The sequence below is a fragment of the Gossypium hirsutum genome, chromosome A01, assembly GCF_007990345.1.
Source record: "Gossypium hirsutum isolate 1008001.06 chromosome A01, Gossypium_hirsutum_v2.1, whole genome shotgun sequence".
Taxonomy (NCBI): Eukaryota; Viridiplantae; Streptophyta; class Magnoliopsida; order Malvales; family Malvaceae; genus Gossypium; species Gossypium hirsutum.
In genome coordinates this window covers 102,387,115-102,459,203 of record NC_053424.1, presented here as the reverse complement: position 1 = coordinate 102,459,203, position 72,089 = coordinate 102,387,115, and the positions used below count along the sequence as shown (strand labels likewise).

Here is a 72,089-nt window from a genome sequence, read left to right as displayed (position 1 = left end):
TTATGTGTCATAATTGATTTGGCCAAATGTGTTGGCTTATATTGGTTGAAAGTTCATTTTGTATAAGGCCATTTGAAATTTGCTACTATTGGTATAAGTAATTTATATAATGATGCCTTTCATGGATGTGGGAATTTACATGATTTGATTTGATGAATATGTGATGTTTTGTGCATTGTAGATGGTAGCATGTCAATGATGTGTTGATGTCTTGGTTGTGGCTGATTGGTTGTATGTAAGTGCTTGGATTAGTTCTATGTTGTGTTGTGTAGGTGCGTGCATCCAAGAGTGGCAAAATGGCTTGGTAAATAGCCTTATTTTTATCCACAAGGGTAGACACACAGGCATGTGTCTAGGCTGTGTGTGACACACAACTTGCCCCACGGGCATGTGCTTAGACCGTGTATCCCCTGCACCATAATTTTTACAAAACAGAATACTTAGGATTGAGCACACGGGCATGTGACTCAGTCGTGTGGACGACACGATCTCACACATGAGCGTGTGCCCTGGCCGTGTGAAGTCTACACCTATTTTATGAAAAATCATAAATTTTAATTCGAGCATACGACCTAGCACACGGGCGTGTGTCTTTAATTTGTTCTTGGGTGACAAGCAGAGAGTTACACAGGGTTGAGACACGGGCGTGTGTGACCCCTGTTTATTGAAAAATTTTCTAAGTGTTACAAAATTTTCTAAAGTTCTCGGTTTAGTCTCAAACCATTTCCAAAGCATGTTTTGGGCTTTATAGGCTCGTATTAGGACTTTATGATTAAATACAAAAAGTTTTAATTTAGACGAAAAATTATGACTCAGAAATGTATGTTTAATTGTCTTTAAGTCCGATAATGCCTCGTACCCTATTTCGGAGTCAAATACGGATAAGAGGTGTTACATTTAATGGTATCAGAGCTACAATTTAGTTAATTCTCGAACTAACATAGCGTGTATAAGAGTCTAGCTATATATTCCATATATGAACTGTGATAGTGTGATGACTCCTGACAATTTTAAACTGCATTTTCATATAGTAAATGGATCCCGACTGAGCTGTATCTGATAATATAAAAAGTAATACGCCGGCTCCTGGTCAAGGAGCAGCGTCATCTGAAAATAGACCTCCCACAATTAGTCAAGGAGGAGGGGCTAGGGAAGCCTTCCTCCACATGATAAACGAGTGGAATTCGGAGTTTGTTCAAACAAATCTGAATGCTCAACATCCTCCACCCCCTCCTTATCCCCAGTTGATTCTTTTAGTTCCTCAAGGTGTGGATTTGGTAAGATAGAATAAGCCTCCGGTTGATAAGATTCGGAAGCAAGGGACGGAGGAATTTAGGGCTAATGTAGATGATGTGTGACAGCCCTAAAGTGACCCTAGTCGGAAAGCGGTTTCGGGACCGCTAAACCGAGTCACCAAATTATTTGAATATGGTAATTATTGTCTAAAATATGTGAATATGAATGTGTGAAAGTTTTAAGCTTTGATTTAGTTAATTGCATGTGAATTTAGTTAATAGGACTTATGTGTGACACATTTGAAATGTGATAGGTTAATCTATAAGGATCTATTAGTGCATGTAATCAAAAGGATGGACTTAAATGTCAATTTCCCCACTTAATTGGTAGTGGCCGGCCATGACAATGAGGGTGGACAAAATGTGATGGGCAAAACATGTCATAAACATGTTATGTTAGTGTTTTATGTTAGAAAGAATAAAATAAAAGGCTAGTAATAAAGTAATGAAAAGGGAGGGGTGATGAAAACAAAGTTGTCCCATCCATGCTCCCCCTCCATTGCCGTGACTTGAAGAAAAAAAAAAGAAAGAGTTCTCATGTTGTTCAACTTGGCCGAATAGAAGAAAGAAAAAGAAGGGAAAGAGCTTGGAGAAAATCGGCTATGGTGGTTCATTAGACTAAGCTTAAGAGCAAAGAGGATCAAAGTCGGATAGGGGAAAAGAGAAAGTAAACGAATAGCCGTGGATATCTAGTCGTCGACCACTTCTGAGGTAAGTTTTAAGTGATTAAACGTTGAGTAAATTCAATCATAATAGGACATAATGAGTTGATTTAATAAGATATGATGTGGCCATGATATGTCTTAAACTCAAATGGTAAGTTCATAAGTGTTTGGACTTGGAAATTTAAGAGCAAATTGTAATAATTTGCTTAGGACAGCAGCAGTAGCGTGATTTTAGAAAATCATTATAAATTGTTGGTGTGAAATTATAGGCTGAATAAAATATGTAATCAAAGATTAATTAGTCTAGTTTCTTGTAAAAGAGACCGTGTAAGCAAAGAAATTTCCTATAAAAAGATATTTAAAGTTGTGTGAGACAATGTCAGAATGACTCTGAAATCCCATGTTCTGTTTTTAGAAAATCATTATAATTTGTAAAAAAAATGGTTCTAAGATAAAATTTATATTCTTAGACTCCTTAATGAGTCTAGTTTCAAATGGAATCAAATAGAACATATTTTGAATTCTGTACAATGAGAAATTTGATTCGTAGTGAAGAGTGGTCAGATTAGTCAAACAGTGAAACTGGGGAAACTTTAAGAAAAATCTGGTATTTATTGGCCAAACCTAAAATTCTGAAAATTTTATGGATGGAAGATATATGAGTCTATATTCAGGGAAAATTAACGGCAATTGATTTTGAGTTTTTTAGCTCCAGTTATAAATAATTTAGTGACTATTGCTCAGGAAAACAGCTTGTAGTGAATATGTGAATTTGATGTAAACACTGATGAAACTATTTGAGTTGCTTATAAGCTATTGCTGAAATTGATGTATAAGATATGTATATGTAGTAAAGCCGAATGGCTAATGTGAAATATATATATGAGATATGTATATGTGGTAAAGCCGAATGGCTAATGCGAAATATATATATGAGATATGTATATGTGGTAAAGCCGAATGGTCAATGTGAAATATATATATATGAGATATGTACATGTGGTAAAGCCGAATGGCTAATGTGAAATATGTATGAGATATGCATATGTGGTAAAGCCGAATGGTCAATGTGAAATATATATATGAGATATGTATATGTGGTAAAGCCGAATGGCTAGTGTGAAATATGTATGAGATATGTATATGTGGTAAAGCCGAATGGCTAGTGTGAAATATGTAGGCGATGTGTGTATATTGTGGCCGAATAACCAAATGTGAAAGGTGTGTATTATTAGATATTTGATGAGGCAAATGAATTACAAATATGACAGTCGATGTGAATGTTGTAACATGTGATTAAATGTACATGAAACTTGGAAATATATATTCCGGGTAAGACCCGATGACTACGTGTGGAGATTATGTCCAGGTAAGACCCGATGACTACGTGTGGAGATTTTTTCCGGGTAAGACCCGATAACTTCGTGTGGAGATTTCATCTGAGCTAAAGGTCTCGCCGATAATCCGAGTAGAGGTTAAAGCTATAAGACTTCGTAATAAGAATTGCTTATAAATATATTCAATGCGAATGGTTAAACAGGTATGTACTCCAAGTTTATATGTGAGCTTGATTTGAACCAAATCATAAGGTAGTTATGTGATGCATACGTGAGCAATCTATGAGACTATTCCTATGATTATGTGACATCAGATCAGTGTGAGAGGTTATGTGAAATTATACAATATATCTATGTCACATGAGCTCACTTTTATATGAAAGTTTATCTGGCTATTGTATATAATGAGATGTGCATATTCGGTAAAGGGATGGTATGCCCGAAGGAAGACTGAAATAAAAATACGAACAACTATGTTATAATTTGATTGTTATCTGTTGACACTGCTTAAAACTTACTAAGCATTGTAATGCTTACTCCGTTTACTTTGTTTTCTCTGTTTTATAGATCTCATTTCGAATCTACAGGCCCGGGAATCGTCAGCAACTAGTCACACTATCACTATCCACTGCTTGTTACTGTTATGTTTTGAATTATTTTATGGCATGTATAGAATAGACCAGTGGCCGAAGAATATTTTGGTTAATGTATATAAGCCATGCGAAAATGGCATCTTTTGAATGTGTACTTATAGAAGTTTAAATTGTATTCCTAACTGTCTTTAGTACTTATCTAAAGGAATGTTCAAAAAAAAATTACTGTTCTGATATGAGTTTCAAGTCCGGTAATGCCCCTTTACCTATTCCGGCGACGGATACGGGATTGGGGTGTTACATTTTATTGGTATCAGAGCTACAGTTTAGTCGATTCTAGGACTAATGTAGCACGCGTGAGTCTATTTATACATGCCATAAAGTGATAAAATGATAGTGTGATGATTTTTGACTATTGAAATGTGTTTGTTGTATTGTAATGAATCTTGATCCCGATCGAGCTGTAGCAAGCTTCTGACTATGAGAATTTGCGATATAACTTCACTTGGATATGCTTAAATTATTAAGTTGAACAGGCACGTATCATGTACTTGTATTTGAATTTTGATTTGGATTGAATTATAAGGGTATAAGTGATGCAATTTTGAAAGAGTGTTATGACTATAAATGTGATCTTTGTATGTGGCTATGGAACTGAAAGTTGAATGGTCGATAAGCATGTTGTGTTTGTATTCAAGTAATGTAAATGATATACTAATGTGCATTGTTATATATATATATACATGAGAATCGAGAGTTATATATATCCGGGCTAAGTCCTGAAGAGCATTCGTGCTACTGATATATCCGGGCTAAGTCCCGAAGAGCATTCGTGCTGGTGTTATGTCTGGGCTAAGTCTCGAAGAGCATTTGTGCTAGAGTTATATCTGGGCTAAGTCCCGAAGAGCATTCGTGCTGGTGTTATGTCCGGGCTAAGTCTCGAAGAGCATTTGTGCTACAGTTATATCCGGGCTAAGTCTCGAAGAGCATTCGTGCTGGTGTTATATCCGGGCTAAGTCTCAAAGAGCATTTGTGCTAGAGTTATATCAGGGTTAAGTCCCGAAGAGCATTCGTGCTGGTGTTATATCCGGGCTAGGTCCCGAAGAGCAATCATGCTAGTGATGTGTATTCGGGCCTTCGTGCCTAGTAGGCTTCGTGCCGATAATTTGAGCAAAGTTTAAGTGTTCATTACTATACGAATTCAAATTTAAATGAAAGGATATGTTTAAAAGTGTACATACATGATGTTTATAGACTTGGTTAGGTCATTTCAATGTGTAACAACAAATGAATAGGGGCACTATGTGTGCAAATGATTAGAGGCACTGAGAGTGCGAGTTCTTCAACCGAGCACTGTGTGTGCGAGATTGGTCAGTAGACATTAAGTGAGTAAAACAAGATTCATGTAAGACCTCGTATGGAACGAAGGCATTGATTTAAGATGGTGGATATGTTGTTAAGAAATGAATTCATGTTATAAATGTGTTACAGATTTAGTTTGTGGGATGCTTGGTATATGAAGTCATATGTGCTATTGCTAAATGACCCCTATTTTTGTTAATCATGTTCAAGAAATTATTTCGATTAAGTTCGACATTTGAAAGTCTGTAAGAATTTTTGATGAATGCTGATAATTTTGGATATATGGGTTATGTGCTAAAATAAATCCCATACCGGTATACTATATGAGGCTTTATGCCAAATCAATTGTATACGGGTATCGTTAACAATGATTGAATGTGCTAAATGAATTCAATGTTCAGGTATGTGGAAGTTAATTTTCTGTTGGAAATAGGTTAAGTTGAATAGTGAGATATGATGGAGTTATAAAGGATATTTATTGGGATGTTTGAGTATATGTGTACTTTCGGTCAGGTTACAGCTTATACATGAATGAAAATGTGGGTGACAAATATGTGGGTTGATGATGTGAATTATACATGTTAATATGTGCTTAATATGTGTTTGAAATGCATTTGTGAATTAAATTAAGTGATTATTGCTTATGAAATCAAGAAAATGAGATATATGTGCATACTTGTAGAAATGTTTATGTATTTGTTTTAAGATAAGAAAATGATTTTATAGGTCGATGCGAAATCAGTAATGAATTACAATTGCTATCGATGAGGTAATGTTTATATGGATATAATTCAATAAGAGGACGTTATCCTAAACTATGCATAGGTAAGATTTTCGGGGACGAAAATTTCTTAAGTGGGGGAGAGTTGTGACAGCCCTAAAGTGACCCTAGTCGGAAAGCGGATTCGGGACCGCTAAACCGAGTCACCAAATTTTTTGAATATGGTAATTATTGTCTAAAATATGTGAATATGAATGTGTGAAATTTTTAAGCTTTGATTTAGTTAATTGCATGTGAATTTAGTTAATAGGACTTATGTGTGACACTTTTGAAATGTGATAGGTTAATCTATAAGGATCTATTAGTGCATGTAATCAAAAGGGTGGACTTGCATGTCAATTTCCCCACTTAATTGGTAGTGGCCGGCCATGACAATGAGGGTGGACAAAATGAGATGGGCAAAACATGTCATAAACATGTTATGTTAGTGTTTTATGTTAGAAAGAATAAAATAAAAGGCTAGTAATAAAGTAATGAAAAGGGAGGGGTGATGAAAACAAAGTTGTCTCATCCATGCCCCCCCCCCATTGCCGTGACTTGAAGAAAAAAGAAAGAAAGAGTTCTCATGTTGTTCAACTTGGCCGAATAGAAGAAAGAAAAAGAAGGGAAAGAGCTTGGAGAAAATCGGCTATGGTGGTTCATTAGACTAAGCTTAAGAGCAAAGAGGATCAAAGTCGGATAGGGGAAAAGAGAAAGTAAACCAATAGCCGTGGATATCTAGTCATCGACCACTTCCGAGGTAAGTTTTAAGTGATTAAACGTTGAGTAAATTCAATCATAATAGGACATAATGAGTTGATTTAATAAGATATGATGTGGCCATGATATGTCTTAAACTCAAATGGTAAGTTCATAAGTGTTTGGACTTGGAAATTTAAGAGCAAATTGTAATAATTTGCTTAGGACAGCAGCAGTAGCGTGATTTTAGAAAATCATTATAAATTTTTGGTGTGGAATTATAGGCTGAATAAAATATGTAATCAAATCTTAATTAGTCTAGTTTCTTGTAAAAGAGACCGTGTAAGCAAAGAAATTTCCTATAAAGAGATATTTAAAGTTGTGTCAGACAGTGTCAGAATGACTCCGAAATCCCATGTTCTGTTTTTAGAAAATCATTATAATTTGTACAAAAATTTTTATAAGATAAAATTTATATTCTTAGACTCCTTAATGAGTCTAGTTTCAAATGGAATCAAATAGAACATATTTTGAATTCTGTACAATGAGAAATTTGATTTGTAGTGAAGAGTGGTCAGATTAGTCAAACAGTGAAACTGGGGAAACTTTAAGAAAAATCTGGTATTGATTGGCCAAACCTAAAATTCTGAAAATTTTATGGATGGAAGATATATGAGTCTATATTCAGAGAAAATTAACGGAAATTTATTTTGAGTTTTGTAGCTCCAGTTATAAATAATTTAGTGACTATTGCTCAGGAAAACAGCTTATAGTGAATATGTGAATTTGTTGTAAACACTGATAAAACTATTTGAGTTGCTTATAAGCTATTGCTGAAATTGATGTATAATTTATGTATATGTGGTAAAGCCGAATGGCTAATGTGAAATATATATATGAGATATGTATATGTGGTAAAGCCGAATGGCTAATGTGAAATATGTATGAGATATGTATATGTGGTAAAGCCGAATGGCTAATGCGAAATATATATATGACGAATGGTCAATGTGAAATATATATATATGAGATATGTATATGTGGTAAAGCCGAATGGCTAATGTGAAATATGTATGAGATATGCATATGTGGTAAAGTCGAATGGTCAATGTGAAATATATATATGAGATATGTATATGTGGTAAAGCCGAATGGCTAGTGTGAAATATGTATGAGATATGTATATGTGGTAAAGCCGAATGGCTAGTGTGAAATATGTAGGAGATGTGTGTATATTGTGGCCGAATGACCAAATGTGAATGGTGTGTATTATTAGATATTTGATGAGGCAAATGAATTACAAATATGACAGTCGATGTGAATGTTGTAACATGTGATTAAATGTACATGAAACTTGGAAATATATATTCCGGGTAAGACCCGATGACTACGTGTGGAGATTATGTCCGGGTAAGACCCGATGACTACGTGTGGAGATTTTGTCCGGGTAAGACCCGATAACTTTGTGTGGAGATTTCATCTGAGCTAAAGGTCTCGCCGATAATCCGAGTAGAGGTTAAAGCTATAAGACTTCGTAATAAGAATTGCTTATAAATATATTCAATGCGAATGGTTAAACAGGTATGTACTCCAAGTTTATATGTGAGCTTGATTTGAACCAAATTATAAGGTAGTTATGTGATGCATACGTGAGCAATCTATGAGACTATTCCTATGATTATGTGACATCGGATCAGTGTGAGAGGTTATGTGAAATTATACAATATATCTATGTCACATGAGCTCACTTTTATGTGAAAGTTTATCTGCCTATTGTATATGATGAGATGTGCATATTCGGTAAAGGGATGGTATGCCCGAAGGAAGAGTGAAATAAAAATACGAACAACTATGTTATAATTTGATTATTATCTGTTGACACTGCTTAAAACTTACTAAGCATTGTAATGCTTACTCCGTTTACTTTGTTTTCTCTGTTTTATAGATCTCATTTCGAAGCTACAGGCTCGGGGATCGTCAGCAACTCGTCACACTATCACTATCCACTGCTTGTTACTGTTATGTTTTGAATTATTTTATGGCATGTATAGAATAGACCAGTGGCCGAAGAATATTTTGGTTAATGTATATAAGCCATGCGAAAATGGCATCTTTTGAATGTGTACTTATAGAAGTTTAAATTGTATCCCTGACTGTCTTTAGTACTTATCTAAAGGAATGTTCAAAAAAAAAATTACTATTCTGATATGAGTTTCAAGTCCGGTAATGCCCTTTTACCTATTCCAGCGACGGATACGGGATTGGGATGTTACATGATGACCCTGAGAGAGCCGAGTTCTGGCTTAAGAATAATATTAGGGCATTTGGTGAGTTATCATGTACACCCGAAGAATGCTTGAAATATGCTATATCATTATTGAGGGCAAACATATCACTGGTGGAAGACACTAGTATTTGTGGTACCAAGAAAGAATAGGAATTCTTTTAGAAGGAATTCTGAAAGAAATATATCAGTCAGCGGTTCATCGATCAGAAATGCAAAGAATTTCTTCAGCAGAAACAAGGCCGAATGTCAGTGATAGAGTATGAGCGAGAATTTGTCAAGCTCAATAAGTATGTTTGAAAGCGTGTTTCCTCCGAGGCTATTATGGGTAAAAGGTTCAAAGATGGGCTGAATGAGGACATCTAATTGTTAGTTGGAATCCTGGAACTAAAAGAATTTGTTGTATTGGTTGAACGAGCTTACAAAGCCGAAGAACTAAGCAAAGAGAAAAGAAAGGCTGAGAGTGAGGCTAGAGATGCAAGAAAAAGGTCGACGAGTAAGTCATTTCAATCTCAGTCGAAAAGTTATAGAGAAATGTATTCTTGTTTGAATGTTTCAGCTGGGTATTTGTACAGAGACTTCGGGAAGCAATATTCGAGTTTTAAATCTCAAGCTACTTCAATGGCAAGTGTGGGTTATGTTAGGACTAACAGATCCGAATGTTAGCATTGTGGAAGAAGACAACCTGACGAGTGTAGGATGAATGATTGATCTTGTTTCAAGTGTGGTTCTCAAGAGCATTCTATCCCAGATTGCCCTGAGATGGCTGAGAAAGAACAATTTCAGAGTGCAAGGCCGAGTAATACTACCAATAGAGGTAGGCCACCGAGAAATATAGGAAATGGAACTAGCAGTAAAGGTGTGACGAAAGATACAGCCGTGAGATCTGAGGCCAGAACACTTGCTAGAGTTTATGCCATTCGCACTCGTGAGGATACATCATCTCCCGATGTGATTACCAGTACATTTTCTCTTTATGATACTAATGTTATCGCATTGATTGGTCCTGGATCGACTCATTCTTATGTTTGTGTGAATTTGGTATCTAGTATGAATTTACCTGTTGAGTTTACTGAGTTTTTGATTAAAGTGTTAAACCCCTTAGGCAAGTATGTGCTAATTGATAAAGTTTGGGAGAATTATCCTTTGATGATTCGAGTCACTATTTTTTGGCTGACTTAATGTTGTTGCCATTTGATGATTCGATGTTATTCTGGGTATAGACTGGTTGACATTGCATTATGCCATAGTAAATTGTAGAAAGAAAACTATTGAATTGAAATGTGAAAATGGTAAGGTTCTTTGGGTCGAAACCGATGAAGCAAGTGAATTACTATTATGATTTTGTCTATATCTGCTCAGAAGTATGTAAGGAAAGGTTGTGAAGCTTATCTTCCTTATGTGTTGAATACAAAGATTTCTGAATTGAAAATTGAATCAGTGTCGATAGTTTGTGAATATCCAGATGTGTTCTCGAAAGAGTTACCAGGGTTACCACCGGTCAGAAAAGTGGAGTTTGCTATTGATTTGGTAACTGGGACTTCACCGATATCGATTGCTCTGTATAGGATGGCTCTGACTGAATTGAAAGAATTGAAAGTTTAGTTGAAAGAATTGACAGATAAAGGTTTTGCGAGACTGAGTTTTTCTCCCTGGGTGCTTCAGTGTTATTTGTAATGAAGAAAGACGGATCTATGAGACTTTGTATCAGTTACCAACAACTTAACAGGGTGACTATAAAGAATAAGTATCCTTTTCTGAGGATTGATGACTTGTTTGATCAGTTGAAAGGAGCAATGGTATTCTCAAATATTGAATTGGGATACGGCTACTATCAGTTGAGAGTTAAAGAGTGATACGTGATATTCGTGACAGGTTTTAAATATTTATAATGAATTGTTCTTGAAACTAACCATTATCACGATGAAGGCAAGTGTACCTATCGAACAGTAGTATAGCTTTAGCAAGACCGGATTATCAAACCGAAAGAAGCTAAAAATACTAGTATCAACATTCTTTTTATTATCTAGCCTAAAAAAATAAAAGGGTTTTGTTTATCTAACTAATTAATTAAACTAAGAAATCACAGAAAAGAAATTTGGGGAAATACTTTTTGGAAAACTCGATTGATTGAGACAATACCTAAGGAAAAATCCACCTAGACTTCACTTGTTATTTGACTCTGAATCGGACGATTTATTCATTCAACTTGTTCCGTAGAGATCCCTAAGTTATATTATTATCTCTCTCGAGACTAACAACGTCTAACCCTAGATTGAATAACTGAAATCTCTTTCTAATTAATGCCCTATGGTTGCATTAACTCGATCTATTGATCCCCTTATTAGGTTTCACCCTAATCCGACAAAATCTTGTCACCCTATCTCTAGGCGCGCAATCAACTCCACTTAATTATGACAAAATTACTCTTAGACAGGGTCTATTCCTCCTCTGAATAAGAGCTTAACTTGAATGAATATCCTGAAATATCAAAACAAGAATTAAGAACACATAATTAAGAACAAGTCAGATAATAATAACAAGATCCGTCTTAGGTTTCATTCCCCTTAGGTATTTATGGGTTTTAGTTCATACTAATGAAATAACACATCTCAAAAGAATAAAAATAACAAAACATAAGAAAACCCAAAACTCCTAAGGGAATTTGAAGGGAGATCTTCAGTCTTGATGGTGAATTCGGCTTCTAAGATGGATCGATCGGCTTTCCTTAAGAAATTCCTTGCTTCCTCCTATGCGTCCCCCTTATTCTCCTCTTCTAGGGTGTATTTATAGGCTTTGGAATGCCTAAGAGCCCTCAAAAGTGGTCTTTTCTAAATAGGACTCTACTTGGGCTCGGTAGAGACACGCCCGTGTGACACACCCGTGTGCGATTACTTCAGGCTATGGTCAAGCTTGTTAAATAGGCACGGGCATGTGGTCTACCCGTGTGAGGAATTCTAGGCCGTGTTAATTTTGTACATTGGCCCATTTTCTCCATTTTTGGGCCGTTTCTCGTTCCTTTCACTCTCTTATGCTCATCTAAGTATAAAACATGAAATTAAGGCATTAGGAGCAACGAATTCACCAAATCTAAGGAAAAATCATCCATAAAATGTGCTAAGCATGGGATAGAAATATGTATAAATTACGGTTTATCAAATACCCCCACACTTAAGCATTTGCTTGTCCTCAAGGAAAATCCTCAACTCATAATCAAAATAAATTCTTCTCAACTTATAATTTCTATCGATAATATCTCAAAGTAATCCATAGGTAATCATACATTGAAAATTCAACTGAAAGAACATCGAAGTTTCAAACATTCCAAGTTGATCATTTTATTATGAAAACATAGGTGTCTCCCATCATCTAAGTAATTACATTTGATTCAAAATATCACAGAGTTTCACATCCTCACTAAAGATTCACTCAAATCACTCGAGGTGTTTAAGTACAATAAATGAAGCACTCAATAGTCAATAATGAAAAGTCATTACCATAGGCTTGCATGAAAATCAAATCTCCACCACTATAAATTGAGATGAAAAATCAATCAAAAGGTCTTTAGAGGGTTGTAACATGGCTTTGGTTAGAGGGTGTGGTCACAAGCTGAAAGAAAAGGTTAGAATCGAGATTGAATTGAAAAATTACCTAACTAGAAAAATGACTAGTCATCAATTGCGTACAACAGAGCTTTTTCTCAGAATATGGAATTTAACTTCTTTAGCTCAGAAGATCACTACTACTAATATGTATACATGTATTTTTTTAAGAACAAGTCAAATTACAAAATAGAATAAAACGTAGCTAAGCAACTATTCCAACTCAAGTCTCGACATAAATAGGGATCAAATTAATTTAGGGGATTTCAACAATAATGAGTTATGGGTTAATATTGAGGGTAAATTAATGAATGGGTTGTTAGGCTCAATGGGGTTCACTAAGGGTTAATTGTGAAGGTAGGCTTTTATGGAGTGAGTGGGTTAAACCTAAGTGCCGTTATCATTTTGACATATCAAATCAAATGGTGTGGTCTTGATGTATAATCAAGCAAGTTCTAGAATAACAATTCAATACTGATGCACTCATAATGAAAGTAAGCATGAGAGAAATAATAGATGCTTTAAAGGCTCAAGATCTCACAAAAATTATGGCTTTTTGATGTTTAAACTAGTGAATTCCAACTCAAAATAATACCTAAATTTGGGGAAACAACCTAAAAGTTTTTAATTCTTCAAAAATCAACTTATCATGCTTGATTCCCTAATGTCTTAAAGTTTAAACAATCAATGCATAAATGCCTATGTTTTAATTCAAGATATATCAATAAAAATTATAGACTAATTGGAATTCATTCTAATAATGATATGAGAATATCACATGAGAATAAGAAAATATTCACGGGTTTCTTAATGGTGATATAAAAGACCCCCCACACTTAAGATGTACATTGCCCTCAATGTCCAAAGATAGATATATTGACAATGATAGATTTATAATCATAAGATAGGGAGAGAAGTGAAACTTCCTAAATGATGAATGAACTCCTTGAACTGGAGTTTTAGAGAATAATTGGCGTGAGAATGGAGGAGGATACTCCGGTGGTGTTAGAGGTTCATTAGTCCATAAGTCCTGCGCCAAAAGAATATTATATCTGGTGGTAGCTATGGTCGTGGTCGAGCAGGACATGGCAGTCGTGGAGAACCTTTCTCGGTGGAGTTTTTAGTTCCTATGTGATGATGAGCTTGAGGAGCTCTTTATAACTATGACAAAATCAGAAACTTTTTAGGAAGCATAAGGAAGCATAATTACTCATAATGGAATAACAGAAGTTGATAATTGTACAATAAAAATTATAAAATCTAATAGAAATAAAAATAAAAAGTAGACTTAAAATAGAATAAAAATAAAAACATAAAATAATAAATAAAAGTTTTTAAACATATTCCTCGCTAGGTGGTTCGTGAGGTGGGGTGGCGATGAGATGTGGAAGTGCTGAAAAATTTGCTGTAAAGTAGCATCAATGTTATCAAAGCGCTGAAAACACTGTTGCTCGAATTGGTAAGGCGCTCAGAGATGTCAGCGTATGAAGTCGCTGCATGAACTGGACGAGAGGGTGGTGGTGGCTGAGACGGTGAGTCCTCATGACGTGGAGGGACATTATCAGTAATGTCCTCAGGGTCTCCCTCCTCGGTTGATTGGGCGAGGTGCTACTGAGGAGGGTGGGTTCCTCAGTGCTTCTCGATCATCCTCATACTAAGCATGCTCGAGATGCCTTGTGGGGACATCTAGCCAATAAGAGTAAGTGAGGATGATTGGGCTATTGTGTTGAGGAGCCCGAAGTGCCGTGCCAGTCGAGTCACGTAAAGGCTAACGGAGATGACCCCCTCCGATGCCGTTCCATCTGGTGACGAATGGCGAGGGAAATAAAGTAGGTGAGGTCGAGTACATGCCCATTCTCCATGCTCCATATAAAGTAGGCGTCTTGAGTGTTGACGACGCCAGTGCTCTATCGACATCCTATCAAAGTGTGTGCCAAGATGGCGTGTAGGTACCTCAAGGAGGGAGAGAGAGCCGATGCCTTGGAGCAGCTTGGGTCATAGGTAGCTAAACCGAGGACCAAAACATACCAGCACTTCGAGGGAGAGTAGTGGATGTGGCGACGGAGAGTGTTGAGGTCGTTCTCATCCATGAATTCCTCTGTGTATAGGCCCAAAGCTATACCAAACTCGGGCACACTCAACTAGCGGACTAAACCGCTGATACGGAACTGGATTGTTCCAGGATCATCAAAGTTGGTCATGACGTCTTGAACATGGAATGTCGAGCGAATTTCAAGTGTGAGCTCAAGGTATGTCGGCTCGATGATCGCAAAGAAGAGGTCCATGGATCGGTTGTCAGGAGTGGTCATACATCGTTAGCCAACTGGACTTGTACAAGCGCTGTCCAGTCAATGTAGCAGCCCACACCTAAAGGTTAATCCCGTAGGATATTGAATAGTTCCTCCTAATTGTCGGGTGGAAATTGGAGGTATGGGTGGCGAATTTCCATGGTAGGGCCCAAGAAAGATGCCCCTTTCTGCTTTTTTGAAGCGGGAATGATAGTTTTCTTGCCACGTGAGCTTGATATGGTATACCTAGAAGAAGAACAAAGAATATAACATAACTAACTAACTCAAGAAATAATCATGAATATAGTTAAACTAACCAGTCCAACCAGCAATACTCAACAGTTTAATCTAAATGATAGAAGTTTATATAGCAATTGACATAATAAAAGCATGATTATTTTCAACATAAAATGACTGAACTAGATTCTTATGGGAACACACGAAAAGAATGAATGTATCAGAAAGCATTGACTAAAATGGTAAAGAATAAACGTATAAGCATGACTATAGTGAGAACTATAAATCAAAAAACTGCCAAATAAACCATAAGAATCATAAAATTAGTAAAAGAGATGAAGAAAACAGAGAGAAAACAGTAAACAAATGCTAAGAATATGAGAATAGGTGTCAAAAATGGAGTTGGAGGCGGCACACGGGCGTGGTAGGGAGGCCTTGTGGACTTGCAACGGCTAGGGTTGTGGACTTGCAACGGCTAGGGTTAGGGATTTTGGGTGAAGAAGATGATGAATAGTGAAGGGTATTTATAGATTTTTGGACACACGGCCAGGGGACAAGCCCGTTTTCCCTAATTTTTTCCAGTGTGATTCTCGAATTTTGAATTTGGGCGCATCTGACATTTTTCCCACTCCCATGTTCCTTGGGCATATGGGTGCACACGGCCGTGTCGCACGGCCGTGTCTGTCTTCATTCGCTTCTCCCACGCTCGTGTATGGAGGCCCATGCCCGTGTTAATCTGACAGGTTTGACCACGGGTTCTAGACACGGGAGTGGTGAATGCCCGTGCTATTTTCTCACGTTCAACCACGATTCTAAGACACGGGCGTGCGTTTTGGCAGGTTCGCCCATAGTCCTAACGCACGGCCGTGGAAACTTATCGCATCCCATGTTGGGGGAAATTTTACCCTATTTTTACACAGCCTAAGGCACACCCGTGTGCCTGGCCGTGTGTGTTTTAGAAAGCATGCGTTCCATGAGTCGGTTAGTTTGTTAGATGTTAAAACTAAAATTTAAAGAAATTAATACTGTTAGTGCTCGGGTTGTCTCCTAAGAAGCGTTTATTTATAGTCTAAGCTCGACTTACCTCCCTGGTGTGTGATCATGGTGGTTCGAGGAGTTTATACTCCTCATTCCTGCTATGAATGCAATCAAAATAAGGTTTTAGGCAGGTATTTTTTACCTTAAAGGTGCCGAATTTGGGATGACTTACCTGGACTGTACCAAATGGGAAAATGCTAAGTACCGTAAGAGGAATTTCTTTATTCGGTTTGGCAGTGTCAATGTGAGGATCTGCGACATCTAATGAAACTTTATCTCCAACCTTAAGTTGATTTGGTAAGGCATTGAGCTCGTTCTGGCGTAGTTTTGGTTTATCGTGTTTTCTCAGTTTAAATGTCAGCCATTCATCTAACCCCTCGATTCGTAACCTTCGTTCTTCATGGGTAGATCCTTTGTTATGGATTGAACATGGCTCATGTGTGTCCTTCGAACTTATTTCCTGCAAAATAGGTTGCAATGTATGATCAGTCTTAGTAGAACAATTTGTACAATCACCTTCAATTTTCGATGTGTTGTTCGGGTTGCAAGCTTGAAGGTTGATTGTTTCATCTCCTACACGAAGTGTGAGTTCACCTGTGCCAACGTCAATAATTGTTCTAGCAGTTGCTAAAAAGGGCCTTCCCAAAATTAAAGGAACATTACTGTCCTCTTCTATATCTAAAACAACAAAATCAACTGGGAATATAAATTTGTCAATTTTAACGAGTATGTCTTCAATGATACCCTTAGGAAATCTAACAGTTTTATCTGCTAATTGAATGCTCTTCCTAGTTTGTTTGGGTTTCCCTAGACCTAGTTGCTTAAAAAATTTGTAAGGCATAACATTGATACTAGCCCCTAGATCAGCCAACGCATTATTAACATCTAAACTACTAATTAAACAAGGAATCGTAAAACTCTCTGGATCTTTTAGTTTGTTAGGTAGCTTATTTTGAAGAATGGCTGAGCAAACCAAGTTCAGCTCCACATGCGACCTTTCATCTAACTTTCGTTTATTTGCTAGAAGCTCCTTTAAAAATTTGAATGCGTTTGGCATCTGTGAAAGTGCTTCAATAAACGGTAGGTTAATATGTAGTTTCTTTAAAAGTTTAAGGAATTTACCAAATTGTTCGTCTGACTGGTCTTTCCTTGTCGCATTGGGGTATGGCACATGAGGTTTATATTCTGTACTTACCGATTTTTGTTCGTTTTGGCCTACCTCATTCTTATCTTCGCTTACCACCGATTCTGGCATTGGTTTTGCCACTAACCGTTCCTCATCTTGAATGGAAATTGCGTTGAGTTGCTCTCTTGGGTTAGATTCAGTGTTGCTTGGTAGGCTACCTTGTGGTCATTCGAAAATCAACTTGGCGAGCTGTCCAATCTGAGTTTCGAGCCCCTGGATTGATGCTTGTTGATTTTTGAGTGCCGTCTCGGTATTCTAAAAATGAGTCTCTGACATCGAGATGAATTTGGTTAGCATCTCCTCAAGGTTCGGCTTTTTCTCCTGCTGGTATGGTGGTTGCTGAAAGCCTGGAGGGGGTGGTGGTTTCTGATTTCCTTGGCCTCCCCATGAAAAATTTGAGTGATTCCTCCAACCTGCATTGTAAGTATTGCTATAAGGATTGTTTTGAGATCGAGGATTATTACCCATGTAATTTAACTACTCGTTCTCCATGTTGTGGCCATAAGGTGGGTATTCTGAATTGCTCGATCCACCTCCATTTGCTTCACACTGCATTACTGGGTGAACCTGTGAAGAACTAAGAAAACCATCAATTTTCTTATTCAAGAGTTCTACCTGATTAGAGAGCATGGTGACCGAATCGACGTTATAAACACCAGCTGTTTTCGGTGGCTTTGTCATCATGACTTGCCACTGATAGTTATTCAGTGACATCTCCTCTATAAATTCATAGGCATCTTCAGGTGTTTTATTATTGATGGTTCCGCCAGCAGCTGCGTCAACCATTTGTCGAGTCGAAGGATTCAGGCCATTATGAAAAGTTTGAACCTGTAGCCAGAGTGGTAACCCATGGTGAGGGCATCTTCGCAAAAGGTCCTTGTATCTCTCCCATGCATCGTAGAGTGTTTCTAAATCCATCTGCACAAAAGAAGAGATATCATTACGTAATTTAGCCGTTTTAGCCGGCGGAAAATATTTTAGTAAAAACTTTTCGGTCATTTGTTCCCAAGTAGTGATTGACCCCCGTGGTAACAAATTCAACCACTATTTATCTTTGTTTCTCAAAGAAAAATGGAATAACCGAAGGCGAATAGTGTCATCAGAAACACCATTAATTTTAAATGTATCGCATAGTTCTAAAAAGTTTGCTAAGTGAGCATTGGGATTTTCGTCCTGCAAACCATCAAACTGAACAAATTGATGTATCATTTGAATTGTGTTAGGTTTCAGTTCAAAAGTATTTACAGCTACAGTAGGTCTAACTATGCTCGATTCAGTTCCTGTTAAAGAAGGTTTAGCATAATGATACATAGTGCACGGCACAGGATTTTGATTAAAAGCAATCACAGGAGGTAGCGGATTTTCTTGGTTTTCAGCCATCTCCTCGGTAGTGGTTGAAGTATCTTCCTCTTGCTCCTCTGTGTAACGTAAGCTTCGCCTTATTTCTCTTCAGTTTCTGTGAACTGTCTCACTATCAAACAGTAATGGTCCTGACGGGTTTCTCCTGGTCATAAACTAGAAAAACCTGTCAGAAGAAAATAAATGAAGAGTTAGAAAAGAAAATAAAAATTTAAATTACAATAAAAGTAAAATGGTTAAAGTAATAAAAATCGAGTGTTCCTCATATCTTAGTTCCCCGGCAACGGCGCCAAAAACTTGATACGTGATATTCATGACAGGTTTTAAATATTTATAATGAATCGTTCTTGAAACTAACCATTATCACGATGAAGGCAAGTGTACCTATCGAACAGTAGTATAGCTTTAGCAAGACCGAATTATCGAACCCAAAGAAACTAAAAGTACTAGTATCAACATTCTTTTTATTATCTAGCCTAAAAAAATAAAAGGGTTTTGTTTATCTAACTAATTAATTAAACTAAGAAATCACAAAAAAGAAATTTGGGGAAAATACTTTTTGGAAAACTCGATTGACTGAGAAAATACCTAAGGAAAAATCCACCTAGACTTCACTTGTTATTTGACTCTGAATCGGACAATTTATTCATTCAACTTGTTCCGTAGAGATCCCTAAGTTATATTATAATCTCTCTCGAGATTAACAACGTCTAACCCCAGATTGAATAATTGAAATCTCTTTCTAATTAACGTCCTAGGGTTGCATTAACTCGATCTATGGATCCCCTTATTAGGTTTCACCCTAATCCGGCAAAATCTTGCTACCCTATCTCTAGGCGCGCAATCAACTCCGCTTAATTATGACAAAATTACTCTTAGACAGTTCTATTCCTCCTTTGAATAAAAGCTTAACTTGAATCAATATCCTGAAATATCAAAACAAGAATTAAGAACACATAATTAAGAACAAGTCAAATATTTATCATGCAATTCAGATGATAATAACAAGATCCATCTTAAGTTTCATTCCCCTTAGGTATTTAGGGGTTTTAGTTCATACTAATGAAAGAACACATCTCAAAAGAATAAAACTAACGAAACATAAGAAAACCCAAAACTCTTGGGGGAATTTGAAGGGAGATCTTCAGTCTTGATGGTGAATTCGGCTTCTGAGATGGATCGATCAGCTTTCCATAAGCAATTTCTTGCTTCCTCCTGTGCGTCCCCCTTATTCTCCTCTTCTAGGGTGTATTTATAGGCTTTGGAATGCCTAAGCGCCCTCAAAAGCGCCCTTATTCTCCTATGCCTGTTTCAGTAACAGTCTAGTAACAGTTAGGGCCTTAGCCTAATACAGTATCAGTAGCAATGTGGGCCTTAGCCCATTACAGTAACAGTAATAGAAATGCAATCAAAAGTCCTACCCATCCATCCTCTACACTCCACTCCGTCCAGCCCTACACTCCATGTGGGGAAAAATCAACCCACCCATCTCTACACTCCAAAATAGAGCACCAGTTGCGACACTAAATAGTACATGCAGCAGAGCTGCTAGTACAATACACTTCCTCCAAATATATCAAACCCACCCCCATGCAACATGTCATGTCATAATATCATACGTGTATGCAAAAATGTCATGCCCGAATACAATCATACAAATCATAGGGGCATATCAGTCCTTTTACCTCATAGGGGTGTAACAGTCATTTCATCAGTATGGGATCTAAGTATACTTACCGACCCAACAGTAGGTCTACAGTCGTCTCGAGTGACCCGTGCAACCTTAACAGTCAATCAATGAAAATGGGCCCAAAGCCCACAATACGGCCCGTGTGGGTCCACATGCCCGTGTGGCCTACAAAGCCCAAAAATGGCCATGGTTGTGTAAACAACACAGCCTAGCCCAATAATCTCCACCAGTCTATGTGGTTTACTAGTGTGAGGCCCACGTGCTCATGGGGCCCACACGACCTATTTCGACCCAACGTAGCCCAAAATGGTCTAAGCCTATGAAATCTCTCATAGTGGCCTCTACGATCGAACGTGTAACACCCCGTACCCGAGACCGTTGCCGAAGTCGGACACGAGGGGTTCACAGACTAAATTCGCTTACTATCGCAGTCCATTTTAAAAAAATTTCCAGACAGCTGGCTAACTGTGTCGCTGTCACCTTAAAAATCATATCTTGAGTTTCACAACTCGAAAATCAGTTTCGTTATTTTTCCATGAAACTAAACTCATATTTCCATCTACATATTTTTTTCTAGAATTTTTGGTCAGGCCAATTAGTACAGTTTATTAGTTAAAGTCTCCCCTGTTACAGGGAGTGACTACACTGACCTTCATGCATTACGATTTGGATATCTCCCTGCACAAAGCTTCAATACTGATGCCGTTTGTTTCTATAGAAACTACACTAAGAGAGGAATCTATACATATATGGCATGACTCCTAATTATCTCTGGTTAATTTATAATGAATTTCCAAAGTCGGAACAGGGAATCCAGAAACCGTTCTGGCCCTGTCTCACGAGAACCTGAATATCTCTTAACATACTATCCATATGATCATTTCGTTACTTTCCTATGAAAATAGATTCATCAAGGTTCGCTTACATAATTTATTCACTATTTAATTCCATTCCTACTATTTTTAGTGATTTTTCACATCCACATCACTGCTGCTGCCAGCATCTGTTTTTTTAAGGTAAACTTTACCTATTTCATGATCCTCCATGGATCAACTAGAGTTTGTCATACATATTCCAAAAGTGATCAAGAATAACCCTTCCCATGGCTAACCGTTACCAACATTTCCATACCTCTCGACGGACAACATACAAAACAATTATAATGCTATGATCAAAGTATATTTAAGCCATTTTCGCATGGCTATCCAAATTTACACAAAACCGAAGGGTACATGACCAACAACAAAAGGGTAGTCCTATACATGCCATTTCAAAGTTCAACCAAAATTGTACCAAAAGGGGGCTTTGATAGTGTGGGAGACTTCTACTTCCAAAAATCCCGAGTCCGATAGCTGACGAGCCAAAATCTATAAAACAGAGAAACAAAGAAACGGAGTAAGCAATTTATGCTTAGTAAGTTTTGAGCAAGGGATTCCAGCACAACAAAAGTATAGCATTCATGTAGCTAAACAAATAATTTCATATGCACAAATTTTCAATATCATACTTACTTCACATTACTAACCCTTATATTCATACACAAAGATCAACTTAGCCAAAGGCCGGTAGCTCATTTATCAACTGAGCGAATACTTATTTGTAAGGGCTCAACTAATTCAAAGCACATACGAAACATACCTCAATGTTGGGATGTTACAAGCGTATCAACTGAAATTTTTACAGCAAGATCGTTCATTCCCAAATCACGTACCTTCGGAATTTAACCGGATATAGCTACTCGTTCAAATGCCTTCGGGACATAGCCCGGTTATAGTAACTCGCACAAATGCCTTCGGGACTTAACCCGGATTTAGTAACTCGCACCAATGCCTTCGGGCTTAGCCCGGAATTAGTAACTCGCACAAATGCCTTCGGATCTTAGTCCGGATATGGTCACTTAGCACAAAGCCTTCGGGACTTAGCCCGGACATCATTCGAATAACCATGCACATTTAACAATAAATCATGACACATTCGTATTTCATTTTCATTAGCAAAACTCAAACACAAGACACTTATCACTCTTGCAATTTCGGCTCAATAGCCACACACAAAGAGCATGATTTTGATTTGCTTAAAACATGATCTAATCAAATCATAATTTAAGCTCTATTACTCAAGAATTTACCTCGGATGTTGTAGAACGGTTTCGACGGCTATTCGACCACTTTTTCCTTCCCTTTATCGGATTTAGTTCCCCTTTGCTCTTGAGCTTAATTCAAACAAATTTAACTCATTAAAGTCTCATTTTGCTAGCTTATGGCCGAATATGACAAGGAGTTTGATAGGTCATATGGCCACCTTTTAGCTTAAATACACAATGGTCATACGCATTTTTAATCACATCAAGCAATTTAATACAATTCATTCGAACATCAAAAGAGAAGCTCAAGGTACTTAGCCCATATATACATTAGACATTAGAGTCACATATGTACGAAATCACGAATCGAATTCAACATACTAGCTAATATTTCCCCTTAGCCGAATTTTCTAAGTCAAGCTAAAGCCATCAATAGGCTACCTATGGCCGAACATACACATAACTTATGTACTTATTCATGTGGCCGAACATACATGTCTATGTTGGGGCCGATTGCATCACAACACCATACCATTTCAATTTTTGGTCATGGTTAAACAAAAAACTTAATGTCTCACTCAAAAATGCTAAAAAGAAGATTCAAGAATCATCAATCCACCATCACATGCACCATTACAAAGCTTCACTTTTAGCATGCAAATGATATCAACACCAAGCCACCTTGGCCGAATATCATCTCCATGACATAGTAAAGATTTGAACCATGGGCTATTTAGAACTCAAGCTAACTACTAAAACATGCATGCATCTCATGGAACATCATCAAACATACCTTAGTCTATCAAACCACCATAGCCGATTTCCTCAAAGCTCTTTTTCCTTCTTTTTCTTTCTCCTATTCGGCCAAGAACAACATGAGAGCTTTTCTCTTCTTTTTTTTTGGTCATGCATGAGAATGATGAACACATTTTTTTTCTCTTTGTTTTCTTCCTTCAATTTCTTATTAGTTTATTGCCCATGCTTCTTATTTTATTCTTCCATTAACACAACATGTTTCATGACATGTTTTGCCCATGCTTCTTATTTTATTCTTCCATTAACACAACATGTTTCATGACATGTTTTGCCCATGCTTCTTATTTTATTTTTCCATTAACACAACATGTTTCATGACATGTTTTGCCCATCATCCCTTGTCATGGCCGGCCACTAGTACTTAAATGGGGGAAATTGACATGCAAGTCCACCCCTTTGATTACATGCACTATTAGGCCACTTGCATTTGCCTAGCACATTTCTAAATTTTCTCACATAAGTCCTATCAACTAAATTCACATGCAATTAACTAAATCGAAGCTTAAAACTTTCACACATTTATATTCACATACTTTAGGCAATAATTATCACATTCAAATAATTTGGTGACTCGGTCTAGCGGTCCCGAGACCGCTTTCCGACTAGGGTCACTTTAGGGCTGTCACAGAACGCCCACGTTTTGTACTTTCGATTCACCACACGAGCAAGCGCAAGTTCATGTAGCAACACTAGTCATGTTTTCCGGCTTTTGCCGATTTATGATTATAGCAGTGTGATTACACACCTGTTTATGAAAATGCGCGAATAGCCCACGAGCACCAAACCTACATTCAATCAAGGTATTCTATTAGTCGATTGAAAAAAGGGTTAACCACCTCCCTTAATACGATCCCAACTTATCATAATACCTACTTTTGATTGAACAAAAGTGGCTTAGTCCTCTTAGACCACTAACTAAGATTGACCACACGTTCCTTGTCGAATATCTGCGTCACCAGTGAAATCCATTAGTACGATTGCTAATATCCGTGAGTCAAATCAACCTATACTAATTATAAAAACATAAAGCCCCAGAACAGGGAAAGTAGCATTCGGCCACACTAAAAGAGCAAGCCAACCAACCCCAGTTGAACACAATAACTACAAACAAGGTTACCTTTGATCGAGTGATGAAGGAAAGGTTTTTCAGTATCGCTTGCAACTCCTACACTCCTCGAGAACTAGGAACCAATGAACACCACACAAGAAAAAGGGAGATGAGATTTAGCAATAACAAAAGAAGAGTAATCGGCTTAAACAGTGCAAGGGAGGGGAGACTTGCTAAAAGTTGAGAGAAAACAAGAAGGAGTCGAGTGCTTATCGATTTGCCAAAGAATACTTGTAAAAATCAAAACTAAAACAGAGAGATACAGAATTTGGCCAAAGTATCCAGATAAGAAGAGAGGGAAGAAAAATGTAATCGATCAAAGAGGTAATCAATTGAGCCAGGGAGAAGAAGAAGAGAATCGGTCAAGACTAAGGCTAAAAACCGAAAGGTTCAGAGAGAGAGGGAAGAAATGAGGGTATTCGGCAACAAAAGGTATTAGGGGAAAACAATTGTCAAAGAGTAGAGGGAGAAGAAAAAAAACCAAGATAGTCCCAAAATGAAAGTACCCGAAAGCACTAGCCAAAAAGTAAAAGATACTGAAAGCCTTCCTAGCACAATTCGGCTTCAGAAACAAAGAGTGAAAAGAACTACAATTTGGAAAAAACCTGAAATGAAGTGACTAGTTACCAACACATAGTCGAATTTCTTGAGTGGCCAAAGCCTTATTCAGCTACAACCCATTCACTTTCAAATCCCAAGAAATCCTCCTAATATCACTCCACCATTATCTCCTCAACCACCGAATTCAAACTCTCCTCAACCAGCAGTATTTCAGTCAACTTCCACCTCTCACACGACAAGAGGAGCAAAATAAAACACTCCTTGAGCAAAGAAAAACTCGAACTCAAGACCCTTATTAGCAGCAACACGCCACTATCCCCTAGACCAGCAGGCTTTTTATGTCATGTTTTACCCATATTTATTTAAGAAGCCTACTGACTAGAGACAGGGTTTATTCAAGTAAAAAACAAAATTTTGCACAAGTCAAAGCTTGAACTCAGGACTTCCCAGACACTTCTCAGGACACTTAACCATTGAAGCAAACATGAATTTACGCAACATAACATACAAAAATAAATACCTAGATTTTGGGGCGTTACATGCCCCACGGCATGTGTTTAGGCCGTGTGTCCCCTATACCATAATTTTTGCAAAATGGAATGCTCAGGATTGAGCACACGGGTAGAGACACGGTGTGTGTCTCAATCGTGTGGACAACACAGTCTCAAACACGGGCGTGTGCCCTGACTGTGTGAAGTCTGCACCTATTTTATGAAAAATCATAAATTTTAATTCGACCACACGGCCTAGCACACGAGCATGTGACTTGGCCATGTGTCTTCTGTAATACCCTAAACTCGGCCTAGACATTAAGACCGAATCTACAATGTCACATTGAAGTGTTTTCCAAAAACATGATTTCGTTGAAAAATACGTTCTATATAAAACCTCTTTGTGATCTTAACGAAAATTTAGGATATCTTGTTCATTGTTAAAACTCTAAGTCATTTAAGCAAAATGTTAATCATATTAGGTTGTTATTACACTTTAAAACAATGTTTGTTACGGAAGCTTTTAAAGAATATTGTGACAGCCCAAAATTGACCCTAGTCGGGAAGTGGTTTCGGGACCGCTAAACCGAGTCACCGAAAGGTTTGAATGTGATGTTTATTATCTAGAATATGTAATCATGAATGTGTGAAAATTTCAAGCTTCGATTTAGTCGATTGCATGTGAATTTAGTCAATAGGACTTATATGAGAAAATTTTAAAATGTGATAGGTCAATGCATGAGGACCTATTAGTGCATGTGGAAGAAAAAGGGGACTTGCATGTCAAATTCCCCTCCCTAATATGTAGTGGCCGGCCATGCTATGGGTGGAAACATGTCACCAACATGTTGTGTTAGTGATGTATGGTAAGGAAAATAAAATATTAAGCATGATAATTAAAATAAATTAAAGAAAGGAATTAAACAATGAAAAGGAAGGGTGATGAAAAAAAATGGTCTCATCCATACCCCCCTTGTTGCCGTGAGTTGAGGAAAGAAAACAAAAAAATGTGTGTTCATTCTTGAACACCTTTGGCCGAATAGAGGAAAGAAAGGAAGGGGAAGAGCTTGAGAAAATCGGCTATGGTGGTTTGCTAGACTAAGGTATGTTTGATGTTGTTCTTGAGATGCATGCATGTTTTAGTAGTTGACTTGAGTTCTAAAAACCCATGGTTCAATTTTGTGGATTGATGATGATTTTGTGTTTTGCCATTGATGAGTGCTTGAGCTTTTTGATAGTTGTTGATGAAAAGTGAAAGATATGTTAAAGATTAATATGTTTTGTGTTGAAGTTTTTGGTGATTTTGAGTAGTTGGGGCTAAATTACAAAAACAAATTTTTGAAGGACTCAAAGGTGAAATAAATGAGATGTATGGACTTATATGGGCACTAGGAAGATTCGGCCCTTAAGGAGTGTGACCAAACTTTGTGTATTTTGTGTTTTGTGGAATAAAGACTAAATTGTGAAAGTGCGAAATATTAGGGGTAAAAATGTAATTTGCCCATTTATGCGTTATTAGACCAAATTGAATGAAAATATGTTAAATTAAGGCTTGGCAAGCTAGCTATTAAGGTGAAATGCTAATGTTAGTATTTGATTCGGTAATAATCTGTTTGGGGACAGCAGCAGTAAGGTGATTTTGGAAAATCGCCATAATTTGTAGGAGTTGAATTAGAAGCTGAGTGAATTATGCCATTAAAGCTTGAAGAGTCTATTTTCTTACAAAAGAAACTATGAAAACAAAAGAGTTACCGATCTTGAGATATTTGAAGTATTGTGGGGCTGAGTCAAAATGACTACTAGATTCCCTGTTCTGTTTTTAGAAAATCATTATAAATTGTACAAAAATGATTATAAGATAAAATTTATATGCTTAGACTCCTTAATGAGTCTAGTTTCAAATGAGATCAAATACAACACATTTTGAATTCTGTAAAATGAGAAATTTGATTCGTAGTGAAGAGTGGTCAGAATAGTCAAACAGTGAAACAGGGGAAACTTTAAGAAAAATCTGGTACTGATTGGCCAAGCCAAAAATTCTGAAAATTTTATGGATGGAAGATATACGAGTCTATATTCAGGGAAAATTAACGGCTAGTGATTTGGAGTTTTGTAGCTCCAGTTATAAACAATTTAGCGACTACTGCTCAGGAAAACAGCTCGTAGTGAATATGTGATTTTGTTGTAAACATTAATGAAAATTTGCCAATGAGTTATTTATTGACTATTATAAAGCTTACTATAAGCTATGTGTGTGAAAGTCAAATCAATATATATATATTATTCTGAAAGTAATACTTGAATAGTCGATTAATGACTATTTTAAATTATTGATTTGGCTCAAGGAGTTAAAGGAGGTGAATCGAGCAAAGGCAAAGAAAAGGTTATCGAGTAGTCGAGTTGGAACCGTCTTACCCAACACGAGGTAAGTCATTAAGCATGTAGTTGGTATTATTTCAATGGTCATAATGTTTATGTATTGATGCTGAATGGAATGAATAAATATACATATATATATATGTGCATGTACGTATGTGATGATGAAATTGTTGAATGAAAGAAAAGAGGTAAGATGTACTGAGTTGTTGATCTCGGCACTAAACGTGCGGGATAACCATTTATGACCATGAGATTGGCGCTAAGTGCGCGGGATTAAATTGTACAGCACTAAGTGTGCGATTTGACTATGTTGCACTAAGTGTGCGAAATGAATATGATGCACTAAGTGTGCGAATTGACCATGCGGCACTAAGTGTGCGAGTTTGACTATGTAGCACTAAGTGTGCGATTTGATTACGTAGCACTAAGTGTGCGAGTGGATTATATAGCACTGAGTGTGCGGACTCAATATACATTCGTGAATCATTATGGACACTATGTGTGCGACACTATTGAGTTGATCGCGGACAGCGGATCGGGTAAGTGTCTTGAGTACATGGCTAATAGGTGCTATGCTTATACTTGGTGTTGAGCTCGGTAAGTTTGAACCTATGTGACAAATATACTTGAAGTCACGTACATAAATTTATCGTAGGATGGGTGAAAGGCCGTTTAGTCGTTTGATTGTAACGAAAATAAATTGATTTATGAAAATGCTTCAATGTCCTATTGATGAGTATATGGAATGTGAATGCATGAATTGATATGAAATTGAATTGATAGGTTGGAGGAACTATGGTATGGTTCGGAATGGATGGAGTAATTAGCCTCGTTCCATTTTGTTTTCTCTTGTGATAATGTTATTGATGGATGGTAGTGCATAGCTTATGACTTACTGAGTTATAAACTCACTCGGTGTTTCCTTGTCACCCATTATAGGTTGCTTGGACTCATCTATTTTTGCGTGGTCGGGCAGTCATCGAAGTCATCACACCGGATAGCAAGTTTTGGTACTTTCTTCTTAGTTGGCTTAGAAGAACATTTTGGCATGTATAAGCTATTACGTTGTGTTTGAACTTTGGCATGTAAACTTTAAGCCATGCGAAAATGGCACGAATGTTCGATTGAGTTGGATCAAGGGTAGGCATGAAATGAACCTAGTTACTTTCGTAACAGATGCTGGCAGCAGCAGTGTCATGAGATTGAAAAATCACTAAAAATAGTAGGAGTGGAATTAATTGATGAATAAATTATGTAAGCGAAGCTCGATGAGTCTGTTTTCATGAGGAAGTAACGAAAAGATCATATGGGCAGTATATTAAGAGATAATCAGATTTTTGTGGGACAGGGCCAGAACGGTTTCTGGATTCCCTGCTCCGACTTTGGAAATTCATTACAAATTAACCAGAGATAATTAGGGGTCGTACCATATATGTACAGATTCCTCTCTGAGTTTAGTTTTCATAGAAACAAACGGCATCAGTATTGAAGCCCCGTGCAGGGAGATATTCAAGTCGTAATGGGCAAAGGTCAGTGTAGTCGACCCCTGCAACTTGGGAGACTTTGACTAATAAACTGTACTAATTGGCCCAACCAAAAATTCTAGAAAAAAATACATAGATGGGCACATGAGTCTAGTTTCTGGGAAAAATTACGAAACTGATTTTCGAGTTACGAAACTCAAGATATGATTTTTAAAACGACTAGTACACAGATTGGGCAGTGTCTGGAAAATAAATTTTATAAGGGGTTAAAGTCAGTTAACACCTCGTGTTCGACTCCGGTGTCGGTTTCGGGTTCGGGGTGTTACAAATATTGCGTAAATGTGGTGTTTTTAAAAGCATTTATCTTTTTGAAAATCCTCGGCCTACTACTAATAGATATGAATCAAAGTAGATAAATCGCAAATTTAAATAAAAACTTAAAGAGCCCTTATTACAAAACAAATACCCAAATTAAATTACTTATAAATTAAAAATTAAAAAAATGGAAGCAAATGCAGTTGTGTGGCCACCTTTGAGTCCCTCATAGCACCGATCCGCCTAAGGATTACCTGCGCAGAAAAACAAAAGTGTGAGTTTATGAAAACTCAGTGTGTAATCCCTTTACAACAGTCAGTCATACACTAGACAATTTCAGTCTGGGCCTAAGCCTATTTCAGTAACAGTTCAATTTCAGTTAGGGCCTTAGCCCATTACAGTATCAGTATCAGTGTAGGCCTTAGCCTAATCAGTAGCTCACAGAACAGATATGCAATCAGAAATCCTACCCAACCAGCCTCTACACACCACTTCGTCCAACCCTACACACCATGTAGGGATAAAATCAACCCACCTATCCCTACACACCAAAAATAGCACCAGTTGCGGCACAAAACAGAAATTGCAGTAGAGATGCCAGAATAGTACACTTCCTCCAATCATAATAACCCATCCCCATGCAACATATCATAATATCATGCATGTATACAAAATATATAAAATGGCATGCTTAGTACAGTCATACATCTCATAAGGGCATAATAGTCATTTTACCTCATAAGAGCATAACAATCATTTATCAATTTTGGGGTCGAGGTATGCTTACTGACCCAACAGTAAGTCCATAGTCGTCTCGGGTGACCCGTGCAACCTTAGCATTCAAACAGTGAAAATGGGCCCAAGGCTGAAAATATGGGCCCACACGCCCGTGTGGCCCACAAGCCCAAATCTGGCCTTGGCCATGTGGACTACACAGCCGGGCCCAATACTTTCCATTCATCCATGTGGTTTACCCGTATGGGGCACACGAGCCTGTGGGGCCCACACGGCCCATTTCGGCCCAATGTGGCCCAAAACGGCCTAAGCCCATGAAATTTCTTATGGTGGTCTCCACGATCAAATGCCAACGTTTATGCTTTCGGTTTACGACACGAGCGAGCGTACTCCCGTGTAGCGATAATAGTCACATTTGCCAGCTTTTGCCAATTTACCATTGGGCAGTGTTTACACACTTTGTTCCGAAAAAGCGCAAAAATCTACGAGCACTGAACCTTGAATGAAAGAATGTAGTTAAGCACACTTTAACTGCTGGCCAATATTGACTTCAGGATCCTTGGAAAAAATCAAAACGAAGCACTGAGAATGGTAGATAGAAGTAATCAGCCTACAAAAGCACACCCTAAAACCGAGGCACGAGATGGTACAATCACACCCCTTAATCAAATGCAGAGAGAGATTCGGCTACAAGAGAATTTAGCTAGCAATAAAGAAGGGAAACTTGTAGGAAGCCGAGAACGCAGAGAGGGAGAACAGACAAGGATATTCAGCAAAGGGTTATAGAGGGAAGAAAAAAGCGTTCGGTCCAAGAGAGAGCACGCCGAATGGTCAATATTCAGCCTCAAGAAGGAAGCGCAAAGAAACAAAAAAATCAATTAGTAGAAACCGCAAAAGGCAGAGAACATACCAAAACTAAAATTTTTGAGAGAATGGCTAACAAAGCTGAAATTTATGTGTCCCTACTATCCAATTTCGGCACAACTCTACCACACTTCAATCCTAATTTTTCCTCCTTTAATCTCTCCTAAAATCTCTCATCAATTCACTCCAACCAATCCCTATCCAACTCCCCCCACATTTTTTCCTAAATTTCAGCTACATACACCCTACTCCCCTCAAACACTCCAACCGCCCCATCAGCATTAGAATCCCTATGCCATACAACCTCTTACACAGCATAGCAGCAAAATAAAATGCCCTTTTTCATCACCAAGCCTCGAACCTCAAACCTCATGGAACACTCCACACGCCACTTACCACTAGACTAGTAGGCTTTTCATGACATGTTATCCCCACAATTATTTAAAAACCTACTATCTAGAACCAAGGGTTTTATTCAACTAAAACAAAAAATTTTACAAAGGCCAAGGTTTAGACCCAGTACTTCTCAACACTTCTCTGGACACTTCACCACTGAAGCAAATACATATTTTATACAACACAACACCCAAAAATAATAATTTAAGATTTGGGGCGTTACATCTTCAATTTATTCTTGGGTGACAAATAGAGAGTTACACGGGGTTGGGACATGGGCGTGTGTGACCACACGGCCTGCCCACACGGGCATGTCCCATATCTACACGAGCATGTGACCTCTGTTGATTGAAAAATTTTCTAAGTGTTGTAAAATTTCCTAAAGTTCTTGATTTAGTCTCGAACCATTTCCAAAGCATGTTTTAGGCCTTGTAGGCTCGTATTAGGGACTTTATGATTAAATGCAAAAAGTTTTAATTTGGACAAAAATTTACGGCTCAGAAATGTATGTTTAATTGTGTTTAAGTCTGGTAATGCCTCGTACTCTATTTTGGCGTCGAATACGGGTAAGTGGTGTTACATTTAGTGGTATCAGAGCTACGGTTTAGTTGATTCTCAGACTAACGTAGCCTGTGTAAGAGTCTAGCTATACATGCCATATATGAACTGTGATAGTGTAATGACTCCTGACAATTTTAAACTATGTTTTCATATAGTAAATGGATCCCAACCGAGCTATAGCTGATGATGTAGAAGGTAATACGTCGACGCCCGCTCAAGGGGCAGCGTCATCTGAAAATATTGCTCCATATTACATGTACACTTTGATGACAAATCATTTCAAATTCAGTTTAGCAATGTCAGAATTTTACTCGTTGAATTTATTAGAAATATCGATGGATACGCTCATATAGTATACTTTAGTGTACACTACTATAATTCGTCAATTCATTTCCAAGGGTACCTAATTAGGGCACATAATCAGGAAGCACACTCTCAAGCTTTGTAACGGGAAGTTCACACAGAGCCATTTCGGGAAGCTCATAAAAAACCTATTGGGAAGCTTATCCGGGCTATATAACGAGTAGCTCATAAGAGCCATAATCGGGAAGTTCACGAAGAACCAGATCGGGAAATTCAATCGAACACTATCAAGAAGCTCACAAAGAGCCTTTAATCGGGATGCTCATAAGAGCTAAGGTGTGTCCACAACAAATGTAGAATCACAACCTATCGAGACGCTCCAAAGAGCTATAACGGGAAACTCGCTGAACCATATAACGGGAAGCTTGAGAAGGCTAATAATGGGATGTTCTTTCAAGCCATGGTGTGTTTGCAACATATGCAAAACCACAACCAGTTTGGAAAAAACTTGAATTTCACCTATTCAAATGGGACTTAACAATTCTCAGGTATATTGGATATATAATTATTTTCATTTATATAAAAAATTCATAATTCACATATACAACATTCAATTCAAACATAAGAATGTACACAATTTAATTACACGAACTTACCTTGATACTTGTTCGTATACGAAATCTACTAATCCGAAACTTTTTGTTTTCCTCAATCCAACTCGGTATTAAGTCTTTCAGGATCTATATAAATAAATTTAACATCAATTTAATCCATTTCATACTAAATTTAATTCAATTTACATCTTAGGCAAAATTACTATTTTGCCCCTATACTTTTCACAAATGACGATTTTGTCCTTAGGCTCAAAAATTGAAATTAATGCAATTTAATCCTTATTTCGAGCCAAATAAAAATTTTCATATAACTTTTACAACATATGTATTTCACAAAATTCAGAAATTTTCCACAACTTTTATATCTTTGCAATTTAGTCCCTAATCATAATTTCATCCAAATTCACTTTGTAAAAGTTGTTTATCTATCAACAACCTTTGATCACCTTTAGCTAAATATTTTTATTTCAATATGAAAATCTTTATTTATGGTAACTTATCTATTTTTTTTTAAATGAAATCTATTAAACTACAATTGTCATCATATTAGTGCGCCAAATGATAGGGTATAAACTATGCCACATAAGCTTTGTTTGGGTATAAACTATGCCACATAAGCTTTGTTTCCTTTTTTGTAACCTTGTATTGCTATAATATATATGATTTACAAATTCAAGCACAAATTATTTTTTAGAAAAGGAGTTTTTAAGTATTAACTCCTATAAATTTCTAAATCGTATAATTGCGAATATGGAATTAGGAATATAGTGTGCGAGAATCATTTGTCTTAACGATGTCTTATATTGATGAGAAATTGGCCCGTAATTAATGAAGGCTTACTTTTCGAATTTGGTGGTTGGTTACTTGAAATTTATTCACTAGCTTGTAAGTTGTAAGGGTGTGAAAAAAAATTCTAAACCGAAGTGAACCAAATGAGAAAACTGAATCTTTTCGTTTTATTTAATTTTTCGATTTAATTAATTTTTATATTCAATTTATTTGGTTTATTCGGTCTACTTTTAGTTTTAACATTTTAAACTGAATAAACCAAATAAGCCATAACCTATATGGCCAAAACCTCAGAAACTATTTACATATCCAAACTCAAATTTAAACCTTAAACCCAAATACTAGTTAAAATTTAATAAGTCTAAACCCATTAAAATTTAAAACTCAAATTGATCATTTAAAATTTTTATAATATTTATTTTAATTTTTTATTATTTAATATATAAAAAAAAACCAAGTTTGATATATAGCTTTAAGAACAATAGAAGACATGAAAATTATAAGTTTGTATGTAAGAATATAGATATTGTTTAAGTTCATTAAAATGATATAATTTCTGATATTTTTATAATGAATTTGAAATAAAATTAAATTAAAAGCAATACGATATACTAAAATAAGAAAAAAAAACAATTATGTGAAGAAAAATAAAGAAAATAAAATTATTAGTACCTCAATTAGATTTTTTTTTTTGAACTGAAAAAAGCTAAAAACTGAAAAACCCAGCAGAAAATTGTCGATTCGATTTAGCTCCTTGATTTATTTGATTTAAATAAATAATACAATTTATTCAATTTTTTATATAAAATAAAACTGACCGAATGCTCATCCTGACATTCACCAAGAATTTTTAACTTGAAAAATAATAAATAAATAAAAGTGCTGGTAAGTGGTAAGGATAGAGAAAACTAATCTATAATTAAATATATTCTTGAAGTCAGCAATGAGTTCATGGTTTCTTTAACAGATCCAAACAATCCCCAAAGTCAACACTTAATCACAGCTTCCAATTGAGATTCAATTTCGGAAACTTGAAGATCTGAGTTGGAAAATGGGAATCCAGATTTTCAACCCGACACCAACATTTCACTAACCCTGATATAACGGAAACTGCATCCAGGCACAATGGCATATCGAATTCTTTTGAAAAGTTATATTTCTGATTATATGTCAGACATTAATGTCAAATAAAAATATATCAAGAAAAATAAAGAATCGAAACAAGCATATTTATTTGTCGAAGCCTTCTCACAATAGTAGGAAGTAAAGTTTCTGTGGTACAGGAATTAGATTGATCACTCTTACACATGAAAGTTTTTCCCCATCTCTTATACATAATCTGAATGCAAAGATTAGAACCTAATTGAAACGACCTCTCACATGGGTCTATTAGTGTAAATCCTGTGCAATTAAATTGTCTATAACCAACATCCCCACACCCCCACTATCAAATGATGAAAAACAATATTAACTGGGGTTAAATTTTAATTGATTGCCTCTTAACTATAATGCTTGAAAATAATGAGGGAAAAAAAATTGAAACTACGCACCGTAAATCATGACATTGGTAAAGCTGGCACATGATGTTGGGTTGTGATAACCGAGCTCCTTTGCACTTTACGTACCATTGCACATCAGATGCCACCATAAATGAGAAAAAAATAAGTGTTGCGATGTACATTGTCAAAACAAGGCTCTGAAGTTATAGCCTCCGCTGCCACCAATCTGGAACTTTCAACCTTCTACTCCTGTGCATAGCAAGTTGGGCCCGAGGAAGCTTGCGCTTTACCTGTCTCCATAACATATTGACGCCATCTTCCTTCTTTGGAGGGTACTGGAATTCGAAATGATGAGAAATATTCTTAAGTTGCTTCCACATTTCAACCCATCGATCCTTAGGAAACTGACGCAACTGATTGACCAAATAACCTGGTTCTAATGCCTCTTTCATAGAAAAGAATATTGAGAATTCAGAGTAGTCAATTTCATCCTCATAGGGAAGCTCAATCTTATCACTGACAATCACTGGAACACAATGGCTCACAATAGCATCGAATAGTCGGCAAGATGAAGGGGTATCACCTGCAGGATGCAGACAGAACTTCGAAGAACGCATCCCCTCTGTAGACTAACACACAAGAATGCGAAGAAATAAGATAGCATATTTTTAGCACAAAAATCTATTAGAAAAATGCAAAGTTACTCCAAAAATTCTCCTGCAGCTTGAAAATGTGAATATTTGGTTCCAGATTTTGAATACGTTTGGAAGGATTAGTAACCATAATATAGTAAAATAGTTTCCATTTAATAGACTTTCAACACAAAATAGTCTGAAACTACGTGCCAAAAGTGCCTTATCACATCGAAGCATCCAAAGAAAAAAGTACAAATAGAAGGCATGGTAACTAAAATTAGCACACGTGATTTCTGAAAATTCACCATAACATGTATTGACAAGCAAGTCTGTTTCTTTTGACTACCAAAAATATGCAATTTGGAAACTGGGATCATCAATTCATTATTTAAATGAGAAAATAGTATACTTCCTAGGGCCAAGGTAAGCAGCATACCATTATAATGTTTTTCGGAGTCGCAACACTCTTCTCATAATGAACATCATCAATAGCAGACAAGATCTTTGCCAGTTTGATTCGAATTTTGCCTTGCTGCAACAGAAATGGTCAAGTTAAGTAGCATTTTCAAATTCAAAATAGTTCCATCAGAGGAATATTAGTGTTTTACAAACTATCATACATCTTTCCTGACAGTATTTCCCCGGAAGAAAAGAAGTGTAGTTCGAGACTCATATGGGTTGAGAGCGTCATCATCTGTGAAGGAATCCACAACATGCACATACGGTGCAACCACATCTTTGCTTAAACTTGACATGGTTTTAGGATAGCGGCCAAAATCTACAACAATAAGGATTGATGCATTCAACTCTTGTCGAAGAAATCTGAAAGCATTTGGATGTGTCATGGGAATTACATGATCTCTGCCTCCAGATCTTTGATAGTACTTGGATTTTCGCAAGAATTCAAGTAACTCAACCTGAAATGAGAGATCAATTCCACTGTAATCAATAGATGTCAACTCCAGAAAACTGAAATATCATATAATATTAGCTGAAAAGGCCATAGAGTTGGGTAAAGACACAAAGCAAACACTACAAACTAGAGAAAATCATCAGCAGCAGAATGGGAAAAAAGTAGCTTTTTTCATATCCTTTGCATTGCACAACATTGTACTAACGAGTGAAGCATGAAATTATTTGCAACAACCTGTGCAAGGTCCTAATCAATGATCGCTACTTGCTTGCATAGAGTAAAAGAGAGCATATAATGTTACTTTAAAAGATAATAATGAAAGAGAAACAATAAAACTTTACCTTACACTCTTCAAAATTATATCAGGAAGCATGAATAGATTCTCCTTTCTCTAGAAATCATTACAATAAAAAATAGAATTGGAACCATTGACTAGGGATTAGATGCATCATGATGAAAAGATTAGTTACTATGTCTAAACATGTCTGAAAGCTGCTTCATTAATCAAATTGAAAAAACATATATCACAGTTTATCTCCCACAATGGTTCCTAAACATCATTTCCTTTTCTTATAATCATTTATTGGTAAATGTACCTCTAATCCTTAACACGATTCCCTTTTATGATAAGGAAATGTGAAAAGGAATAAAGTGCAATTAATGAATTGTTTTTGTTTTTGATTCAGTAGATGTAATTCTCATAAACCAGAAAGCCAAAATCTCATATTTTCGTGGAATTCAATATCAGTGAAGTGCTTCAAGTTGAAACTAAAACAAATACAAAATGTAGCTTAATGAGCTTATTTTATGTAGTTTTAGTATCAAAATAACTAGAATCTAACTCCCTACTCTGGTTTTATCCTTTCACAAAGCAACCGCCAAACAACACAAGAACCATAGTTGATAGAAATTAAATAGCTTGAATTGAAACATCAACATTTCCAGTACCTGTAATCGGCGATCAACCTCCGTCTCAGGATCCGTCATGTTATGGCCGTGTGTATTAAAACTCAACGAGGAAAAAAAAGGCACAAAAAAGGCCTCCGCGGATTCGGGATCCGAAACCCTAACCGCTTCCCTGTCTTCATTGCCGTTGCCGCCAAAAAGAAGCGATGCCATCAGCCAATACTCCACACTGTGCTGCTTCTTTATCCCGGAGTTGGAGGGCCAGGGAGGGAAATTATCCGCCGTAACGGGAGCCGGTCCCTCGAAGCTCCGACGATCCATCATGCCGACGTGGAATTTCCTAGGGAGATCGTACATGTAAACGCGGAGAGGGGGGCCGGAAGCACAGAGTGAGCGTGGAACCTGGGGTGACTGAAGTAAGGGGAAGAAGTATGATCTGAGATCAACGGTACCGACATAGATTGAACATGAAATCAGGAAGAGAATGACGAATGATAAACAGATTGCAGCTTTACCGTACATTTTTTTTTCTGAAAGATAAGAGTTTTGGAAGAATGAGATTTCCTTTGGTTCGTTGCTCACTGATATTTTAACTGTGCTTGGATCTCCGAAAGACAAAAAGACTTCAACTTCCTTTTATCCACATTTGAAGCAAACCAAAAGAGAAAGAAATTATTTACAGTACCGTTGTAAGCTGTAAGTTCAAGGAAACGCCAATTTCGTGCTCCAAATTAGCTGGAAAATACGAATTATTACCCTGGTTTTTCGTTATTTTCTTTTCGGTTTGTTCAATAAACCACTATGTTATACTTAAAATAGACGATTTCTTTTAGGTAAATGGAGGCTTGTGCTGGAAATTTACTTTAAAAGTGATCTAATAAATGTAAATAAATATATGTTGTAATATTAACTCACAAATGGTGTGTTTTTCAATGTTAAAGGACATCTATCTACCTATCAGGGTTCATTTGGATATTCTCAATTAAACTTCGAACATAAATATTGAGGACAGGCTTCTTTAGCAAAAGAAATATGATTTGTTATTATTAAAAATTATTTACATTACATTGATTTTAATACTAGTGGTGTATAAAAACCCTAAAAACTTTTTTTTTTCCTTTACAAGTGAGTTGCTTCTTCTCTCTTATCTTGCTCAACAGTGGTGTTAACTGAGGTTGATTATTGCCTGCCCTTTTTTTCTCTCTCACCAACCTTCTCTTTGTTGTTTTCACAAGTTATGATTGACAGATGATGGTGATTATCGTTCCTGAACCTCCACCAACCACCAGCAATTTCTCTTCAAAAATAGGTTGGTCGTAAATACTTGAATGATGGCTCTTCAACGACATCTTAATATATCTTTGTTCTAAGAGTATTGCAAAATAATAAATAATTTCATGGGTCAGTTTAGACTCGTGTTAAGTATTATATATTTTTTTATTTCTTTTCCATTTTGTCTTGTCTTGTACAAGTTTTTTAATATTACTTATGCTCTTACTTTTGCAAGTAACTTTAGGGATGATTTTGTTGCCATCTTCTCTTATTTGGTGGATGTTCGGTTCTTTTGTTGATTTTTCCTACCGTTTTAGAGTATCCGGGGCTGATTTCGTTATCGTGTTAAGTACTAGCTATCACTCCAGATATGTCATGATTGAGTTATCATAAAGCTAGTTGTCAACATGCAATAATGTTCTACTGATGCTAAGTCTAAGCCTTTTTCATGTTGATAAAACTTGTTGTAACACCCCTTACTCGTATCCGACGCCGGGACAGGGTACGGGGCATTACCAAACTTGTACTCATACATTCATGCAAAAAGTCGGGCTATAAAATTTTTCTTTAAAACAACTTCATTTATACATACACAAATTGTCCCTAATATGGGCCTACGAAACCCAAAACGGCCATCGGAAAAGGATCAAGACTAAATCGGGAACTTTTAGAAAAGTTTGGGAAATTTTCCCTAATACAGATCCACACGCCCGTGTGAGACAGGGGACACGCTCGCGTGCTCTCTACACGTCTGTGTCCTCTAGCCGTGTAACTCTTTGACTATGATGTTAGCACCAATTTAGGGTCACACAGCTGTATCACACGCCCGTGTGGCCAGACCGTGTGGTCAATTAAAATTAAATGAATTTTTCATAAAGAGGTATAGACTTCACACGGCCAGAGTACACGCCCATATGGGTAAGCCATGTCCCTCACATGGCCAAGACACACGCCCGTGTCTTAGCCATGTGTTTACTACTGAGCATGTCGACTTGCAAAAATAGGGTGCAGGGGGCACACGGCCATTCCATACGCTCGTGGGACAGACCATGTGTCACACACGGCCTAGACACATGCCCGTGTGTCTACTTATGTGGACAATTTGAAGGATATTTTCCAGGCCAATTACCACCCTTAATCTCTCATGTACTTAAGCATATTTCATAGCATGCAACATGTTATACTTAGACACTCAATATTCAACACCATAGCACTTTCACATCTTTATAATATCATCCTATTGCACATTCCATTAATCACACCATTTGGGAGCATTTTATACAAATTTCATGCAAATCAACTTAATTATCAAATTTCAAGTTGCACATTTATAACTATTGTCATCTTAGGTTATTAAACCATTTTTTATCTCCTAGTATTTAATCTATACATCTTCATACATCCACCAAGAAATCATATAGAACATCATTAAGGCATCAACACATGCATGCATGAACAATTAGATATTACAACCCAAGAATCAATCATGAGCCATATCACATGGCTATTACAAAATGAATCATCAACATCATAGGCCTTCACAATTTGGCCAAATAGCATAACACATACCACAAAATGACCAAGTCCCCTATACATGCCATACTCAAAATAACATATTCATTATACCCAATGTTCTTTTGATAGTGTGATCGAATGCTCCAACAACTTCCGATCCTTGAGCTAGCTTGGCGGAACCACAAAGAATGGAAAAGAGAGGGGAGTAAGCATTTAAGCTTAGTAAGTCCACATGCAAATAATATGCAATATTAGTAAACCATAATCATGCAAGCCATAATAGCACAACCACCAAGATTATTCATCATTCAAGCATTCTAGCTCATTTATCAAGTATTCATATATATATATATATGAATATACTTTCTCATCACATATCATCCTTTAACAAGGCATAACTCATGAGTATAACGTACGTACCTGTACATATCCGTAGCATATCAAATAACTTTACCTTTATTACCATGTCCATCTTGGGACTTTCATCGCATCATTCATTATAATACCCGTTGAACACTCAGAAACTATTGGATACATGGAAACTTGCACATGAGTGCCACATAAACATACATAGCCGAAGTTACCTCATATCATGAAACGCTCATAATGGAGCTACTCACAGGCTTGCTCGTATAAGCTATCGATCAAGGTGTAACTCCACGGGCTGCTCACAAAAGCTGTCAAGCATCCAACCACTCAAGGGTTACCTAGCCACCGATAGGACACAAAAGACCATTGACTGGAACTCAATCACATGTATCGCATCCATTATGAACTCGGACCACTCAAAGAGCTCGGATGGCACATATATCATGAACCCGACCAACTCAATGAGTTCGGACTTCTTAATTCCTAATGACATGTAACACCCCTTAACCCTAAACTGTCGTCAGAACAGGGTTATGAGGAATTACCGGATAATCGATTAATTTACGATTAATATTCAAATAATTATCGAATATATTATAATATAATCATAAGTTCATATAAAAATTTTGCTAATTGACTCTCTTTTTTTATTTTTTTTTAGAAAAAAATTCAATATAACCCCTTTATAAATATTTAACCTTCCTTGCAAATTCAAATCGCAACCAATTCAAACCAATATCACAATCCATAAAATTTCAAATTTAAATACACCTAAACATAGTTCAACATCAACTGAATAATTTACTAAGTAAACATTCGCATATATAGTTTAATTAAATAAACTTCATTCATTCTATTTCAACTTGTTCCCAACTATACAAAACATGTTATGATAATTCTATTTTCATTTCATTAAACCAAGTATCAAAAGATCATGTTAGTATTAATTATACCAAATATATCATATAAATTTTCGTACTATTTCATTAGTTTAAATACCAAAATACCAAATACCATTCTTTACAACAAAATTTATATAGCATTTTAAAGTGACCAAATTAACACCTATGTACATGCCACTTTTACTAAAAGAAGAATACATCACCGAGTTTGCGCTAGAGTCGGGATCATCTAGATACTGAACCGGGACATTTGACTTCTACTAACCTGCGCACGGAAACAACCGTACACTGAGTATGGATATACTCAGTGGTATTACCATAATTCAAATTATATCACAATAATAAAACATAAATATTAAAATACATAACAATGAATTTCTTATATACTAATTCATATTTTTTTCATTATTTCATAATAACGATTCAAATTAATAATTCATCAAACAATTTATTTTTCACAAACTTGAATTTAAACCACTTATGAACATTTAGCTCATACTTTTTTCTTTTTATCACAATTTCAATTTCAATTCATACTTTAATTTCTTTTTCTCCTTTCAATGCCTCAAATTCACATTTCAAATTTTCACCCTATTAACATAACTCGAACTTTGGTGGATACACGGATCCAACCAACCACACCAATATGGCACCCAGTGCCTCATCGGATAGTTCGAAGCAATAGTTGACACCCAGTGTCTCATCGGCCTAGCCTAAGTAAAGTGGTACCCAGTACCTCATCGAATCTATCCGAAGTAAAATAGTGGTACCCAGTACCTCATCGAATCTATCTGAAGTAAAATAGTGACACCCAGTGTCTCATCGACTCGAGGTTGAAGTATCCCTGAACACTTCCAATCCTATGGCATGCCAACTATATCCGACTTAGCCCAACTAGTTAATAGGGTATTTAATTCATTTTCTCTGTTTCAATCAACATTCACATCAATTCCACTTAAATCACAATTTCACTTTTATTTCAAAAATCCACTTTCAAAATCAAATACACTTTCCATTCACCAATCAAAATACAATTCAATACTAACACATATTTCTCATTCAATTCAACTTCACTTTAAATCCCAAATTCTCTTTCAATTCAACAATTCAATCATAATCCAATACTAAAATTTATTTAACAACCATTCCAATTATCATTCAATTCCATAACAACACTTATCTCATAATTTACTTACCAAATACATAATTTAATTTAACATTTAATGAATAAATAAATAATTTGAATTATAGTAATACAAACCCAGATTTCGCGATTACTCCTCGATAACTTTCTCCTTTCCTTTTTGTGCCAATGCTTCAGGTTCTTTGTTGGCTACGAAAATAATAGTAATTTACATTATTATTTACAACATTAATTATAATAAATAATTAAATTTCTAAACAATTCCTACCTTATTCCCAATTTAATCCTAACTAAACTTACTTTCTTAATCCAATTCACTCTCTTTTTCTATTCAAATTTCCTCCATACTTACATTTAACTATTAATTTTTCAGCATTTTTTCCTAATTTTGAAATTTCTTCAATTTAATCCATACAACATAAAACTTATAGCCTAGTTTATAATTTAATCATTTAATCAATTCTAACTTAAAATTCATTCAATTAAATCCCTAATTCATTATTTTGTTCAACATGAACTATGTTCAAAAACCTAAAAACTTTCAAAACTTTAACTTAATTTCAACAAAACATTGTTCTAAAGCTTCTAAAACATCAAAATTAAGAAAAAGGGACTTAATTTAACTTACCAATTAAACTTCAAGCTTCAAATCTTTAGTTTTCCCTTTTTATTTTTCTTTCCTATTCTTTCTTCCCCTGTTCGAACGGCCTCTATTCTTTCTCTTCTTTATTTCCTTTCTTTATTTCATATCTATTTACTTTATTTTAATTTGTTTTCTATTTAATTAATTAATAAATATAAAATATCTATTTAATAGCAAATGTATATATTAAATTGTATCTCATATCCACCCTACATTTGTTTTGATCTAATAAATATCTTTTACTAATTAATAATAAATATAAAATATATTTTCACTAATTATACATAAATAATACAAATGTACTTTTTTAAATAAACACACTTGTCATTTATTTTTACCTTACACTTGTCCTTTCTTAATTTATTTCATAATATAATAATAATTAATATAATTTATATCTTAATAATAATAATAATAATAATAATAATATCTTTTTACTTAAATTTTAAGTAAATAACTAAATATATTACAAGTGTACCTATTTAATTATTATTTCAATACACTTGTATACTTCATCACCTTACACTTGTCACACAACTAGATTTATTTATTTATCTATAATTCATATTATAATTTAAATAAAATAATAATTATATAATTTAATAATTTAATAAAGTAAGAAAAATCTTACACTTATGCCACCTCATTCTACAGTAAATGGCATATTTGCCATTTTGGCCCTTTTTATTTTATTTTAATCTATAATTCAATTTTTACCCCTTATTCAATTTAGTTCTTTTTACTATTTTCTCTAAATTGAGCTAATTTCACTTAATTAAAGCTTAATTAAACACATTACTAGACTCACAATTATTCCTAATAATTATTTTCGAACTTATTTCACTAAGACGAAGGCCCTATAACTCACTTTTCTGGTGCCCGTGAATTTTGGGTCATTACATTTCTCCCCCCTTAAGAAATTTCGTCCTTGAAATTTACCTGAGAAAAGATGAGGATATTGTGCTCTCATTGTTTCTTCCAGTTCTCAAGTTGCTGCTTCCATTTTATGATTTCTCCATAACACTTTTACTAAAGGAACTCGTTTGTTTCTCAACTCCTTTACTTCTCTAGCTAATATTTGCACTGGTTCTTCTTCATAAGACAAATCCGGTTGGATTTCAATGTCTTCAGTGGAAATGATATGTGAAGGATCTGACCTATATCTCCAAAGCATAGAAACATGAAAAACATTATGAATCTTCTGTAACTTTGAAGGCAAAGCTAATCGGTAAGCAACCAGTCTAACTCTTTCTACTATTTCATATGAACCAATAAAACGTGGACTCAATTTACCCTTTCGGTCAAATCTCAAAATTTTCTTCCAAGGTAATACTTTGAGGAATACTTTATCACCAACAGAATATTCAATGTCTCGCCGTTTCAAGTCTGCATATGATTTTAGTCTATCAAAGGTTGTTTTCAATCTGTCTTTAATCTTCTTTACTGTTTCTTCTATTTCTTGAGTCAATTCTGGGCCAATCATTTTTCTTTCCTTCAATTCTGTCCAACATACTGCTGATCGACACCATCGACCATATAATGCTTCATACGGAGCCATCTGAATACTAGATTGAAAACTATTATTGTAGACAAATTTAGCTATTAGCAAATAATGTTCCCAACCTGATTCAAAATCAATGATACAAGCCCGAAGCATATCTTCTAATATCTGTATTACCCGTTCAGACTGTCCATCTGTTTGTGGGTGAAAGGCCATACTAAAGTTAAGTCGAGTACCTAATGATTCATGTAGCTGTCTCTAAAATCTTGATGTGAACTGAGGATCTCGATCCAAAATTATTGACACTAGAATACCGTGTAATCTAATAATTTCCCGGATATACACTTCTGCAAGCTTCTGCAATGACCAATCTGTTCTGACTGCTATAAAGTGAGCTGATTTTGTAAGCCGATCAATAATTACCCAAATAGCATTCTTTTTGCTAGCCGATAGTGGCAATCCCATAATAAAATCCATCGTGATACGATCCCATTTCCACTCAAGAATAGTAATAGGCTGAAGTAGTCCAGTAGGAACATGATGTTCCGCTTTTACCCGCTGACATGTCAAACATTTACTAACATACTCAACTATGTCCCTTTTCATTCCAGGCCACCAATATAATTCTCGTAAATCACGATACATCTTTGTACCTCCGGGGTGTAAGGCAAATGGACTATCGTGAGCTTCTCAAAGAATTAACTCTTTAAGCTCAGAAGTAGCTAGAATACAAATCCGATTTTGGAATCTTAAACAACCATGATCATCAACACTAAAGTTTTCTACTATGCCATTCTATACCATCTCTCTCTTTTTCAACAACTTATTATCTTTCAACTGTGCTAATCTGATCTGATTAAACATTACCGGTTTTACTCTTAACTCGGCCAAAAGACTCCCATCATCACTGATACTAAGCCGTGCAAACATTGCTCTTAATTCAATTGCAGCTTTTCTACTTAGTGCATCAGCCAGAACATTAGCTTTTCCTGGATGGTAATCTATAACACAGTCATAATCTTTTAGGAGCTCTATCCATCGTCTTTGTCTCAAGTTTAATTCTTTTTGGGAAAGGAGATATTTCAAACTTTTATGATCGGTATAGATGTAGCATTTCTCACCATACAAATAATGTCTCCAAATCTTTAGAGCAAAAATCACAACTACTAGTTCCAAATCATGAGTCAGATAGTTACATTCGTATGGCTTCAATTGACGAGAAGCATAGGCTATTACCTTTCCGTCCTACATCATTACTCAACCCAGACCACTCAAAGAAGCATCACTATACACTACAAAATCTTTCCCCGACTCTGGCAATGTCAAAACTGGTGCCTCTGTTAACATTTGCTTCAATTTTTCAAAAATTTCTTGGCATTGATCATCCCACACAAACGGTACATTCTTTTGTAATAGCTTGGTCATCGGCAAAGCTATCTTCGAAAATCCATGTACAAACCTTCTATAATACCCAGCTAAACCAAGAAAACTACGTACCTCTGATACGTTTCTTGGTGGTTTCCACTATACAATCAATTCAATCTTCTTTGGATCAACTTGGATTCCATCTGCAGATACTACATGACCCAAGAATACAACATCTAACAACCAAAATTCACATTTGCTGAGTTTTTCATACAATTCTTTTTCCCGTAATATCTGTAGTATAATCCTGAGATGCTGATCATGTTCTGACTCTGACTTCGAATAAACCAGTATATCATCAATAAAAATCACCACAAACTGATCTAAATATGGCTAAAAGATATGATTCATAAGATCCATAAAAGCAGCTAGAGCATTTGTCAACCCAAATGGCATTACTAGGAACTCATAGTGACCATACCTTGTACGGAAAGCTGTCTTTGGAACGTCGTTTTCTTTTACTTTCAACTGGTAGTAGCCTGACCTTAAATCAATCTTCGAAAATACAAAAGCTCCTCTCAATTGGTCAAACAAATATCAATATGAGGTAGTGGATATTTATTCTTGATTGTTACTTTATTCAATTGTTGGTAGTCAATACAAAGTCGCATCGAGCCATCTTTCTTCTTAACAAATAATACCAGAGCTCCCCACGGTGATATGCTCGGTCGAATAAAACCACGGTCTAATAAGTCTTGCAACTATATCTTCAACTCTTTCAACTCTATAGGTGACATTCGATATAGAGGTATAGATATTGGAGCCGTGCTCAGATAAACCTCTATAGCAAATTCGACTTCTCTATCTAGCGGTAAACCCGATAATTCTTCAGAAAATACATCAGGAAACTCACAAATTGTCCAAATTTTACTGCACTGACTTCCAATTGAATCTGAATTAATAACATATGCCAAATATGCTGAACAATCTTGCTTAAGTAATTTAATAGCTGTAACACCCCAAACTCGGCCTAGACGTTATGACCGGATCCGACGTACCACATCAAAACGTTAAAAACATTTTTCCATTCTAAGTTCAGAAAATCATACTTGATGTTCAAAGGATTAATTCATTAAGGGTTAAAGTGAATGGAAGCTGTGCACCAGGTAGGAAACCGGGAAAGAGGAAGTGAGTCCATCGGACTGCTTAAGTACCAAGCTCTTTCGGATCCAATCTTAGACATGCACACTGTCATTACCACACTCTAACATCGCGTATATTTTTAGGTTACCATTGTAATTATGTCTATTATAGAATAAAACATATTTAAATTTGGAAAACGTTATCATAGCAGAAGCCTTGTTTGTAATCGTGTTACTTTGAAATCAGTTTAGGTTTTTGGAAAACAAACCCTAGATCTAGCCCATTTTGATAGTTAATATAATTTAAGATCATCATGATAAGTTATAAATCAAAACCCAAAAAAAAAGTAATCATAAGCGGCCTTATTACATAACAAAAGCCAAATCATCAAAGTAAAGAAAATTGTAGTCCAAATCACCAGAAGAAATCCATATTGCAGAACGAGTGGCCACTCCGAATCCCTCGCGGCCCCAAGCCCACTATGGTTGGGGATTACCTGCATGGATGAAAATAGGGGATGAGTTTGGGGAAACTCAGTGTGTAAAATTAACCCAACCATAGCCCATATCGGTTCAAACCACGGAAACAGAATAAATTGGCCTTAGCCCAGAACAGAATACAGAATTAAGCCCATAGGCCCATAACAGATCAGATCAGATATTTCATGTATATACAAAACCCAACCCATAACCAACCACATACACCCCCTTACCAACCTTTCACCATGTGGGGAGACTACTCGACCCACCCAACCGCTACACACCTCAGAAATATGCAACATGGATGCCTGAACAGATAATGTGACAGAGTCACCAGATACAGATAATCGTGGCAGAGCCACCAGAACAGATATATGGGGCAGAGCCACCAGATCAGATAATTTGTGGCATAGCGACCAGGACGCTTCCTTCATAATATAACCCATGTCCCCATGCAACAAATATTCATTCATGGCATACATCATATAGATTTAAATCAACATGCTTTTCAGACAAAATTAACCCTAGGGGCATATTGGTCATTTACACTTAGGGGTATCATGGTAATTTTTCATACATAAGGGTATTGTAGTAATTTAGCTACCTTTAGGGTTTTCATGCATATCCTATCCATTTACGTACTATCAGAATACTTACCGCGCATACTTACCAAATTAAGCCCGTTGGCCCATGAACCCGATTTTTGGCCCATTAAGCCCAAATTATTAAAATGCACGAAATCGCACGTACTGCAGTTTATTACCTTCAGAATACCAAACATACAAACCCAACTATCTTACGAGCATTCGTACACTCGTAAATTCCCCAAAATACCAACTTTCCGGCATTTCGGCTTTTCGGCTTTTGCCGATCTAGTCTATGAGAGGGTGTCAGTTACACACATGTTTTATGACGATTCACTGACGAGATCAACGCACGAACTGCCTACAATTATAATACTACCACGTTAATCTTACTACCAAAACGAACTACATATGAACTTCTTACCATATTCGGCCAACAACACCTTAGGCCTTAGCGTTCCTACCTTTGCCGAAAATAGCGTCTCGATCCAGATCCGTTCGCTCCACTTGTCCAAGCCCTTGATCAACAGCCTCTTAATCACACTATTACCAAAATAATACTATTATCACAACCCCTTAGGGCTACAAGTCCAAAAAAAACGACAACCTCCCTAACCTTTTAGGGATTCCGGCTTTTCTTAAAATATGAAAGATAGACTAAGTTGGAAAGACTTACCACCGATTCTTTCAGTCAACGTTCACCCTTAGTTCCTACTTGATTCTGATGCAGTTCTAAGCCCTCAAACGATAACAAAAGTCCAGCCTTCAGTGATCTCAGTATTCGGCTATGTCCCTAGGATAGTGTGGGAGTTTCGGCTTTTTGCAAAAGTGTAGAGAAAGATAAAATATGAGGGTTTTTACTTGTGGTATTGTCGAAAAAAACTTGGGGTTTAGAGGTTGAGAGAATCAGCCAAAGATGATGAGAAAAATAAGAGATTTTGGCTAGGGAAAAATCGGTACAAAAGGAGTCAAGTTTTCGGGATTTCGGGATTTGAGGCAATCGGCTATAGTCTTAAAAATAATGGAAGGAAGGTGGTATAGAGTAGGGTGGCTGAAGGATTCAGCTATGAGGAAAAGAAGAAGAAAACAATAAGTGGATGGAGAGAAGAGAAAAAGAAAAGAAGAGGAGAATAGTCAGGAAACGGCACCACTTACCACTAATGCCGAATTTATACTGGCACTAACCCTAGCAGAAATTTTCCCCCTTAAGCATCCCTTGGCCGGCCAACTCTTGCTCTTCAAGAGTCCACCATTCGGCCAACACAGTTCACCCTAATCAGCTCCTAAATCCTCTCCCTGATCAGCTCCTAAATCCTCTCCCTTATCAGCTCCTAAATCTTCTCCAGACAGACTTTCACTTCAGTTCCACTGCTTACCTTTTCTGTACATAAAAATTAATATCATTAATTTGCTTACCTTGTGACTCGAACCTTAGCCCTCCTTGGTCATCCACACGCCACCTCTAAAGCCCCTAAGTGGCGTCACATGCCATCTTACCACAAGCTTCCTTGTGTCCTCTTTTACCTAGTTAATACTTAAAAGCCCAGTTAACCGGAACCCCTTTTTCCCTATAGATTAAAATCACCTAAAATTACTGGATTTTAACCTAAGCTTGGGCCTTCTAGAGGCCCCCTATCATAATTAAACCTTCATCAAGCAGACAGAACACAAAATTTTAAGTTCTACCAATCATTCGCAGAATTCTCGAAAATTGGGGCGTTACAATAGCCTTTATTGCTGAACCAATTCGTGCTGGCCCATTAGTACGAATACCATTTACTTCAACCCGATCTTCACTCTCTGTCTGAATGCTGAATCTCTTTTTATAGCAATCCAAAATCACTCCATGTTCAGATAACCAATCCATTCCCAGTATTATATCAAAATCCCCAAATGGCATAATCAACAGGTCAACAAGAAAAGTTTTATTCTGTATAATTAACGGGCATCTCGGACAAACCTGGTTCACTAATATTGTTTGCCCCAACAGACTCGACACTTCTACAGACACTCTAGACATCTCAGATTTTAATTTTTCCGACTCAACTAATTTTGAATTAATATAAGAATGTGAAGATCCAGGATCAATCAAAGCATAAACAGGCTCAGAATACAGTAAAAATATACCTATTACCACATCGTGGGCATTGCCTTCTTCACAAGTTTTGACCACATAAGCTCTAGTTGGTACTCTGGCTTTAGACTACTGAGTAACAATATCACTGCTCCTTCTACCAGCTCCTCCTTTGGCAACCGAACTACCTCTACCAGATCCCCTGCCTCTAGCTGTAGATACTAATCTCTGTGATGTTACTGGTGCAGCACTATCAGTTTTCGGGCAGTCTCTTATGAAATGATCTGTAGAACCACATCTAAAACAACCTCTAGTTAATTTCCAGCATTCCCCTCTATGGTTCTTTCCACAGTGCTAACAGTTTGGAATTTCTACACTCTGAGGTGGACCTCTCACACTACCAGTAGATATTGTCATTTGTTTACCCCTGCTTCTTCCACCTCTGTCCAATCTAAAACTGAATCTCCAACCACCCTGATATTCTTTTGGTCTTTTCGGCTGAGGATTCAAACTGGTAGTTCCCGTACGCTTCCCAGCTGGTCGAACACTTTTAGTCTTTTTAAGGCCCAACACTTGTTCTACCATTTTAGCTCGCTCAATCAAGTCTACCATTTCAGTAATACGCTGTGATACCAGTTGTACCTTGATCTCATCTTGTAAACCTTGTAGGAATCTTTTACAACTATCCGCTTCAGTTGGAATAAACTCAGAGGCATATCTATTGAGTCTCGAGAATTTCCTCTCATAATCTATCACTGACATGTCACCCTGTTGCAGCATTAAAAATTCTTGTTTCTTGTCTTCGATATACATCTCCCCAACATATTTCTTTTGGAATTCCTTCTGAAATAGATCCCACGTTATCTGATTCTTTGGTAAATGTCGAACCACTGATTCCCACCATAAATAAGCCTCCCCTTGCAGTAATGATACAACACAAATCAAACTCTCCCAGGGGGTACAATGCAATTGCTGTAAAATTCTCTTAGTCGATTCCATCCAATTTTCAGCAGTTGATGGATTGGCTCCTTTTAGACCCATAAATTCAGTGGCACCATACTTTCTCAATTCCTTTATCGGGGCCCGTCTTTAAGTTAGAACTGAAGTCGTAGCAGGAACAGTCTCAATTACACTTTGTAGTGCATTGGTAATTTTTCTTAATATATCAGAATCATCTCTATTATTTCTTCTTTTTGCTCTAAGAGGTTGCTTTCTCATCGGGTTAATACTAGGTGTTACCGATTCAGTTTCATCTAACCCATAAGATTCTTCTTCTCCGATATGCATTTCTTCATCGGCATCATTTATTCTTTCATCAGACATCTTTAATCTATAAAATAGAAACAAACAATTAGGTCAGCATCCAAAAATCCCCACTCAGTTTCGACTCAAAAGTGGCATGTACTTCTAGACTCAATTTTCGATCTCGATTTAGGCTGAGAATCGACTAAACTTGATAGCTCTGATACCAACAATTATAACACCCCTTAACCCTAAATCGTCGTCGAAACAAGGTTACGAGGCATTACCGGATAAATCGGTTAATTTACGATTCATATTCAAATAATTATCGAATATATTATAATATAATCATAAGTTCATATAAAACTTTTGCTAATTGACTCTCTATTTTTTATTTTTATTTTTTAGAAAAAAATTAATATAACCCCTTTATAAATATTTAACCTTCCCTGCAAATTTAAATCGCAACCAATTCAAACCAATATCACAATCCATACAATTTCATATTTAAATACACTTAAACATAGTTCAACATCAACTTAATAATTTACTAAGTAAACATTCGCATATATAGTTTAATTAAATAAACTTCATTCATTCTACTTCAACTTGCTCCCAACTATACAAAACATGTTATGATAATTCTATTTTCATTTCATTAAGCCTAGTATCAAAAGATCATGTTAGTATTAGTTATACCAAATATATCATATAAATTTTCATACTATTTCATTGGTTTAAATACCAAAATACCAAATACCATTCTTTACAACAAAATTTATATAGCGTTTTAAAGTGACCAAATTAACACCTATGTACATGCCACTTTTACTAAAATAAGAATACATCACCGAGTTTGCGCTTGAGTCGGGATCATTTGGATGCTGAACCGGGACACTTGACTTCTACTAACCTGCGCACGGAAACAACCGTACGCTGAGTATGGATATACTCAGTGGTATTACCATAATTTAAATTATATCACAATAATAAAACATAAATATTAAAATACATAACAATTAATTTCTTATATACTAATTCATTTTTTTTCATTATTTCATAATAACAATTCAAATTAATAATTCATCAATCAATGTGTTTTTCACAAACTTGAATTTAAACCACTTATGAACATTTAGCTCATACTTTTTTCTTTTTATCACAATTCCAATTTCAATTCATACTTTAATTTATTTTTCTCCTTTCAATGCCTCAAATTGACATTTCAAATTTTCACCCTATTAACATAACTCGGGCTTTGGCGGATACACGGATCCAACCAACCACACCAATATGGCACCTAGTGCCTCATCGGATAGTTCGAAACAATAGTTGACACCCAGTGTCTTATCAGCCTAGCCGAAGTAAAGTGGTACCCAGTACCTCATCGAATCTATCCGAAGTAAAATAGTGACACCCAGTGTCTCATTGGCTCGAGGTCGAAGTATCCCTGAACACTTCCAATCCTACGGCATGCCAACTATATCTGACTTATCCCAACTAGTTAATAGGGTATTTAATTCATTTTCTCTGTTTCAATCAACATTCACATCAATTCCACTTAAATCACTATTTCACTTTTATTTCAAAAATCCACTTTCAAAATCAAATACACTTTCCATTCAATAATCAAAATACAATTCAATACTAACACATATTTCTCATTCAATTCAACTTCAATTTAAATCCCAAATTCTCTTTCAATTCAACAATTCAATCATAATCTAATACTAAAATTTATTTAACAACCATTTCAATTATCATTCACTTCCATAACAACACTTACCTCATAATTTACTTACCAAATACATAATTTAATTTAACATTTAATGAATAAATAAATAATTTGAATTATAGTAATACAAACTCAGATTTCGCGATTACTCCTCGATAACTTTCTCCTTTCCTTTTTGTGCCAATGCTTCGGGTTCTTTGTTGGCTACGAAAATAATAGTAATTTACATTATTATTTACAGCATTAATTATAATAAATAATTAAATTTCTAAACAATTCCTACCTTATTCCCAATTTAATCCTAACTAAACTTACTTTTTTAATCCAATTCATTCTCTTTTTCTATTCAAATTTCCTCCATACTTACATTTAACTATTAATTTTTCAGCATTTTTTCCTAATTTTGAAATTTCTTCAATTTAATCCATACAACATAAAACTTATAGCCTAGTTTATAATTTAATCTTTTAATCAATTCTAACTTAAAATTCATTCAATTAAATCCCTAATTCATTATTTTGTTCAACATGAACTATGTTCAAAAACCTAAGAACTTTCAAAACTTTAACTTAATTTCAACAAAACCTTGTTCTAAAGCTTCTAAAACATCATAATTAAGAGAAAGGGACTTAATATAACTTACCAATTAAACTTCAAGCTTCAAATATTTAGTTTTCCCTTTTTATTTTTCTTTCCTATTCTTTCTTCCCCTGTTCGAACAGCCTCTATTCTTTCTCTTCTTTATTTCCTTTCTTTATTTCATATCTATTTACTTTATTTTAATTTTTTTCTATTTAATTAATTAATAAATATAAAATATCTATTTAATAACAAATGTATATATTACAATTGTATCTCATATACACCCTACATTTGTCTTGATCTAATCTATTTCATAATATAATATAATGAATAATTTTAATAATAATAAACATCTAATAAATATATTTTACTAATTAATAATAAATATAAAATATATTTTCACTAATTATACATAAATAATACAAATGTACTTATTTAAATTAATACACTTGTCTTTTATTTTTACCTTACACTTGTCTTTTCTTAATTTATTTCATAATATAATAATAATTAATATAATCTATAGCTTAATAATAATAATAATAATAATAATAATAATAATAATATCTTTTTACTTAAATTTTAAGTAAATAACTAAATATATTACAAGTGTACCTATTTAATTATTATTTCAATACACTTGTATACTTCATCACCCTGCACTTGTCACACAACTAGATTTATTTATTTATCTATAATTCATATTATAATTTAAATAAAATAATAATTATATAATTTAATAATTTAATAAAGTAAGAAAAATCTTACACTTATGCCGCCTCATTCTATAGTAAATGGCATATTTTCCATTTTGGCCCTTTTTATTTTATTTTAATCTATAATTCAATATTTACCCCTTATTCAATTTAGTTCTTTTTACTATTTTCTCTAAATTGAGCTAATTTCACTTAATTAAAGCCTAATTAAACACATTACTAGACTCATAATTATTCCTAATAATTATTTTCGAACTTATTTCACTAAGACTAAGGCCCTATAACTCACTTTTCCGGTGCCCGTGAATTTTGGGTCATTACAGTGACATGTCACTTGTATCCTAAATTATTCCTAAGGTCCAAACGGGGTTTTTCACATTTGCACATTGCGTCTCTATTGCTCTTGCTCGTGACATTGTGGATAGCGACCATAATATCATTGATGCTTACTACAGTACCATTAGACATAGCATATATAATAAGCAATAAAATATTTATCACATAATGTTAACACCACATAACATACCACATTGTCACATTATTTACACATGTACTTACCTCAGTACAAAAATGATGGTAATCGAGCCTAATTGTCGTTTACTTTACTCATCCCTCAATCAAGACTCGGTTCACGTTTTTCTTGATATATAATGTCAAATTTAACTTGTTTAGTAATCATATTACGCAAATCGATCCATAATTCATGCTTTGGTAAATTACCTTTTTACCTCTATCTTTCTATTTATTTACGATTTAGTCCTTAGGCTCGTAAAATGAAATGCATGCATTTTCTTGGTTACCCAAGCCTAGCTGAACCTTTACTATGCTCATATTAGCCCATATTTTCCTTTATTTCACATTATTACTACTTACTTTTACACTTTTACAAACAAGTCCCTTTTTTAGGTGTTTTCACTAAAAATCACCTAGTAAAAGATATTTATAATGCATGAAACATTCATATTCCTCCATTAATCAACAAAATACATGCATGTTACACATGGGTCAAATTTCATACATGAACTCTAGCTCAAAATATAGCTAGAAATGGGTAGATCATGCTTCAAAGACTTCAAAAATACAAAGAATATTAAAAATGGGGCTAGGGAGCACTTACAATCAAGCTTGGAAATGTTGAACAAAACCCTAGCTATGGCTATTGAGAAATTCAGCTAGCACTTGGAGAAGATGGACACATTTTTGCTTTGATTTTCCTTTTTTATTCTTTTAATTACCAAATGACCAAAATGCCTTTAGGGTTTTTCTTTCATATTTTTCCTATGCATGTCCATTTTTGTCCAAAATTATAGAAATTGGTCAAATTGCTAATTAGGACCCTCTAATTATGATCTAAAGCAATTTCATGCTTAAAGCCTCTAGAATGCAAGTTTTGCATCTTATTCAATTTGGTCCCTAAAGTTCAATTAGACATTTTATGCATAGAATTTCTTCATGAAACTTTCATATAAGTATGTATTCATATCATAGACCATATAAGAATCATATAATAATTATTTCTATCTTGAATTTGTGGTCTTGAAAGCACTGTTCAGACTAGGCCTTAATTCGGGATGTTACAACTCTCCCCCCTTTAGGGATTTTCGTCTCCGAAAATATTAGCGGTAAAAAGGTTTGGGTACTATTTCCTCATAGCCTCCTCGGGCTCCCATGTAGCCTCTTCAACCCCATGTCTTTTCCATAAAAATTTCACAAGAGCAACACTTTTGTTTCTCAATTGCTTAACTTCCTGAGCCAGGATCTTAACAGGTCCCTCACCATAAGTCATATCCGGTCTGATTGCAACCTTTGTTGGTACAATCACATGTGAGGGATCCGATCTATATCGGCGTAACATGGGCACATGAAATACATCATGAATCTTTTCTAAATCAGTCGGCAAAGCCAATTGATAAGCAACAGGCCCTATCCTTTTGGTAATCTCATACGGTCCATAAAATGGGGACTCAACTTGCCTTTTCTACCGAATCTCAAAACCTTCTTTCATGGAGATACTTTCAAGAATACCTTATCACCGACTTGATACTCAATTTCTTTCATTTTTAAATCCGCATAAGACTTTTGTCTGTCCAATGCCGCTTTCAAATAATCACGAATTACTTTCACCTTTTCCTCGATTTCCTTAATCAAATCTATTCCATGAATCTTATTCTCCTTAAGCTCAGTCCAATACAGTGGTGTATGACATTTACGTCCATACAATGCTTCATAAGGTGCCATTTTCAAACTCGACTGATGACTGTTATTATAGGAAATTCAACCAAAGGTAAGTACTTTTCCCAACTACCTTGGAATTCAAAAACACAACATCTGAGCATAGCTTCAAGTATTTGAATTACTCTCTCGGATTGTCCATCAGTCTGTGGATGAAAAGTGGTACTAAAATTTAGCTTTGTACCCAAAGCTTCTTGTAACTTCTTCCAAAACCGCGAAGTGAACCTCAGATCTCTATCTGAAATAATCGATAAAGGTACTCCATGAAGCCTCACAATCTTAGAAATATACAATTCGGCTAACTTATCGAGTGAATAATCAACACGTACTGGAATAAAATGAGCCGATTTAGTCAATTTTTCAACCACAACCTATATGACATCTTTCTTTCTTGGTGTCAACGGCAAGCCTATCACAAAGTCCATAGTAATTCAGTCCCATCTCCATTCGAGAACTAAAATAGGCTAAAGTAAACCTGAAGGTACCTGGTGTTCGACCTTTACTTGTTGAAAAATTAAGCATTTCGATACAAACTTGGATATATCTCTTTTCATACCATTTCACCAATATATTTTCTTTAAATCATTGTACATTTTCGTGCTACCAGGGTGAACTGACATACGTCCTTTAGAAGCCTCATGCAAAATATTCCGAATCAACTTAGCATTCTTCGAAACACAAATCCTTCCATGGAACCTTAGACAACTATCAGAATCTCTCTGAAAATATGATTCACTTCCTAACTCACACTGAGTTTTCTTAGCTTGTAACTCTTTATCAACTTCCTGAGCATCACAAATCTGTAGAAGAAAAGTCGGTCTAGCTCTTAACTCTGTTAGAATTGCACCATATGGGTAGGGTTAGCCGTGCGTTCATAACTCTCAAAGTAAATAAAGACTTTCTGCTCAAGGCATCAGCAATCACGTTAGCCTTACCTGGATGATAATCAATCACAAGTTCATAGTCTTTTAACAATTCCAGCCATCTTCGTTGCCTCAAATTCAAGTCCTTTTGAGTTATCAGGTACTTGAGACTTTTATGGTTTGTATAGACGTGGCATTTCTCTCTGAATAGGTAATATTGCCAAATCTTCAAAGCAAATACAATGGCAGCTAATTCTAGATCATGCGTAGGATAGTTTTTCTCATGGGGCTTAAGTTGCCTTGAAGCATAAGTTACTACCTTGCCTTCTTGCATAAGCACACAACTTAATCCACTCAAGGATACATCACTGTAAATTACAAATTCCTTTCCTGATTCCGGTTGCACTAACACTAGTGCCTCAATCAACAGCGTTTTAGTTTCTCAAAACTCTGTTGGCACTTCTCAATCCATTCGAACTTAACATCCTTTTGTAACAATTTTGTCATTGGAGTGGCAATCATCAAAAATCCTTTCACAAACCATCTGTAGTATCCGGCCAAACCCAAAAAGCTTCTAACTTTAGTTACATTCCTTGGAGGCTTCCACTCAACAATAGCAGAGATCTTATTGGGATCAACTCATATACCATCTCCTGAAACAATGAGGCCTAAAAATCCAACCTCTCGAAGCCAAAACTCGCTTTTACTAAACTTGGCATATAACTGTTTATCCCTCAAAGTTTGTAACATTGTTTTTAAGTGCTCGGCATGCTCTGTCTCATCTCTAGAATAATTCCAAATATCATCGATGAACACCACAAAAAACTTATCCAAATATGGCTGAAAAATTCGATTCATTAAATCTATAAACATGGCAGTAGTATTCGTTAATCCAAATGGCATAACAAGAAACTCGTAGTGGTCATACCTCGTTCTAAAGGCAGTCTTAGGCACATCTAACTTTTTAACTCGTAACTGGTAATATCCGGATCTCAAGTCTATCTTAGAGAACCATGTCGCTCCTTTTAGCTGGTCAACCAAGTCATCAATCTTTAGAAAAGGATACTTATTTTTTATTGTCACCATATTGAGTTGTCGGTAGTCAATGCATAATCTCATGGAACTGTCCTTCTTTTTCACAAATAATACGGGAGCACCCCATGGTGAAAAGCTAGGCCTCACAAAACCTTTGTCAGTCAACTCTTGTAACTGTAACTTCAATTCTTTTAGCTCAGTCGGGGCCATCCTGTATAGAGCAATAGAGATAGGTGTTGTCCCTAGCATTAGGTCAATACCAAATTCAACTTCTCCAATTGGAGGCAAACCTGACAATTCCTCTAGGAATACATCTACATATTCGCATACAACCGGTACTAATTCTGTAACAGCCCAATTTTAGGCCTAGTCGGAACAGTAGTTTTGGGACCACTAATCCGAGGTTAGAGAAATAATTTTTAATATTATGTTATGTGTTGTGGCATGATTATACGAAAGTACGAAAATTTTGGTGAATTAATTTTAGTAATTGTGAAAAATGATTAAATCGCATAAAGTGCAAAAGTCCTATTTTGATAGCTAAGGGTGTCAAATAGCTAGAGAACCTAAATTGGGGGTCTTTAAAGGGAAATTAGACCCTTTAGAGAGGCTTGGCCGGCCATGAAACAAAGAAAATAAATTAGTCAAAGCGTTAGGTGTTTGATGACCTAATGTGTGATAAAATAATACCCTAAAGCCTAACCTTCATCTTCTTTTTCATTCATCCTTTCTTCTTGACCGAAAATAGCAGCCATTAGAGGGGTTTTTGAAGCTTGAAATTTTATCCACTTATTCTCTCCACAAGTAAGTGATCTTGATGGTTTTTCTTGATGATTTTTGTACTTTTAGAACCCTTGTAGCATGAGCTTTCAAATAAGGGGACTATTTTGCAAAATGGTTGAAAGTTTAGGGTTTTACCATGAGAGTGTTCATGTTGTCTTCTAAAATTTTATGGAAGAAAATGAATCATGGTTATGGCATAAATAACCTTTGTGAAGTAGTTTTCACGGAAACCCTAACTAAGGACCATTTTGCATAAGTTGTAAAATAGTTGATTAATGTGTGAAATAATGAGAATTGTGGGCTGATCCTAGTATAAAAAGTATTCGGCTAGGCTTGATTAATGAGAAAATGTAATAAAAATTGATTTTCGGACCTAGGGGTAAAATAGTCATTTTGTGAAAGTTTAAGGGCAAAATGGTTAATTTGCCCAATTATGAATTTTCGAATGTCTAGATTAATATGCTAATGAAATAAATGAATTTTTATCATTATAGATCAAGAATTACAAAATCCGGACCTAAACCAGGGAAAAGCAAAACAAGTGGATTAAGCTGAACTAGCTGTCTACATTTTGTAATCCGAGGTAACTCGTATGTAGATAATACAACTACATTACTATTATATCTGTTTAAATTGATATAACATAAATTGCTTGATAGCGGAAATGATTATGTATGATAAATATTGAGATAGTAGAACTCCCGTTTGAACCTTAGGAAATGAAAGCCAGTGTAAGATCATATCTGGGACATGGCATCGGCGTTGAGACGAGAGCTAGTATAAGACATGTCTGGGACATGCATCGCCCTCGAGATGTGAGCTACTGTGAGACATGTCTAGGACATGCATCAGCTATAAGATGTGTAAGTGTAAGACCATGTCTGGGACATGGCATCGGCACGGATATGTGAGAGCTAGTGTAAGACCATGTCTGGGACATGGCATCGGCCTCGATTTTAATGGTCAATGTAAGACCATGTCTAGGACATGGCATTGACTTGATGGATGAGCCAGTGTAAGACCATGTCTAAAACATGGCATCGGCATCGTACCCTATGTTTGAGGCTTAATGAATATCAGATAACATTCCAAATGGTTCAACGGTGAGAGTTATAGTTTTTAAGTTAAACGAGAAAAGTATAACCATGTTGTGAGTGGTACAAGTACCTATTTGAAATGTATGAGATGTAGCCCAATATATGCTATGTGAATTGTATTGGATAGTAATGAGTAAGTTGTGCTTATGCCTACTTTTGTACTATGAGCATGATGATGAATGGTAAAGTTGTTGTTATATTTATTTGTATGCAACTTACTAAGCTTTATGCTTACTCCCTCTCCTTTCCATTTTCTTACAGTGCCACCTAATTAGCTCGAGGATCATCGGACTTTGGAGGCATCGAGCACACTATCATCTGAAGCACTTGGTATAGTTAGATCTTTTATTTTGATTATGGCATGTACAGGACCCTGACTTTTGAGTTTTGTGTCATTGTTAATTGGCCAAATGTGTTGGCTTACTTTAGCATTTGATTAATTTTGTATAAAGCCATGGATAATGGCTAATGTTCGTTATTGATATATGCAAATGATGATATTTTCATGGATGAATAAATTGCATGAATGAGATAATGCATTGTGTGGTTGATTAGACCTTGTGTTGTTGTGTGGATGTGTCATGTTAGATGTTATGTAGGTTAATGCAAGTAAGGGTGGCAAAAAGGCTTGGTAAATAGTCTTATTTCATCCACATGGGTAGACACACAGTGTGTCTAGGCCGTGTGTGACAGACGGTCAGCCCCATGGGCGTGTTGCTTGACCGTGTGTCCCCTGCACATAAAATTTACAAGTCAGAATGCATGGTAGTAAACATACGGGCAGGGAAAAGACCGTGAGTCTCAGCCGTGTAGAGGACACAGCCTCTGGCCACAGGCGTATGCCTTGGCCATGTGCCCTAAATTGGGTGCTGACATCAGAAACAGAATGTTAAGGTTTATAGACACGGGCTAGGACACGGGAGCGTCATGGCCGTGTAAGGGACAAGGGCCATAGACACGAGCATGTGTCAGGCCGTGTAAAAACCCTGTAGGTTCGAATTTAAAATTTAATTCACACGGACATGAGACATAAGCGTGTCTCCATACGCTTAGGCCGTATGTTTCACACGGGCCATCAGCACGACCATGTTACAATGACCACACGGGTGTGTTGCCCTTCCACACGGACGTGTGCCTTGTTTCAAGAGTTATTTTCCTAAAGTTAGTTAAAGGACTCGGGTTGGTCCCGAATCGTTTCCAATAGATGTTTGGGGCCTCATAGACCCATATTAAGGAGTTTAAACAAAGTTCGAAAAAGTTTTTAATTTGACCGAGTCTTAATGACATCAAATGATTGTATGCATGTGATTCAGTATGGTAACGCCTCGTATCCCATCCTGGCATAGGGCTCGGGTGTGGGGTTTTACATTTAGTGGTATTAGAGCTATGGTTTAGTCTGTTCTAGGACTAACCTAGCGTGAGTACGAGTCTAGCTATACATGCCATAATTGTATATTGATAGTGTGACAACTTCTGACGGGTTAAATTGTGTTTTTATTTATATTGTAAATGGATTCTAACGTAGCTACGTGGATGATATGGAGAGTAATGCGCCGGCTCCCGCTGAAGGGACTGCGCTAGTAGATAGTGGGCCTGTGACAATGAGTCAGGGTGGAGGAGCTAGAGAAGCTTACCTCCACATGATGGACGCGTGGTATTTAGAGTTCATTTTTGCGAATCCGAATACTCCACCTCCCCCACCTTCCCCGATTCATCAGTATGCCCTGTAGCTCCGCAAGGGATGGGTACGGTTAGGAGGGAGAAAACCCCTATAGATAAAATACGAAAGCAAAGGGCCGAGAAATTTTGGGCTAATATTGATGTTGACCCAGAAAGAGCAGAGTTCTGGTTGGAAAATACCGTTAGGGTATTTGATGATCTATCGTGTATGCTTGAGGAGTGTGTGAAGTGTACAATGTCACTCCTACAAGACTCAGCCTATCAATGGTGGAATACTCTAGTGTCCATTGTACTGAGAGAGAGGATAACTTGGGAATTCTTCCAAGAAGAGTTCTGGAAGAAGTACATTAGCCAGAGGTTTATAGACCAGAAAGGGAAAGAATTTTTAGAGCTAAAGCAAGGTCGTAGAACGATGACGGAGTACGAGCGTAAGTTTGTGAGACTCAGCAAATATGCACGGGAGTGTGTATCTACAGAAGCTATCGTGTGCAAGAGGTTGAGGATGGTTTGAATGAAGATATTCGTCTATTAGTTAGCATCTTAGAATTAAGGGAATTTTTGGTGCGCGTGGAGAGAGCATGTAAGGCTGAGGAATTGGCCAAAGAGAAGAGAACAGCTGACATCGAGTCCTGAGACTCAAGGAAAAGACAGATGGGGAAATCACAGCAAACCTCATCTAAGAAATCGAGAGATTTTTCTGCCCGATCAAACGCGTCAATAGGATTCTCGAGTAAGAGCAAGAACAAATAGCACATAATGTCTAAAGCTCAAGCCTCTTCTATCGTTAGTGTTGGTAGTCCTCAGCCATATAGGCCAGAGTGTTCACAATGTGGTAGGCATCATTTCGGTGAGTGTCAAGGGAATGAGAGGGGTTATTTCAAATGTGGATCACTAGACCACTTCATCCGAAATTGTCCATGTAATACCCTTCAACCCTAAACCATCGCCGGAATAGGGTTAGGGGGCATTACCAGATAAATTAGACAAATTACAGATAATTCTTAATAAAAAAATTAAAATTAAATAATTAATTATTTAACAAACATATTATAGTATAATCATAAATTCATATAAATTATATTTTTATTTGTAATTTACTTCATTCATTCAATTTTTTTTATAAAAATTTCGACAGCATTTCTTCTCATTTTTACATAAAACCCCCTGCAAGTTCAAACCAGAAACCAACTAATCCAAAACCAATAGCATAATCAAAAACAATTTAAACCTAAAAACACCTAAATCATAACCAATTTAATAACTAAACATTCATAATATTAAACAAAATCAACTAATAACTTCATTCATTTTTCATTCTAACTTAATACTAAATTATATAATATAATCTTTACCATTTTATCAAACTAATAACAAAATATGGTATACCATTCTTACAACCAACATTACGAGCATATCTATGTAACCTAAACAACACCTAGTACATGCCACTTTCAATTAAGAAAAGATAAAGGGTTTGAACTAGTTTTTACAACTCTTTTCCCGGCCGCTTTAGTTGTTTCAGGCTTTTTATCTAATCCTAACACTTGTTCAACCATTTTGGCTCGCTCAATCAAGTCTACCATTTCAGTAATACGTTGAGATACCAACTGTAATTTAATCTCATCTCACAGACCCTGTAAAAATCTCTTACAAATGTTAGCTTCAGTTGAAATAAACTCTAAGGCGTATCTGCTGAGTCTCGAGAATTCCCTTTCATAATCTATTACTGACATGTCACCCTGTTGCAACGTCAACAACTCTTGTTTCTTGTCTTCGATATACATTTCTTCAATATATTTCTTTTGAAACTCTTTCTGAAATAGCTCCCAAGTTATCTGATTCTCTGGTAAATGTCGAACCACTGATTCCCACCATAAGTAAGCTTCTCCTTGTAGCAACGATACATCACAAATCAAACACTCTTGGGGGGTACAATCTAATTGTTGTAAAATTCTTTTAGTCGACTCCATCCAATTTTTAGCTACAGATGGATCAACTCCTTTCAGACCCATAAATTCAGTGGCACCATACTTTCTCAATTCCTTTATTGGGGTCCGTCTTTGAGTTGGAACTGAAGTCATAGCAAGAACAACTTCCGCTACTATTTGTAGTGCATCGGCAATTTTTCTCAACATATCAGAATCATCTCTATCATTTCTTCTTTCAACTCTAGATGGTTGATTTCTTATAGGGTTTATGGTAGGTGTTACCGATTCGGTTTCATCTAATCCATATGACTCTTCATCACTAGTATACATTTCCTGATTGGTATCTTCTATTCTTTCATCTGACATCTTTAATCTATAAAACAAAAGCAAATAAATAGGTCAGCATCCAAAAATCCCGACTCAGTTTTGACTCAAAAGTGGCATGTACTTTTAGACTCATTTTTTGAGCTCGATTTAGGCCAAAAATCGGCTAAACCTGATAGCTCTGATACCAACAAATGTAATATCCTTCAACCCTAAACCGTCGCCAGAACAGGGTTACGGGACATTACCAAATAAATCAGACAAATTACGAATAATTCTTAATAAAAAATTAAAATTAAACAATTAATTATTTAACAAACATATTATAGTATAATCATAAATTCATATAAATTATATTTTTATTTGTAATTTACTTCATTTATTCAATTTTTTTTATAAAAATTTCGACAACATTTCTTCTTATTTTTACATAAAACCCCCTGCAAGTTCAAACCAGAAACCAACTAATCCAAAACCAATGGCACAATCAAAAACAATTTAAACCTAAATACACCTAAATCATAAGCAATTCATTAACATAATAATTTAATAACTAAACATTCATAATATTAATAAAAATTAACTAATAGATTCATTCATTTTTCATTCTAACTTAATACTAAATTATATAATATAATCTTTACCATTTTATCAAACTAATAACAAAATATGGTATATCATTCTTACAACCAACATTACGAGCATATCTATGTAACCTATACAACACCTAGTACATGCCACTTTCAATTAAGAAAAGATAACATCACCAAAAATCTTTTTGCTGGAGCCGGGATCGTTCGGATGCTGGACCGGGACACTGGACTCCTATTAACCTGCGCACGAAAACAACCGCATGCTGAGTATTCTATACTCAGTGGTATTACCATAATTCAAATTATAATAGCAATAAAGAATTATAATTACCAAACATGTAACTATCCAATTTCTCAAATATCAAATCATTCTTAAACTTTCATTATTTAATAATAACAATACAATTTTTACCTATTCTTCAATTTCCATCACATATCACATGTAACAATTTCAATCACTACATGAACACTAAGTTCATGCCTTTCATTTTCAATCTCAATTTCAATCCATAATTCAACTTTCTCATTTCTTTCAATATTTCAATAATATAATTAATTAATTCATTTTAAATTTCTCATTTCAATTGTTCACCCTATTAACAAACCCTGACTTTAACGGATACACGAATTCCAACCCAAACACACCAGTACGACACATTGTGCCTAAAACGGTACATAGTACCTGATCAGTATAAGACACATAAAGTGCCTAAAACGACACATGAGGTGCTTGATACGGCACGCGAGGTGCCTGAAATACGACACATAAAGTGCTTGATCGGAAAAGCCGGCAAATCCCGTACACTTTTAGATTCTATGGCATGCCAATTATATCCGACTCAGCCCGACTAGTTAATAGGGTATTTCAATTCTCAATTCACTTTCATTTCCAATCCAAGATCACTTTTCAATTACAATTTCACATTCAAATCAATTTACAATTCAATTATACATACACATTCACAATTCAATTCAATTCTCATTCAACTCAAATATCAATACTTACCTTATAACTCACTTATTAAATATAGAATTTATATAAAACATTTAATAAAAAGTAATTTGAATTATAGTAATACAAACCGTGAATTTCTCGTTTTAATCTTCGATAGCTTTCTCCTTTCCTTTGTGCTCCGATGTCTTGGGTTCTTTGTTAACTACGAAAATAATAATAATTTATAATCATCAATACAACACAATTCAATTTAATCCATGAGCCTAAACATACAAATTTAACAATTTTTTTTTGTACATATAATTCCACTATTTACTTATATATTCATTCAAAGCTGTCTACTTGAGTCATTGTTACTAAATCATTTATATCTTGAGCAAGAAACTCCAAATTAAGATCCGATAATTTTACCTGAAACTAAACTCACATATCTTCTTACCATAAAATTTTTAGAATTTTTGGTTTAGCCAATAAGTACAGTTTATTCTTTAAATTTTCCCCTGTTCTGCTGTCAAATAGTTCCAACCATTCTTCACTAAAAATTAATTATCTCCTTGTACAAGATTCGAAAAATGTTCCCATTTGATTATCTTGAAAATAGGTTCATCAAGGATTTTAAAAATATAAATTCAAACCCATAATTATTTTTATACCATTTTTAATGATTTTTCAAAGTCAGAACAGGGGAACCTGAATTTATTCTGACCTTGTCTCACAAAACTGATAATATCTCATGATATACAATTTTGTTGCTTACACCGTTTCTTCTATGAGAAACTAGACTCAATAAGATTTAATTTCATATTTTTTTATTCCCTATTTCGATTTTTACAATTTTTGGTGAATTTTCAAAGTCAAAAAACTACTACTGCCCAAAACTGTTATGGTGTAAAATGTTAATAACCAAATTTACAACACTAATTCACACTTTATTTCTATTCAAATTTCATTTAAACTCAAATTTAACTATTAATTTTTCAACATATTTTCTTAATTTCAAATTTTCCTCAATTTAGTCCCTAAAACACAAAACTTATAGCTTACTTTACATTTCAATCCCTTTATCTACTCTAACTTTACATTTCAATCCCTTTATCTATTCTAACTTAAATTTCATTCAATTAAACCCCTATTTCATCATTTTATTCAACATGAACTTTGTTTAAAAACCTAAGAACTTCTAAACTACCAACTTAATTCCATCAAAACCTTGTTTTAATACTTTTAAAACATCAAAATTAAGAGAAAAGGACTTGATTGAGCTTATCAATTAAACTCCAAGCTTCCGAAACCCTATTTCCCCTTCTTTCTTTTTTCCTTCTTTCCTTCCCTTGTTCGATTGCTTTCTGTTTTCTTTTCTTTCTTCTTTTGTTTCTTTTCTTCATTCTATTTCTTTTATTTGTTTTAGTTGCTAATAATATATTATAATAATTTAATTATATAATATATAAATATATTCTACTTAATTAATAAGAAAATATGCAATCATGTTACAAGTGTATATTTATGTATTATTACACATGTTTATTTTCTTTTTCAAACATTTGTTTTTACTTAATTTAATTCTAAATATAATATTATTTAATATAATTTATAACTTAAATAAAATAATAGTAATAATAACTAATTAATTAATTAATATACAATTATCTAAGAAAAGCCTTAGATCTTTAACGGCTTATGCCGCCTCACCTATGCTAATTGGTACAATTGCCAATTCGGTTCTTTTTATTTTCTATTGATCTATAATTGAACCTTTTCCCTTTATTCAATTTAATCCTTTTACTTAATTACTCTTAATTAAGTTAAGTTCACCTAATTAAAACTTAATTAGACACACTACTAGACTCATAATTATTTATGAACTCGATTTACTAAGATGGAGGCCCGATAACTTTTGTGAGGTCCGAGGGCTGAGCGCCTGCAAGGACTTATGCATTCACGCTCGCGAATAGGCACCTTCACCATACGTGATTACGGGTATTTTTTCTCTTCATGATATTTTTGTTGTTGCTTTAATCAATCCAGGGTCTACCCAATCTTATGTCTGCATGAAATTTGTACCCAGTATAAATATGTTAGTCGAACCTACTGAATTTGTAGTGAAAGTGTCTAACCCGTTAGGCAAGCATGTGTTAGTTGACCAAGTATGTAGATATTGTCCCTTGACAATTACGGGTCATAGTTTTCCAACTAAACCTCATGTTGTTGCCATTTGATGAATTTGATGTAATCCTTGGAATAGATTGGTTAACTTTTCATAGTGTTGTAGGGGACTGTGGAAGGAAATCTATTGCGTTGATGGGAATGTTCTTCGGGTTGAACCAGATGAATCGGATAACTCCCTTATAGTGATATCGTCAATAACTGCAGAAAGATATTTGAGAAAGGGATATGAGACTTATCTCGCTTTAGTGCTGAATACTCAAGTGTCTGAGCCAAAGATTGAATCAGTACCAATGATTTGTGAGTTTACAGATGTGTTTTCGAAAAAATTACCCAGATTACCTCCTGTGAGGGAAGTTGAATTTGGAATCAAGTTAGTCCCCGGTATAGCACCCATCTCTATTGCTCCTACGGAGTTAAAAGAGTTGAAAGTTCAACTGCAAGAGTTAACTGACAAGGGTTTTGCGAGACCGAGTTTTTCTCCTTGGGGTGCTCTAGTGCTATTTGTGAAGAAAAAGGATGGATCGATGAGATTGTGCATAGTTTACCGACAGGTGAATAAGGTGACTGTGAAGAACAAGTATCCCTTGCCAAGGATTGATGATTTGTTCGATCAGTTGAAGGGAGCCACTGTATTTTATAAGATCGACTTAAGGTCGGGCTACTATCAGCTAAGGGTTAAGGAGCAAGATGTACCGAAAACCGCATTTAGGACGAGGTATGGGCACTATGAGTTTCTTGTTATGCCCTTCAGTTTAACGAATGCCCTTACGGTATTCATAGATCTGATGAACCGCATTTTTTGGTCGTATTTGGATAAATTCATGGTGGTTTTTATTAACGATATACTGATTTACTCTCATGATGATAATGAACACACGGAGCATCTGAGAACAGTTTTACAAACCTTGAGAGATAAGCCGTTGTATGCCAAGTTCAGTAAGAGTGAATTTTGGCTTAAAGAAGTTGGATTCCTAGGACACATCGTGTTAGAAGATGGAATTAGAGTTGATCCAAGCAAGATCTCGACTATTTTTGAGTGGAAACCACCGAAGAATGTGTCAGAGATTTCAAGCTTTTTGGGGTTGGCTGGATACTACAAAAGATTTGTAAAAGGGTTCTCGATAATAGCTACTCCAATGACAAGGTTGTTACAAAAGGATGTCAAGTATGAATGGATAGAGAAGTGCCAATAGAGTTTCGAGAAACTAAAGGCTTTGTTGACTGAAGCCCCAGTTTTAGTTCAACTAGAATCGGGAAAAGAGTTTGTGGTGTATAGTGATGCTTCCTTGAATAGGTTAGAGTACGTGCTTATGCAAGAAGGCAAGGTAATAGCCTATGCCTCGAGACAGCTAAAGCCCCATGATAAGAATTACCTGACCCACGATTTGGAGCTAGCAGCCACCGTGCTCGCATTAAAAATTTAGAGACACCATTTGTATGGCGAGAGATGCCGAGTGTTCACCGACCATAAAAGCATCAAGTATTTGATGACTCAGAAAGAGTTGAATCTACAACAATGAAGGTGGCTAGAGTTGATAAAGGATTATGAGTTGATTATTGACTACCATCCGGGAAAGGCAAACGTGGTCACCGATGCATTGAGTAGAAAATCCTTATTTGCTTTGAGAGCAATGAACACTCAATTGGCCTTGTCAGAGGATGGTTCGGTTCTAGCAGAGTTAAAGGCTAGACCAACGTTTTTTCAAGAGATTTGTGAGGCTCAGAAAGGTGATAGGGACTTGCAAGCTAAAATGGCTCAGTGTGAGACAGGAAATGAATCAGAGTTGAGTATTGGTACTGACGGTTGTATGATGTATCAAGACAGAATTTGTGTTCCCAAGGATAATGAGCTCATTCAGAAGATTTTACGATAGGCACGTAGTGGTTGCTTGTCTATCCACCCGGGTAGTATGAAAATGTACAATGACTTGAAGAAAATGTACTGGTGGTCAGGGATGAAAAGAGACATTTCTGAGTTTGTTTCTAAGTGTCTAGTTTGTCAACAAGTGAAGGCCAAACACCAAGTACCCTCAGGTTTACTTCAACCTGTGATGGTTCTGAGTGGCAGTGGGACCGAGTAACTGTAACACCCCTAACCCGTATCCGTCGTCGAAACAGGGTTTCAGAGCATTACTAGAATTTGCAGATCACCTAAAAAAATTTAAATACTTACCGATTCAATGCATCATATAAATAAATATATTACTATTCAATCAACAGTTTGGCACCTGTATAAGCATCAAACAACAACATTGTTGGTATACTAGTACATATTTCATATAAATTCAACATTGATATACTTATTTTCTCGACATGTAACACTTGAGTTTAATAATTGTCTTTACTTACATAATTTCCTTGTATCAGCCTATCAAAGATAATCATATATGTACATGTCACGAGACATATTATTCTCTTACTGTTTCTTCATAAGCATATATCATTCATTTCGTTATATCAATATTTCATGCACCATAATTTCCATATATCTTATGTATATTTATTTCGATAATAGTTCATATTAAAATTAACATAAATTAAATTCCATGTACCTATACTTATTTCATTTATCTATCTACTCAATTATTTCATTCAGCTATTTTGTACATATATTTCCATATGACCAATTCTTGTAAACATTTCACAGAACCATTTCATATAACCATTCATCATCTGATACATATTACCTGAATATCAATTGTTCAACTGATGTCATAGCATCTCCCATCCACGGTCTTATTTATCTTCGACATGATGCCATAGTGTATTTCAACTATGGTCTTACTCATTTTCTGTCAGGTTGCCATGGTATCTTTCAACCATGGCCTTGTTCATTTCATGTTACATTGCCATGGTATCTTTCAACCATGGTCTTATTCATTCCCATCATGTTGCCATGGTATCTTTCAACCATGGTCTTATTCTTTTCATGTCACGTTGCCATGGTATCTTTCAACCATGGTCTTACACATTTTATATCCTGTTGCCATGGTATCTTTCAACCATGGCCTTACACATTTCATATAATGTTGCCATGGTGTCTTTCAACCATGGTCTTACACATTTTATATCATGTTACCATGGTATCTTTCAACCATGGTCTTACACATTTCATTTCAGAAAGCACACTCCCGTGAACCTCATCCTTATAGTGGGATTACCAGTCCAAACTAAATCCCCTGTAATATAAAACTCATAGAGTATTGTCGTGATTACCAGTCCAGGCTAAATTCCTTTGCAACGACAATTACTCTAATGAGCTTGGATCTGAATTATCAGCCCAGGCTAAATTCAGACCCTAATTCGGATTACCCGCC

General features: G+C 35.7%; 2 protein-coding genes and 1 non-coding gene across 4 annotated transcripts; 1 reads left to right on the top strand and 2 right to left on the bottom strand.

Moving 5' to 3' along the window:
• The first annotated feature begins 18,190 nt into the window (after positions 1 to 18,190).
• LOC121208084 (small nucleolar RNA R71) lies at positions 18,191 to 18,297 on the top strand. Its single transcript, XR_005903089.1, has one exon. It is a non-coding gene; the product is annotated as a small nucleolar RNA R71 (small nucleolar RNA).
• Positions 18,298 to 35,106: 16,809 nt separating this feature from the next.
• LOC107916571 (probable arabinosyltransferase ARAD1) lies at positions 35,107 to 38,627 on the bottom strand. 2 transcript variants are annotated; one of them, XM_016845848.2, is made up of 5 exons: positions 38,368 to 38,627; positions 37,890 to 38,258; positions 36,649 to 36,945; positions 36,465 to 36,560; positions 35,107 to 36,022 (listed from the first exon to the last, which is right to left on the bottom strand). In XM_016845848.2, the coding sequence occupies exons 2-5, from the start codon at positions 38,202 to 38,204 to the stop codon at positions 35,597 to 35,599; spliced, it is 1,134 nt and encodes a 377-aa protein (XP_016701337.1). In that variant the 5' UTR covers positions 38,205 to 38,258; positions 38,368 to 38,627; the 3' UTR covers positions 35,107 to 35,596. The 2 variants fall into 2 exon arrangements, with proteins under 2 accessions (XP_016701337.1, XP_016701336.1); XM_016845847.2 differs by having other exon boundaries at positions 37,890 to 38,579.
• A 25,801-nt stretch (positions 38,628 to 64,428) lies between these two features.
• Positions 64,429 to 65,097, bottom strand: LOC121216352 (uncharacterized). Its single transcript, XM_041092016.1, has one exon. It carries the CDS (start codon positions 65,095 to 65,097, stop codon positions 64,429 to 64,431), a length of 669 nt encoding a protein of 222 aa, XP_040947950.1.
• Positions 65,098 to 72,089: the final 6,992 nt, after the last annotated feature.

Bases quoted from the DNA above. Each gene is read 5' to 3' on its own strand.
- LOC107916571 (XM_016845847.2), bottom strand. From the start codon at position 38,369: ATGTACGGTAAAGCTGCAATCTGTTTATCATTCGTCATTCTCTTCCTG. The intron at 36,946-37,889 runs GTACTGGAAATG...CTCTCATTTCAG, and splicing joins AGGTTGATCGCCGATTACAG to GTTGAGTTACTTGAATTCTT. The intron at 36,561-36,648 runs GTATGATAGTTT...TTTCTGTTGCAG, and splicing joins GAAATACTGTCAGGAAAGAT to CAAGGCAAAATTCGAATCAA.
- LOC121216352 (XM_041092016.1), bottom strand. From the start codon at position 65,097: ATGTCAGATGAAAGAATAGAAGATACCAATCAGGAAATGTATACTAGT.